General features: G+C 39.8%; 1 pseudogene; it reads left to right on the plus strand.

Annotated features, from left to right (window-relative positions):
* The first annotated feature begins 7,904 nt into the window (after positions 1 to 7,904).
* LOC117017050 (isochorismatase domain-containing protein 1-like) lies at positions 7,905 to 23,291 on the plus strand (annotated as a pseudogene).
* The last annotated feature ends 48,798 nt before the right edge of the window (positions 23,292 to 72,089 follow it).

Raw genomic sequence — 72,089 nt, forward strand, 5'->3', positions numbered from 1 at the left:
GCTGGAGTAGATAAAGTGGCAGAAATTAAGATCAGAGAAATAAGACATTGGATTGTACTTTTAAAATTATTATTTTTTTTAATTAAAGTTTATTGGGGTGACAATTGTTAGTAAAGTTACATAGATTTCAGGTGTACAATTCTGCATTACATCATCTATAAATCCCATGTGTGTTCACCACCCAGAGTCAGTTCTTCCATCACCATATATTTGGTCCCCTTTACCCTCATCTCCCACCCCCCACCCCCCTTACCCTCTGGTAACCACTAAACTATTGTCTGTGTCTATGAGTTTTTGTTTTTCATTTGTTTGTCTTGTTCTTTTGTTGTTTTTGGTTTATATACCACATATCAGTGAAATCATATGGTTCTCTGCTTTTTCTGTCTGATTTATTTTGCTTAGTATTATATTTTCCAGATCCATCCATGTTGTCACAAATGGTCCTATTTCATCTTTTCTTACCGCCGAATAGTATTCCATTGTGTATATATACCACAACTTCTTTATCCATTCATCTATTGAAGGACATTTTAGTTGTTTCTATGTCTTGGCCACCGTAAATAAAGCTGCAATGAACATTGGAGCACACGTGTCTTTATAGATAAATGTTTTCAGATTTTTTTGGTAGATACCCAGGAGAGGGATTGCTGGGTCATATGGTAATTCTATGTTTAATTTTTTGAGGAACCTCCACACTGCCTTCCATAGCGGCTACACCAGTCTGCATTCCCACCAACAGCGTATGAGGGTTCCTTTTTCTCCACAGCCTCTCCAACACTTGTTATTATTTGTCTTGTTGATGACAGCCATTCTAACTGGGGTGAGGTGATATTTCATTGTGGTTTTTATTTGCATTTCTCTGATGATTAGCGATGTTGAGCATTTTTTCATATGTCTATTTGCCATTTGTGTGTTCTCTTTGGAGAAATGTCTCTTCAGGTCCTCTGCCCATTTTTCAATTGGGTTGTTTGTTTTTTTGTTGTTGAGTTGCATGAGTTCCTTGTACATTTTGGATATTAGCCCCTTATCGGAGGCACTGTTTGCAAAAATCTCCCATTCAGTTGGTTGCCTCTTTATTTTGTCGATGGTTTCTTTTGCTGTGCAGAAGCTTTTAAGTTTGATATAGTCCCATTCATTTATTTTAACTTTTACTTCCCTTGCCTTTGGAGTCAAATTCATAAAATGCTCTTTAAACCCAAAGTCCATAAGTTTAGTACCTATGTTTTCTTCTATGCAGTTTATTGTTTCAGGTCTTATGCTTAAGTCTTTGATCCATTTTGAATTAATTTTGGTACACGGTGACAGATAGCAGTCCAGTTTCATTCTCTTACACGTGGCTTTCCAATTGTCCCAGCACCATTTATTGAAGAGGCTGTCTTTTGTCCATTGTATGTTTTTTGCTTCTTTGTCAAAAATTATCTGTCCATATTTATGTGGTTTTATTTCTGAGTTTTCAATTCTATTCCATTGGTCTACGTGTCTGTTTTTCTGCCAATACCATGCTGTTTTGATTATTGTTGCCCTGTAGTACAAGCTAAAGTCGGGGAGTGTGATACCTCCAGCACTGTTCTTTTTTCTTTAGATTGCTTTGGCTATTCAGGGTCTTTTGTGGTTCCAAACAAATCTGATGATTTTTTTGTTCTATTTCTTTAAAAAATGCCTTTGGGGGCCGGCCCGGTGGCTCAGGTGGTTAGAGCTTCATGCTCCTAACTCCGAAGGCTGCCAGTTCGATTCCCACATGGGCCAGTAGGCTCTCAACCACAAGGTTGCCAGTTCGATTCCTTGACTCCCTCAAGGGATGGTGGGCTCCACCCCCTGCAACTAAGATTGAACACGGCACCTTGAGCTGAGCTGCCGCTGAGCTCCTGGATGGCTCAGTTGGTTGGAATGCATCCTCTCAACCACAAGGTTGCTGGTTCGACTCCCGCAAGGGATGGTGGGCTGTGCTCCCTGCAACTAGCAACGGCAACTGGACCTGGAGCTGAGCCGCGCCCTCCACAACTAAGACTGAAAGGACAACAACTTGACTTGGAAAACAGGCCTGGAAGTACACACTGTTCCCCAATAAAGTCCTGTTCCCCTTCCCCAATAAAATAAAAATAAATAAATAAATAAAAAATATGCCTTTGGGATTTTGATGGGGATTGCATTAAATTTGTATATTGCTTTGGGTAATGTGGCCATTTTAACTATGTTGATTCTTCCAATTCATGAGGATGGAATGTTTTTCCATTTCTTTGTGTCTTCTTCAATTTCTTTTAAAAATGTCTTGTAGTTTTCAGCATATAGGTCTTTCACATCCTTGGTTAAGTTTATTCCTAGGTATTTTATTCTTTTTGCTGCAATTGCAAAAGGAATTGTTTCTTGTATTTTTTTTCCTGAGATTTCATTGTTAGTATATAGGAATGCAATGGACTTTTGTACGTTGATTTTGTAGCCAGCAACTTTACTGTATTCGTTGATTGTTTCTAATAGCTTTTTGGTGGAGTCTTTAGGGTTTTCTATATATAGCATCACGTCATCTGCAAAGAGTGATAATTTAACATCTTCATTCCCAATTTTGATGCCTTTTATTTCTTTCTCTTGCCTGATTGCTCTGGCGAGGACTTCCAACACTATGTTGAAAAGCAGAGGTGATAGGGGACAGCCCTGTCGTGTTCCTGAACGTAGAGCAAAGGGCTTCAGTTTTTTCCCATTAATTATGAGAATAGCTGAGGGTTTGTCACATATGGCCTCTATTATGTTAAGGTATTTTCCTTCTATACCTATTTTATTAAGTGTTTTAATCATAAATGGATGTTGTATCTTGTCAAATGCTTTTTCTGCATCAATTGATATAATCATATGATTTTTGTCCTTTACTTTGTTTATGTGATGTATCACATTGATGGATTTGCATATGTTGAACCATCCTTGTGCCCCGGGGATGAACCCCACTTGGTCTTGATGAATAATCTTTTTAATGCATTGTTGTATTCAATTTGCTAGAATTTTGTTTAGGATTTTTGCATCTGTATTCATCAGAGATATTGGTCTGTAGTTTTCTTTTTTTGTGTTGTTTTTACCAGGTTTTGGTATCAGGGTAATGTTGGCCTCATAAAATGAGTTAGGGAGTACTGTCTCTTCTTTAATTTTTTGGAAGAGTTTGAGCAGGATTGGTATTAGATCCTCTTTGAAGGTTTGGTAGAATTCACTAGTGAAGCCATCTGGTCCCGGACTTTTGCTTTTGGGAGGTTTTGGATGACTGATTCAATTTCGTTACTGGTGATCGGTCTGTTTAGATTTTCCAGTTCTTCATGTTTCAGCCGAGGAAGGCTATATGTTTCTAAGAACTTGTCCATTTCTTCTAGGTTATTGAATTTGGTGGCATATAGTCCTTCATAGTATTCTTGGATGATCCTTTGTATTTCTGTGGTGTCCGTGATAACTTCCCCTTTTTCATTTCTGATTTGGTTAATTAGTGTCTTCTCTCTTTTTATCTTAGTGAGTCTGGCCAAGGGTTTGTCAATTTATCTTTTCAAAGAACCAGCTCTTTGTCACATTAATTTTTTCTATTGTTTTTTTGTTCTCTATTTCATTTAGTTCTGCTCTGATTTTTGTTATTTCCTTTCTTCTGCTGATGTTAAAATTATTTTAAGGTAAAAATTTATATACAGTAAAATGTACAGATCCTACGTAGGCAAATAAATTAGAAAACATTTCTGTCACCCCTTCCAATTGTTCCAGTCCTCCCATAGACAACCATTATTCTGATTTCTATCACCAGAGATTAGTTTTAGCTGTTTTTGAACTTCATTTGGATGGCATCACACAATATGCAGTCTTTTGTGTCTAGATTCATGTTTTTTTTTTTTTTAGATTCATCCATGTTATATGTATCAGATACTCATTCTTTTTTATTTCTGTGTAATACTCTATGTATGAATATATCACCATCTGTTTATCAAATCTCATTGATATTTGGGTTAGTTCCTGGCTGCCACTAATATGTGTGTATAAGTCTTTTGATGGACACATGTTTTAATATCTCTTGCATCAATACTTAGGATTGACATTTTGAGGTTAAAGGACTGGTGCGTGCTTAGCTATGTAAAAAGCTGCCATATCAATTTCTACTAAATGGTTTGTCATTTTACACACCCACTGCAGTGTATAAAAATTCTAGTTCCATATTGTTATCATTCATTGTCTTTTTAATTTTAGCTATTTTAGTGGGTGTAAAGTAGTAGTGTTCTCGTTGATTTAATTTGTATTTTCCTGACAACGAGTGACGTTAAGCACTGTGTCTGTTCAAGTCTTTTCTCCCATTTTAACTGGGTTGTCTTTTTGTGATTGATTAGTACAATCATATATATTCTGGTTGTCTACCTGGCGGTACATTGTCTCTCCTAAAGGGGATCCTCTTGGGTGAGCGGGACGATGTAATATGAAAATTGTCACACTTGGTGCTCACTCCCATATGGACATTTTCATGTCTTTATCCTAAATCTCCTTTTTCCTGACCTTCCAATCTTTCTTCTTCCAGGTTCCTGACTAGCTTGCCAAGCCATTTGCCTTCACCTATGATTCTGTGTCTTTTCCAAGCTCAGCTCTGGCAACTTCTCTTTCCACGTAAAGTAGATGACCGGGTTACTGCCCAAATCTTTGCCCACTGGATTTCCCCTCATTACCGTCTTCCAAGGCTTGCACCACCAACACATCAAGCCAATCCATTTGTAAACCATGCTCAAACTTTTTATCTCCCATCAACTAATGATAAAAGATTCCCCGTGTGATGTGGAACAGTCGTGGATGACGTCGGTGTCTAGGCTAGCTGCTTATCTAGTTCATTTGTTCTGCCCAGTCTCGCTTGTTCTTGATCCTACATGTACCACTTCCAACTTTCTTTGGATTTCTTCCGGGCCCTCTTAACCTTAAGTTGTGGTTCATCTGACAGAAATCAGCTCAGGGTGGGCTGTTCCACGAGCATGGTCACTTGATGTCCTGTCAGAACAATACAAATTTCTGTTGCACGGCCTTGTTCCAAAACTGATGGTGTCTGCATTGTGATCCATGCATTAGGGTTCACCATAAATCTCATTACATATTTTTGTACCACGGGTATTTCCAAAACTATAGGATCTGTCAGTTCTATGGTCCAAGAGGCAGGGCTGTTTGCACTGTTACCTGGATCTACTGCAAAATCATTTCAATTACTTTGGCCCCACTCAAAGATGGCAGCATTTCCTGTCGCACAGAATGAGTCACAGTATTATTCTCAGTAGTGGAATATGTTGTCTCTATGATCCAAGGAGGTCTCCTTGGCACTATGCTTCCTTCTTCATGGTGGGGAATGCAAGCATAAGAAGCAATACTCTGTCTTGTACTTTGAAGGGGATGTCTTAGAATGCCCTGGGACACTGGACCCTAAAATTCTACTGATGTGGTGGGCCCTTGAAATTTCTTAGAGGTTCTGTCTCCCCTCTGGAGTACCTGTGTCTTGCCAAGGCCTTCCACAAACTGTAACTGTTCGCTCATCTTGTCCAATTAGTATGATGTTATCAGTATAGTGAACAAGTGTGACGTTGCAGGATGTCAAGCCAACGTATGTGTCTTTAGGGTATATTATGATAGAGGGAAAGACAGTGAATATCACTCCGGGGTGAGAATGTATGGCTCATGTAGGAGCTGCAATAGTAGCACTGTGTTTGGTCCATCTTCAAAAGCTTTACCAGGGTGTTAAATCCTGTATGTTGGTAGAGTGTTTCTTAATTGATAAAGTTATGTTCCACATCCTTGATCATGCACCCTCATAATCCAACGCCCCACAAAATCGCTCAGCTTCAGGTGGTACATGCTGGTTAGATTCTGCAATTCCTTTGGAAGATAGTCTCTTTCCTTCCTTTTCAGGCCCAGTACATCTATGGCCTGATGTTGCTGTTACTTAAGGCTATGTAGGGGCCCAGCTAGGTACCAAGAGGGAAGATGGTGGCGACGTTCTGGGGGAGTTCATGTTTTGCTGAAGAAAAGCCTCTGCATTGTCTTCAAAATATGAGGGAATGCTAGTCATTAAGGAATCTGAGGATTCATGATTTTTGGTGTCATCGACCCCATCCCATGTGTCACGGTCCCTTTTCCAACCAGAGCCTTGACCTTCGCATAGATGATATGCACTGTTTAAGAGCTGAACCTGCTTTGGAGCCCTGATGCTCTTTCCACCCTACTCCTAGTCCTCAGCATTCTCTGTCTGCTCACTGCAGGGCAGAGGCCTCTCTCAATGCTACCACAAAGGCCCTTTGGCTTTCCCACTGAGCTTTAAATTGCCAATTATCTTTTTACTATCTTCTTCTAGAGCATCAGGCAAGCTTTGCAACTGTCACCTAATTCCTTCATCTTTACGATTAGTATTTCCCCCATATTTTCCAAATGATTGATATACCAAAGGCACTCCTTTCCACTAGTATATGATCCTAGTTCACTGCTCGTGAAAGTCTTAATTGCCAAGGGCTATCTGTGCTCCACTTTCCCAAGTGGTGAGGTATTCATTACTAGTCTGACAGTGGATGATCCAGCTTCCAAATCCCAGCCACGCTGACTTTCTTGGATCATTCCTGGTAACAAATGTCACAGGTTGGTTTCCCTGGAAGCAGACTCTGAGATAAATGTGAGCTGAAAACTTAATGGGAACTGCTATTTTGGGCCATTATTTCTTCAAATATATATACTTTTTTTTTGCCCTACTCTGTCTCACCTCTCCTCTTTGGACTCCAATTACACATGTTAGATCACTTGAGATTGTCCTACAAGTCACTAAGGCTATCTTCATACTTTTTAAGTCTCATTCTGTTATGCATGCAAAAAACGAAATTAGACCACTTTCTTAGATTATATACAAAAATAAACTCAAAATGAATTAAATCCTTAAAATAAGACCATAAAACTCCCAGAAAAAAACATAGGTAATAAACTCTTTGACATCGGTCTTAGCAATATTTTTTTGGGTATGTCTCCTAGGGCAAAGACAACAAAAGCAAAAATAAACAAATGGGACTACATTACACTAAAATGGTTTTTTACCACAAAGGAAAGCATCAACGAAACAAAAAGGCAATCTATTGAATGGGAGAAGATACTTGCAAATGATAACCTCTGATAAAGGCTGAATATCCAAAATGCATAAAGAACTCATACAACTCAACATCAAAACAATAAACAATCCAATTAAAAATGGGCAAAGGACCTGAATAGACATTTCTCCAAAGAGAACATACAGATGGCCAACAGACCCCTGAAAAGATGCTCAATATCACTAATCATCAGGGAAATGCAAATCAAAACCACAATGAGATATCGCTTCACACCTGTCAGAATGGCTATTATGAATAAATCAACAAACAACAAGTGTTGGTGAATATGTGGAGAAAAGGGAACCCTTATGCATTGTTGGAGGGATTGTAAATTGGTGTAGCCACTATGGAAATCAGTATGGAGGTTCCTTAAAAAATTAAAAACAGAACTACCATATGACCCAGCAATTCCACTTCTGGTTATTTATCCAAAGAAATCCAAAACACTAATACAAAAAGATATATGCACCCCTATGTTCACTGAAGCATTATTTACAATAGCCAAGATATGGAAGGAACCTAAGTACCCATTGACAGATGAATGAAGGTGGTACATATATACAATGAAATATTACTCAGCCATAAAAGTGAATGAAATTTTGCCATTTGTGACAACATGGATGGCTCTAGAGGGTATTATGCCAAGGAAATAAGTCAGACAGAGAAAGACAAATGCCGTATCATCTCACTTACATGTGGAATCTAAAGAACAAAATAAATAAACAAACAAAATAGAAACAGACTCATAGATACAGAGAACAAACTGATGGGTCTCCAGAAGAGAATAGGCTTGAGGGGATGGGCAAAAAAGGTAAAAGTGATTAAGAAGTACAAGTTGCCAGTTATAAAAATAGTCACAGGGATGTAAAGTACAGCATAGGGAACACAGTCAATAATACTGTAATAACTATGTTTGGTGTCAGATGGGTACTAGATTTATTGGGGTGATCACTTCATAAGGTATATATATATGTCTACACAGTATGTTGTACACCTGAAATTAATATTGTATGTCAACTGTAATTGAAAAATAAGTTGAAAATTAAATTAAATTTAAAAAATAAAGTGGAGATAACACCCCAAATCTTTCTGTTCTTCACATTAGATAATTTCCATTAGCTTACAATTTCACTAATAATTTCTTCTGCAACCTATAATCTGATGTTTAGATTATCCAGTGAATTTTTCATTTCAGATCTTGTACTTTTCCATTTTAAACTTATATTTGTTTATTTTTTCGTCTTTTTAATTTCTCTGCTGATATTCTCCATCTGACCATCCCTTGCATTCTTAAATGTACTCGTAATAACTGTTACAAACTTCTTTTCTCTTAATTCCAATATCTGGGTTTTCTTGAGGTCTATGTGCTGGAGAATTTTGAGTAGAAAGTGATGTACTCTGAAATTATTTTGTAAAAGTACTTCACTGATTGTCATGTGGTAATACGGACTTTAGGGGCATGAAAATCAAAGAATGGGCACCATTTATGAGGATAGTATTACAGTCAGATGAGGGATGATAGTTGTTTGGTCTTGGGTGGTAGCACTGGTGTGGATGGAAAGGTTCTGTCAGGTCTTGCCCAGAGCCTGGAAGGAACGCTTTTAAAATTAGTCCACCTAGAATAGGTACCTTTTAAAATCAGTCATCCTAGAGGAAGTACCTTTGTCTTATTAGCACACATTTGCAAGTCTGCGTACTGAAGACCTTGCAACAGAGTGATATGTGCAAAAATATCATTTTGGGTCTGATGGGTTCGAACAAGATTTAATTGTAACCTCTTAATTTCAGAAGAAGCCAGAAAACAGACTATTTTCAGTAGCTTGGGTACAAGTGAGTAATAAAGGCCAAAGGGTGGTCTTAGCATCACTTTAAAGCAGTGGTCCTCAGCTGGGGGCAAATTTGCCCTCTGGGGGATATCTGGCAAGGTCTGAAAACACTTTGGAGTATGAAGACTGGGGAGGAGTGGAGTGCTACTGGCATCTAGTGGATAGAGGGCAGGGATGCTGCAAAACACTACAAATACACCGGATCGCGGCACATGAAAAAGTGGTATCCATTCCAAATGTCAGCGATGCCTTAAAAGTTACTACATTGGAAGAATTGGAAACCACTAACATCTAAAATCTAATTTTATGTTTCGACTCATGCCCTGCCTTCCCAGGAGTCGGTGTTAAGGAGACTTCGCCCAGTGTATGCTCATCTAATTCAAGTTACTTACAGTTTCTTACAGTGTTCGTAAGGCAGGGGATTATAAAGTCCTGATTTTTACTCTCAAACCTCTTCATAGTTTGCAATTCTCGTTCCAAGTTCTCCCGGAAATTGGGCTGAAATAAAGGGAGGTCAAGATCTCATATCCGTTACTAGAGATATTGTTTTCCATGAGACTGAAAAACCCACCAAATCCTGAGCCTTGCAATGGACCCAAGGAAGCACTGTAAACTCCGCTGCTCTTAGACTATCTATCAGCCTGTCCTATTGGTTTTAAGATTACTGCTGCCAGCTTCGGGGAGGCCTACAAGCCTCTGCGCAAGGCGGGCAGGTAACGCGTGCCAGCGGGTTCAGTCCGGCAGCCCTGTGTCCCCAAGCACAACTCTATAAACTCCCCGAGAACACTGCTCATTCGAAGATGGGGGGAGCGGGGTGGAAGGGGCATGCCAAACCTCGTCTGTGGACGACAACACCGAGGCAGCCGAGGCCGGTCAACGGTCTGCGAGGCGACCGGGCTCCCTGCGGACGGTTGGAGAGGCTGCGGGAGGGGCAGCGCGCCCGGAGCGGCAGTCGCGCGGCCGCCGGGAACGTGGAGGGGGCGGCCTGCCGGGGGCGCAGGCTCCCTCTGGCGCGCGCGTGCTCCCGGACCCCACCGCCCGCCCGCCCCGGAGCCGAGCCCTCCGGGACCCGCCCCTTCGTGTACCGGAGCGAGCGGGCGGCGCCGGGAGGCGCCTCGGAGCCCGCAGACGCTCGGGGAACTTGGCGGAGGCGGCGGTCCCGGCGCTGCCCAGCAGCGGCGGCGGGGGCGCGGGGACGCCGTCGGGCATCGTCCCGGTGCTCTTCTGCTCGTCGGTCTTTGCGCGGCCCTGGTCGGTGCCGCAGGACGCGGGCTACGAACTGCTCATCCAAAAGTTCCTGAGCCTGTACGGCGACCTGCTCGACGTGTGCCGCGAATTCGGGGTGCAGCTCTTTGCGGAGGAGTGGGGCCAGTACGTGGACCTGCCCGAGGGCTTCGCGGTGAGCGAGCGCTGCGAGGTGCGCCTGGTGCAGCTGCGGATCCAGGTGGATCCTGCGGGACGGCCGCGCGCCCCTCTGCGCTCCCTGTCCTCGGGCGTCCCTGTCCCCGCCCCGCTCCTCAGGTGCCCCGCACTGCCCGGGCTCCGGGCCCTGAGCGCCTCGCCTGGTCGGAAGGGCCACGCCTCTTTCGCCAGCCTCGAGGACGGCCCAGAAAATGTGCCTGTTCGAAGGTGACGGTCACCAGCTGTCCTGTCGAGGCGGGGGCGTAGGCTTCTCTGCTGGGCGCTGCGCGCGATCGCCCCCACGCGTGTGGTCCTCAGCCGCCCACATCCGCCTGCTGTGCCAGGAGCACGTCCCAGCTTCCTGCATGACCGAAGAGCTGTGCAGCGGTGACTGTGGGTTTATTTCGGGGCGATGCAGAACCGGGGATGCAGAGGCGGTGGGAGCATTAGCCTTAAGGTTTGTTCCCCGGAACTGTGTGCACCACGTGCGGAAACGCAAACTTCAGGAGTCAGCCCCCTTCCCCTTCTCTTCCCCATCTTAAGGTCTCTTGAACTTAAGCCTCTCCTAAACTTCAGTGAAATAACCATGTGCTTAGCCTCTTCCTGGTAACTGTCAGCTGAATCTGATTACAGAGGCGCCTCCTACACTGAAAAAGTCATTTGACTACAGGACTGGAATACCTTCTTAAATATCAACTTGAGCTAGCTCACGATTTCCTGGTCGTGCTGAGTAAGTTGTGATGTCTGTGGATTATTTTATAGTTTTTAAATTTTTTTTTTAAATTTTATTTTATTGGGGAAGGGGAACAGGACTTTATTGGGGAACAGTGTGTACTTCCAGGACTTTTTTCCAAGTCAAGTTGTTGTCCTTTCAGTCTTAGTTGTGGAGGGCGCAGCTCAGCTCCAGGTCCAGTTGCTGTTGTTAGTTGCAGGGGGCACAGCCCACCATCCCTTGCAGGACTGGAGGAATGGAACCTACAACCTTGTGGTTGAGAGCCCGCTGGCCCATGTGGGAATCTAACCAGCAGCCTTTGGAGTTAGGAGCATGGAGCTCTAACTGCTTGAGCCACCGGCCGGCGTAAATTTTTTTATTAAGCCATGTTTTTATACTCCGGCCGGTCGGTCTCCTGTCCTCTTTTTACGCTCAGAGAATTCACTGGAGGATTTATATTTTTTAAAAGAAAGAACATATAGTTTAGGTACTACACTGTCGTGCGGGGGACTCTGCTCGCTGGACCAGTTGTCATGCGGGGCGGCCTGTGGGATCTCTGGTCCCACTCCTCACACAAGAACACAGGATATGGCTAGGCCAAAAAGGAACACCCACGGAGCCATAGGTAGGGGAGTCACACCACTATGGTCTCACTGGAGGCTGGGTTTACACGACGGGCGACCTGCTGTCTGCTTTGCTGCCAACCGACCGACTCTCCTCCACTCTCCTTCAGTCTCCTCCTCTCTCCTCCGTAGCCGCAGCAGTTATATTAGTGGCCAATGGCTCAAGGGTTACAGCTGACGGCCAACCAGCCACAGCTGATGGCCATCTACTACCTGAGCCAGCACCTTTCCACATGAGGCCGAGAGCCTGGAAACTGCTTTCTGGGGCTCTGTCCCCACATACACCACCAACACTTTTCCCCTGGTTGAGAAACTGATAAGCCGTTTCTTCAGAAGACCAAACTGAAATGTGGGGTTTGGGGTTAGAGGGCATTGTAATATTCAAATGTTATTTTCTGAGGATTATTCTCTAGTGTTTTTTTTTTTTTGTTCCCAAGCTGTAGTTGACCGTGGAATTGGTCTTGTTTCCTGTCACCCCAGCACCCAGAAGCTTCCAAAACAGGTACTTTCACATAAGTAAAGTTCCTGTGTTCAGAGGACAAAGGCTTTGCCAATCCACTGTCCACCCCTGGAGAGCTAAGAGGGAGACAGATGGTTTCTGATACCCCAGAATTTGCCCTGCTGTCCGTATGGAGAATTTGGAGAATTGTGGTTCCAAGGTGTTGACTACTCTCTATTTTTATGTCTTCAAGAATTTTCGTGGCTGACACCTCTCTGCAGCCTTCCTTGTCTGTCTTTAGATTATTGTTGTCAGAATACCTATGAAGTTTAATGCATCTTTAACACCCATTAATAAAAGTGGGAATCCAAAATCTGAGGCTGCCTGGAGCTATCCTGAGCAGGCAGACTTCTCTGTGATGATGTCCTGTATGGTTGGGAGGGAGAAGGGTAGGCGGGCACCTCATAAGATGTGCCGCCAAATGAGCCCCCCTGACGTTTATAAGGTTCCGTCCTCCCCCCGCCCTCACATGCAAGATAGGATTTTTTATTTTGAAAAATTCAAGGCCTGGGTGTCTGACAACTCTTTTTTTTTTTTTTAATGGAACTTTTTTTTTTTTTTAGATTTTATTGGGGAAGGGGAACAGGACTTTATTGGGGAACAGTGTGTACTTCCAGGCCTGTTTTCCAAGTCAAGTTGTTGTCCTTTTAATCTTAGTTGTGGAGGGTGCCGTTCAGCTTCAAGTTGCTGTCAGTCTTAGTTGTGGAGGGCGCAGCTCAGCTCCAGGTCCAGTTGCTGTTGCTAGTTGCAGGGGGCACAGCCCACCATCCCTTGCAGGAGTTGAACCGGCAACCTTGTGGTTGAGAGGATGCACTCCAACCAACTGAGCCATCCGGGAGGCAGCTCAGCTCAAGGTGCCGCGTTCAATCTTAGTTGCAGGGGGTGGAGCCCACCATCCCTTGCGGGACTCGAGGAATCAAACTGGCAACCTTGTGGTTGAGAGCCTACTGGCCCATGTGGGAATCGAACCGGCAGCCTTAGGAGTTAGGAGCATGGAGCTCTAACCGCCTGAGCCACCGAGCCGGCCCTGACAACTCTTTTTAATTAACCACTCTGGAAATTAATAATATACTATATGTGTATACTTGAAATGTCTTGCACATTCTCAAAAGATATATTATTCGGGTCACTTGTGGCTTTTGAAATATTTTGCTTGGTATAGGAGATAATGTATAGTTAGTTTTTTGGTGGTGATGTTTAATATAGAATAATAGCAATATACTCTTCTGTTCTATCCTTTTAAGCATGTTATTTTTTCTCACTAAAGAGTCCAAGAATTCTGAAGTATCTGTTATATAATGCTTGATACATTGTAAAGTATTTAAAAATATTCTTCTTTTATATTATTTCATTTTGGTAATCATAATAGTTTGAATTCTTCAGCCAGGTGCCTCCCCCAGCTTAAAAATAGATAATGTCAGGGGATACACACATATACATACACATACTCCACATACATCTCCATATACCTATTCTGATAACTGTTTCTATTCATATGAAAAGATATATATTTATATGCACACGTACATACATGTATGTTATGTATATATACTCTCAGAAGAGAAGGGGAAGACATTTCTTTTCATGACCATTTTACGATATATTTTTGGAAACTAGCTATATAATCACAGAGACATGGACGTTGTATGGGTAGACAAGACGATAGAGATCATTCCACAAACATTTCAGTGGCGGCTATCAGTGCCTGGCATAGTGAGTGCCAACATGGATAAGACCCAATTCTTGTTCCTTACCAAATAATCGAACTCATTTTGCAGAAGAGCAGAACATAGAAGGAATTGCCCAGGGTTCCGCCGTAATGCTGGAGATAGCAAAGAACATGGAGATCCTCCCTGAGAGCTGACCATAGCATTCATGTTCTTTGTATGCGTAATGAAAATATCAAGCAGAATGGAAAAAAAGCCACGGACTTGAGCTTGTAATAGCATCTGTTTTGATGCTGCTCACTGGTTTTTGGAATAAATGCCTGTCACTTAAGAAAGACTCATGATAGCCCATTAGTGAGTCCACGCTGCTGGGGTGGTAGGCCCATCTCCCAGAGGCTGGCACAAAGAGCAGAAGTCTGGTCACATGTTGTCCCCTGCTTAAATAATGTGACTTGTTGTTTCTCCAGATGTAAGCCTTAGTGCCGCTGTCGTCCTGGCTCACATACTGTATATTCATAGGGGTCTGAGTTTGCTTTCCTGCTTGTTCTGACTGTCATTGCTGAGGACCTTGTAAAACAGAGTGGTTGCTCGGGCCTCACCGTGGGGGCATCTATGAGGACTGATCCTTAAGGCCCCCGTTGCCAGTATTAGGGGCTGGTCACTTTTTAGTGTCTTCGTTTTTGAAAGAATTCTGTCAAAATGACCGAGTGTCTACTGACAGCTCAGGTAGCTGAAGACAGAGCTTGTTTCAAGCATGGCTTATGCATCTTTGTAGCTCTGTCAGATGCCTAAAGGCTGAGGAATTTTAAGATGCAGGGGAAGAAATGTAAATGAGAGGATTATGCAGTGGGAATTTAGGTCATTTTTGTGACTGACAAGTTTTAAAATTTCAAGAAGTATTTCCCAGGTTTTAACTAATGGAAACATTCAACCTGGAAACTCACATAGATATGATGTTGTACCACCGCCAGTGTATTTTCCAGCTTGTCACCAGGGGAGGCCGAGCCCAAATAGAAGAGAGGAAGAAACAGCCATTGTGAGAAGGACCCCAGCGAGAGGATTTTGCTTCTGTACGGAGCAGGAAAGACTCTGGCAGCGGTGTGTGGGCAGAAGGCAAGGGCTTCCCTGGGAAGGTTATTTTGACCTTTTCCCAAGATGGTTAATTGGGAATAGATTCAGCTCCAGCTTTCATTTCTTGGAAGTTCATTACTACTACTATTTTTTTAAATGGGCACAGACATTTTATAGCTCAAAGAGACCCTGGAGTTCATGGTGGGAAGGGAGAGAAGGCAGGGTTTGGAAAGAAGAGGGAAAGGAATCTGCTCCCTTTGGGCTAGTTTGAAGGTAGTGATTTTTGGATTTGGAATCTTCACCATGGGAGCATGTGGTGAGGAGCAGGTTGAAATAAATATTCTTTTGCAGCCTAAATTAAAAAGCCCCAAACTTGTTTCATGTAATGAGAGTCTTTTGGTAACATTTAGAAATCCACTTTATGGATCGTTTCCTTCATTCTGCAGACTAGGTTAACATAACAAGTTAGGCAATATTAGTATTTCTGTATATATTATTTTTTAAGGGATCTTTGTAGTAAATGGTATTTTAACCTCATTAAAGAAAACTTTTTTTTTTTTTTTTACCATGTGCTGAACTTCAAAGTGTAGTGTATGTTTCCTAAATGACGGATATTCATTCGCCTAATACATTTATTGACAGATTGCATGAAGCTCTTTTAATCCTTGCAATAGTCCTATGAGGTCGATATCATTTTTCTTGCTTTGTTACAGATTAAGAAACTGCTCTTTAGGAGTTGTTAATGATTTGTCTAATTTCATGGAATTGAAATGGGTGAAATTGAGATTTGGGCCCCGATTCTCATGTCCACAGGCTGTACTGTGTTGGGAGCCTTGTAACCTGGGGGAGTCACGTGACCCAGACCCTTCCTTTAAGTGAGGCAGTATTGGAGCAAGGTCTTGTGGTTTCAGATTTCCTTGGAAACACTTCTAAGTGAAGTAATGATCCCCTATCTCTCCTCTGGACTCTCTCCCAAGCAGATCCTGTCTATTTTGTAACTATACTAGACTACCAGAATTTTGAAAACATCATATTGACAATTTCAAACTTTAATCATGCCTAAAGATACACTGTTTACTCACCGTGGTAGTTTGCTAGGGAGCTGCTGTGGCAAAGTACCATAAACTTTGTGACTTATATTAATACAACAGAAACTTATTTTCTCTCAGTTCTGGAAGCTAGAGATCATCAGGGTTGGTTCCTTCTGGGCTGCGAGGGAGAATCTGTTCCATGCCTCTCTCCTGGCTTTTGGTGATTTGCTGGCCATCTTTGGCATTGCTTGGCTTATGGCCACGTCACCCTGATCTCTGCCTTCATGTTCACAGGCCTCCGCGTCCAAATTTCCCATTTTTATAGGACACCAGTCTTGTTGGATTAGGCACCCACCCTACTCCAGTATGACCTCACCTTAACTAATTATATTTTCAGTGACTCTATTTCCAAATAAAGTCACTTTCTGAGGCACTGAGGGTGAGGAATTCAACATATGGCTTTTGGAGGACACAATTCAACATGTAGCACTCACATGCGTCACTTTTATGGAGAGAACAGGACTGGTGCAGGGCATCACTGAGCAAGGCCAGCCACCCTGTGTGTGCCTCTCCTGAGTACCTCGGGGGACTGAGCGGGGAGGAGCCCAGGCCTCGCAGATGTGGCAGCCATTGTTAGAAAGTGGTCACAGGATATGTGGTTGTGAAGGAGGGTAAAGACTGTCATGATAATGGTAATACTGGAACTTGTAGATGAAAAATCTTTTGAATATGAAATCTAAGGTCAAATCCCAGCTATGACAAAAAAATTTATACTTGAAATTGATCTCTTAAACTCTTGCTTGAGGAAGCCATGGGCTGTGACCAACTTTTTGTATTTAAATAGATTGAAATGTGTATTATTTATGTATATGTGTAGCAATCTATGTAGATATAAGAATGTGAGTATATACACACACACATATATATTTTTATATGTGATTTTTTTCATGCTCCTTAATATGTGATGTGTAATTGCTACATTTTTACTTGTGATGGCATTTGGTCAAGTCCACTTTTAATTTGCTATCTTGTAGTTCAAATATGTAAATGTTTGACTGTGAACAGCATTTTTAGTTATCTGCAAAGTTTTGCCTTAAGAGAAATTCATGGCTTAAAGTAAGAAGTCCTTGAAATATATAGTCAGTGTGTAATTTAACAAAAGCTTGTTGGATAGCAGTAAGTTTGGATTTGTTTCTACCTGCTTTTTAGTTTTATGTTCCATGGTCTCCACTACAGATTATTTTAAATTTTACTCTGTAAGCAATGCCATCATCAAATTTAAGTTTTTTACGGTTGTAACATTTTTTTCTGATTATAAAAGTAATACAGATTTTTAAATAGCATCTGGGAAATGTTTTTAAATAGCTCTTGGAAAATATAAGAAAGGCATAAAGAAAAAATATTACCACTACCCCTAACTGTGTATAACCACTAGTTATTATTTTCATATATTTGCTTCTACTTTTTACTCATATTTTTACATTATGGAAATACTATTGAACTGTACTGTGTTTCACATTAACATTAGATTATGATAATTTCTTCGTAGATGGTATAAATTCTTTGAAAACATATACATAAGTTATTTTAATTGGCTAAAAATATTTTGTCATGTGAATGTGTTAAAATTTGTGAAATAATTTCTGTATTGCTGTCCTTGGTTTATTGCTAATTTTCACTATTACAATCAATTCATTGAACATCTTCATGGATATTTTTTTTTCCTGTAATTCAGATTATTTCTTTAGGGTAATAGTTGTAGAAATTCACTTACAGGGTCAAACACAAGGACCATTTTTCTTCCTTGATTGACCTCACTGCAAAAAATGTCATTGTGTAATGAGTGCTAAATCATTCTTTTTTCTTTTTTCCTCAGCTCACTACCCTAGGAAATCTTACACTTGCAAGCATTGTGTTTTTTTGCTGTGATATGCAGGAAAGGTTCAGACCAGCTATCAAGTATTTTGGGGATATTATTAGAGTGGGACAAAGATCGGTATGCTTGTTTAATTTCTCCAATTTATTGAAGCATTATCTACATTCATATATACATACATCTGTGCATTGCTAATTATCTTTGTTGTTGTTGTTGTTTTTCCAGTTATAAGGGGCCCGGATTTTAAGAATTCCAGTTTTTATAACAGAACAGTACCCTAAAGGTCTTGGAAACATTGTTCAAGAAATTGATTTAATAGGTGTAAGGTTGGTACTTGCAAAGACCAAGTTTTCAGTGGTATTATCAGAAATAGTACTGGCATTAGCAGAGGTTCCTGGACTCAGGAGTGTTGTGTGATTTGGAGTAGGAGTAAGTACCTGTTACGTTTTGGACATAATATCTTTTGTAGAAAACCTGATATTTCCAGAATGCAATTTTGAATATAGAATACCGTGTAGGTGATAATCATGATGAAAAATAGCCACTGTTTATAAAGTGTTGCCTTTTTGCATGGCAGTGATCTAAATACTTTATATATATTAATTCATTAAACTCCCACAGAACCCTCTGAGCTAAATACTCTAGGTCTCCCCATAGTATAGACGAGAACATGTACAAACAGAATGTAAATATTTATTCATGGCTTTTAAACAACTATTGAACTAAAATTCAAAAATTATGAAAAAAACTATAAAAACAATGAAATCTAAGTAACAATAATTTAATATACTTATACTATTTTGATAGTCGGTTTTATAGTAGTAGGTTTTGATAATAGAAAAGTGTAGTCTCAGGTTTAGATGTACGTTAATATTTTGACTCTGTATTTTGACTTCAATAATGACAGTATAGAGGAAGCCTGTTTGTATAAATGTCACCCTAAATGCTGTTGCTGACTTTTGCACTTTTTTTTGCTCGTTCATCATTATTAGACCTCATGCGTAATGAAAATCATTTTTGAGCAGTCCTCCAGTGCTAATTTTAATGAGGTGTCAGTTGATATTCTCCAAAGCTCTCCTGTCATGTGAAGGTAAGTTTGACATCATGGCATTAGTGAAATCTGCTTTCATTGGTTGTATAATCCAGTTATTGTTGGAGCATGTTTTTACTCTACAGTCTCTGCTAATGAATTGTTACAAGTTAGTGCTTACAGAGATGGAATCTGTATAATACATTTGCTGGTGATATATGCTGTATTTTTTCTGCCTGTGTCACAAGTTATTTTTAACTTGGCCTACCTTTACTCCTGGGTGCCTTGGAACGACTCAGTTTTCCCACTACTTTCACAGTCTGCATTCTTTGTGTGAGGCACTTGGTGTAAATTCTGAAATAAGCCCAACGGCGAGGGGCATCAAAACCTACTGGTAGTAGTCAGCTGTACAAAGGCCACCCAGATGACACAGGTGACAATCCTTTAAAAAATTCTCACAGAGCCCTAAGAATATGTCCATGGTTCCTAGTATAAGGAACATTGATGTCATTCGATTCCTGACTTTACAAAGAGGAAAGCAAAGCCCGAGATGCTGTTTAAGCACAAGGCCACCTGGCGTCTTCGAGGCAAAGCTAGGTGTAGGGTACGGGGTTTAGGCTTAGTGCTCTCTCTGCTTTATCACGCTCCTGCACTTTGTAAAATGCTTTTCATTGATGGCGTTATAGGATTTTTTATTTTCCATTAGACTCATGTGCATCCAACAAACAGCTTTGGAGCTGGTTGGCCGTGGTATTGGGGTTCGTATTCTTGCTGATGCCACCTCATCGAGAAGCACGATGGACAAGATGTTTGCTCTTAAGGTAAATGTCCTGCTTGAAAACAAATCATCTATCAAGTTTTCCAAGTAAATTTAAAGAATATTGAATATGTAACAGCAATGGAAGACTTATCTCTTAAGTTTGAGTGTGGTCTGACAATATCAGACGCAGTAATTTCCAGGGTCTGGATGACGTGTTGCCTGACCTTTGAGACCTCACCACCATATTCTAGTTTATATCTTCTGTCTCCTTAGGTCTAGATTTCTAGTGATGCCAAAAGATCGTTTATATATTTTCTCATAACTTTGCTATAGTTCTATGCATGAACTAAGAGGTATGCCAGTAAGCTTAACAGCAACCATTTAGAGATTTGCAAGTTAAAAACAGCTCATGTAGGTTTAACTCAGGCAATATCTAGGCCTAAGCCTGGTTCAACCTCATATTAGGTTTCCTCAGACTTGAATTCCTGGGAAGAGGTGTGTCACTGCCTGGGGACACCTCTCACAGTGTTTCATGGCTCTCTGCAATAGAAGTCAGGATGGACCATGGAGTCAGAGAGTCAATGATTTTTAATCAGGGTTGCGTAACAGTAGTGTTACTTAAGCATTTCCTATTCTAAGATGTTGAAAAGCAAACTACCACATAATCCTTTGAAACATTCACTCCATATTGTAGATCTCTCTCTCTGTCTCTGTCTCTCTCTTCTCTCTCTCTCTCTCTGTCTCTGTCTCTCTCTCTCATGTTTAATTCTAATTCTGTAATAATTTTAGAGTCATGTGCATATGAATTGAGTTGCCAAGTTCTTCAACTGATGATTTTTATTGAGAATGGCAAATGAAGACCTTTTTAATGAGACCCTCCAGTGTCCACGCACAAGCTGGCCTATGCACCACTTTCTCTATAGGATTGCTAAAGGATCTTTCTCTAACGTGTTCCCTGTGGCGGTGAGTTAGGCCAAATCAGAAAGAGTCAGAGGAAACAAAGGAGGGGGTAAAGTCAGTGGGAGCAGGTGGGAGCTGGCAGCTGCAGTGGTGTTCAGGCCTGGTTGGCCTTTCTTCTCTGTTACTGCTGAAGCAGTGAGCCGTGTGTGGGGATTACAAGTAGAAATGGTTTTCTTTATTTTGTTTATCTACTTTTAAGTCCGTTTGGACCATTGGGTTCTCTGGTAGTTAGGTGCTAAGTGTTGCTGTTTCCATCTCAGTGAAGATCGTTAGCTTTCTTACAGTCATGAGTTAATCAACTTCTGCTTTTCAGATTTCTTCAGTAATCTGAGTTTAAACACTTCTAATGTCAAAATCCTCACCTCTCAGCAAGCAGCAGTTTTCCCCTGTGGATAATTTATCTTTATGGAAATGCTGAGGTCCAGAACTTGAAGTGTTTCCAAGGAAGTGAAAACTAAAAACATACAAAATCCCCAAATCTCCCTTGCTTGTAAAGACATTTCAAGGACTTTTGTTCTATAGCCATACACATTTTTTAGACATGTCTTTATTATGGTGTTTATTTCAGAAGCTTTTTGTTGTTGGCAATTCTGTCTTCTCACAGGACTCAGAATAAAAACATAGCTATTTACCATCTGAACCTCATCCTTTGAGAAGTAGTCTGTAATCTCAGTGACTAGGAGTCCAAACAGTGGAGGGATAATATGGATTTGGATGCAGCTTCTGGCATTTTGTAAATTTGTGTCCTTGGACAAGTTATCTAATACCTAATGCCTATGCCTCACGATTTTTCACTGGTGACATGAAAATAATAATATCCACTTCAGGGGAGGATTTAGGTGAGAGAACGTGCTGAAAGCACTTGGTACAGTGCCTGATACAGTAAACACCCAAATGTTAGCTGCTGCTTTTATTTTTATTGATTTATTTTTTGGTCTTCATGAGGTTAGTCTTACCAGAAATGTGTAATCATATGTTAGTGTCCAAGACCCAGAAAGGACTCGTCCTGAGTAGGTTTGAGAAGGGAAGAAAAGAATATGGTTTGGGTATTTGGAAGAGTCTGGAGCGAACAGCATTGCCTTGGGTTACACTGTTGGGTTGAGAGGGAAAAAAGAATTGGGTCAGATTGGGGGGAGACGTGCCACATTTCAGATGTTTCCTTTTAGTCTGAATTTGATATGGAGGTGTTGTAGTGTGTCCTGAAATTATTAGTGTTAAGTTTTCTCTTTTATTCTATGGCTGTGAAAGTTAAGTAGCAATCTGGCCAGCTCCCCTTCTTCTCTGTTCCTTTAGAACACAACTCCTGAAGATAATTCCTAAGCCCATCCATACTGCCAGCTAAGATGATTATACTAATAAGATTTATGGTTACCAATGCTGAAACTTCTGTGCCGGGGTCTGTGCTGTGGACTTCATTCAACAAAATTTTTTGAGCACCTGCCATCTGTCAAACATTGTTTCTTTCAACTAGTGATTGTAGAGTAAATGCAGAATCAAATAGAATAAAGCCCTCTCTTGAACTTGACATCCTTGTACTCCTGGGGAGTTGTTAGTGTTACTTGGAAAGGCAATGGGTTTGTCTCCCCGCCCCCCGCCCCCTCCCCCCCGCCCTCTCTGAGGCTATCATGGCTTTGTGCTTTTGCATTTTTCGGTTAGTGGGTCAAAGTAATCTTTCCTTTCCTTTGGCCTAGTTGGACTGGGTGTGCGAGTGTAAGGGAAGAACTTTGGAAACCTCTTAGCCATGTACCCAATTAAAACTGGAGTTTTAATTGCCCCCTTGTAAGCCAGGAAAGCAAGTGAGTTTGGGACTAGTATTGTAGGTGGTGGGCTGGAACCTGCCAGTATCTGGAAAAGCTGCTGCTCTCCTCCCTGCTCAGGTACCCTTTCAGGCTGGGCAGGCACTGTGGGAAGGTCTACAAGCCTCATCTAAAACCTTGGCATTCTGCTGAGCCATCCCCCTAACACAGGTTTTTGTCTGAGTATTTTGGAATTCAATCAGTATTGGTCATATCTCAGTCTGGAAGCTAAGTGTAGGTTTCAATTTACTACAACGTATTTCTGTGCCTGGAGCATCCCAGCCTACCCCTGTCACGGGGTGGGGGGGACCTGACTCTCAGTATTACCGAGGATGGTTGGCCTAGAGTGGACCAGGCTCTGGTCAGCAGAGCACTAGGGAAAGCTGGCTTCTTCCTGGGTCATCAGAGTTCTTCCTCAGACCTGGGAACAACTTTCTGTTCCTCCTGCCACACTAAAGACTAGACAGGTTAGTGACAACTGACCCTCGTTGGCACTTCGGAGTATGTAAAGCGCTTTCACAGACATTGCAAGTGTGAGATTCAGATTCAGACTGAATCACTGAAAGTCCATTGATTGAACAATGAGCGGTGAGGAAGGCAGGGCAGGGCAGCCAGCTGGAGGGGGTGAGAGCTGAGCTGGCATGACTGCACAGTCACGTGGCTGAGCTGCAGTGAGTCCGAGATTTGTTCCCTGCCCTTCTGTCGGAAACAAGCACACAGTCCTTTGAGATTTCTAAGGGTTATATGCTTACTTCTTGATTTGTCTTTATCCTTTTTTGTTTTTTAAAACATCTTGCTTGAACTGGGATCATACGTATTAACCATGAGTGAGGCTGTTCTGCTGCAGCTGGTGATAAAGGCCATCCAAAATTCAAGGAAATTAAGAATCTAATTAAGGCAAGTGCACCCGAGTCAGGTCTGCTTTCCAAATGACATTTGAAGGACTGGTGGACAGGTGTACTACTCACCATCAGGTGATAGGACTGAAACCAGACAAGCTCTTGTTCTTACTAGAATTAAAATGTCAAGTTAAAATTGGCTCTTTTTTCCCCCTTTTTTTTGCGCCTCTCAATAAAATGTAACCAGCTAGACCATTTGGGCACCGGCATTTAGTTGCAAATGTCAAAGGCTTCCGGTGCTGCTTACCTTTTTTTTGTTCATGTGCTTATATTTATTAAAAAATATTACAGTGGAGATACCTGTTTTGTCTATACTGTATCCATTGATCATAACTTTCAAAAGTGCACACTTGTGACGTTTTCTTAAATTGTGTGCTATAAAGAAAAAGATGTATGGAAAAATGGTTTGACTTTTGTATTATTGTAAGATATATGTTATAATGTTAACACAGATTCAGTGCTTTTATTTACAGGGTGATTGAAATAGGAAATTTCAAAACAGAACGCTGCTCCATGTCACCCTTCACTTCCCAAGACAGCCACCTTACTTATCGAGTGAGCTGCGCTGATTTAATCAGAGAAAATTAGGTTCAATGATTATATATCTTTCTTAATTATGCTGATTTTCTTATTCTGGTCAACATCACTAATTCTCTGTTAAAGTTCTCTTTTCAGCTGAATCTTTTTCCTGGAAAGACTCACTAGGTCGTTGCTCGTTTTAATTTTGTAAACTGACAGGATGATTTATAATACCATGTCATTACTGGAGGGCTGTTTTAAAATCTTTGAAGTATTACTTTAGTTGAATATCTTTACAGCCATCTTGAATACATCGTCTAATATGCACAATATTTAGCAAAAAGATAAAGGCTGGATAAAATGTACTTTTAGAACATCCATAATTTTGTTTGGTATTTTCTCCACCTTCCTACCCTCCAATTATTGTTAATCAAAAGGCATCAGTAATAGTTTGGTAGTATTAATTTTGTAGTCATGGCTACCCTGAAATAAATTTATTTTCATTAAATACTTATTAGAGGATTTTAAAACAATTTTGTAAAAATATGTGAACTATGGAATATTGCTGTATTTTATATTAAAGTAGTTAAAATGTATTATGTGAAGGAAATTATTTTGTCCCCCACAACATGACGCTGTATTTTTCCAGGGATTCTAATATTTGTTTAAGGGTATAAAATTTTTGACATTTATAATCTTTTAACTCATGGGAATTTTCAAAGAAGGAACGTCCTTTGCAGGAAGGGGCAAATGGATTTTACTGAAGGGCCTTCATCCTGATTTCAGAGCAGTAGAAATGCTTGTTCTTCTGTCAGTGAGAAGCAGCAGCAGCTAGCATTCTTCTCGTGGGTGTGTTTACCAATTGTTTTTTACAGCAAACTTTTGTGTCAGTAAAGAAATATCAAAGATTTCTCCACATTTTGAAGTAGGTTTTAACATATTTAACCTAGTGCTTCTCAAACTTTAATATGAATGCTAATCCCCTGGGGACCTTGTTAAAATGCTGACTTTGGATCAGTAGGTCTGGGGTGGGCCTGACATTTCCGCATTTCAAAAAAAAAAAAAAAAAAAAAGGCCAGTTTCCACCAGTGCTGCTCCGAAGGGACCACACTCTGAGGAACAAGGATTTAACTAATAACACCTGTTTCCCTTCACTGCCCCAAGCCCTTCCTTTCTTGTGCAATGCCACCACAGTGAAGCCTTTTTAGAGCTGAAACCAAGGCTGTGACTCTGATTGGTTTCCTACGGCTACCAAAACAAATTAGTACAAAGCTAGTGGCTTAACACGAATTTATTATCTTACAGTTCTGTAGGTTAGAAGTGTGAAATGGGCCTCACTGGTCTAACAGCCACCTTTCCCACTAGATTGTAAGCTCCTTGAAAATGGGACCTGTGCATTTTCTGTACTCATTCTGGAAACATATTTTGAGAACCTACTAAGTTCTAAAAATTGTGCTATGTGTTGAGGATAAAAAGATGCCCCTACGAAACTTATGGTCTGGTACAAAAATCAGATCCATCACAACCTCTCAGTAAATGTGGACTGAATTAAGTTACATCAAAGGTTCAGGAATGGAAATACAACAGTAAAATTCAGAGTAACATAACTGTGAATTCTGCCTTTTTTGTAGATCATGCAAAGCAAGGTGACAAGGTATTATTATTATTATAGGAAAACTAAATTTATGTTAATACATTAGGCTTTGAATTTGGAAGTGTCTGTAATTTTGTAGGATAACAAAATCTTTGAACTGATATAAATAAAGAACTTGAAAACATAAGCAGAGTTGTCTAGTGTATTGAATCACAAAGGGGGTTAGGAGCAGGATCAAGACGCTTCATTTGATGAAATGCTTAAACATCTGCAGAAAGTTAAAAGTAATAAAAATGATAACTTATTTCAGCCAGGTAACCAAATACCCTGCTATATCCATTCAATTATTACATTGCTCTAATTGGGGGGGATAGTTTCCCTTTTTAAAAGTGGATATTTGGGTAAATAGGACTTGAGAGCTGGCTGGAATTTAAAGGTATGATCTCAAAGGTCCATTTTAGCTGTAAAATTCTAAAATGGTTTTATTTCACAAATGCGACTAGTGAGGCCCAGAGGTAAATGCTGTTTCTAAAATTGCACAGGTGGTTAAAGGCACAATGGGGTGAGAACCAGGTTACTTAACACCCTGACCTGTACGTTAATTGGTAATGCCCAGGATTATCAGAAGGAAAGAACAATAAAAAGGATACGTTTTACAGTCTATAAAACAGTACACTATTTCACATGAGCAAAGCTAATTGGATCCTCCTGGTGCTGATAGCTTTCTCTGTGTCACCATCTTCCATCTAGACTTACTTCTTTCGGATGGTTCTCTGACTCGGGAGATTGGCTGATAATATGAAAAGTATCATCATTTTCATTGCCAAATCACTACAAATTAATAGTCCCACATTATTAATGCTTCCTTAATCCTTCATGGAGCATTGTTATCACTGCTTAACCCTTGATTAAAGAGAATTTAAAAATCACTAGACTAAAAAAGAAATAAAGCAAAGCAGAAACAGACCCAGAGATACAACAAGCTGATGGTTGCCAAAGGGTGGGGGGGGTGGGGGGGGAATAGGAATAAAAAACACCCAACAATATAGTACTTTTGAGCATAACTGAAATAATTTTTTAAAATAAAATTTCTTTGAAGCTAAAAAAACAAAAAAAAATCACTAGGTTACCATCTTGAGATACATCAACTACTTAGATATAATTGACATGGATTTTTAAAATAACTGCTATTGGCTTTTAGAATTCTTATTTCCATGTGACTTTCCTTTATCTTTTAAGCGTGAACAATAGACATTTTATTAAGAAAGTTTATTTTTATGTAGCATAAGGAATATAGTCAATAATATTGTAATGGTGCCAGATAGGTACTAGATCTATCAGGGCGATAGAAGGGAATGGGTTGGGGGCAGGGTGAAAAAGGTGAAGGTATTAAGAAATACAAACTGATAGTTAATACAGTGTGGGGAATATGATCAACAATGTTATAAAGATCACGTAAGGTGCCAGATGGGCACTGGACTTACCACGGGGATCACGTCATAGACTGTGTCCAATGCACTATATATAGACTTGAAGCTGACGTAGAATAATATTGAATGTCAACTATAACTAAATATACAGGTATATACTGTCACGGAATGTGGAGTACAACTTAGGGAAGATAGTCAATGGTATTGTAACGGCTATATAAGATGTCAGAGGGGTAGTAGCTTGGGGGCGGGGGGTTATCACTTTATGAGGGGTTTACATGTCTAACTAGTATGTTGTTTTGTACACCTGAAACTAATAAAAAAAATTTTTAAGTTTATTTTGAGAAGAGATTCCAATCTAAAATGGTGGTCAGGTGAAATACGTAACCTGTAATTCCTATCGGAGAGATTTAAATCCTGCTTTTCCTGCTGTAGGAAACAATTCTGAAATGGCCCCAAGGCGCCCACACACCGTCTCCCACTCAGGCAATCCAACACTAATCTTGGTGCAGCTGTGGAGGGTTTTGCTGGGGTAACTGAGGTCTCAAATCAGTTCACCTTGAGACAGGGAGATAGCCTTTGTGGTTCAATCTAATCAGGCTAGCTCTTAAAAGGGCCTGGGCTCTTCCTGGTGAAAGGGGACGAAGGTTCTCAGTGCTGACTTGGGAGTCCGTGTGGGGTGCCCTACAAGGCTAAGAATGCAGGCCGGCCGGTGTGTTGGAATGGGGACCTAAGCTGTACACTCACCAGGAACTGAATTCGGCAAACAACCTGAGTGAGTTGGGAAGCAGAGCCTCCCCCCAGAGCCCCCAGGTAAGAGCACAGGCTGGTTGACGCCTTCATTTTGCCTTGTGAGACCCTGAGCAGAGAATGCAGCCAGCGGTACCTGGACTTCTGGCCTCCAGATTGTGAGGTCATAAGTTCCTCCTGTTTTAAGCCACTAAGTTTGTGAGCATTTGTGACGCAGCTATAGAAAAACCAATACACTTGCTTTGTTTGGTTTGTTGTGTTTTTTAAATTTGCACTCATGTGAAGAAGAGGAAGGAAACAAATGGGATGCCATCAAGAGAATAAGCCTGTATTTTAAATTCCAATTATCTCCTGTTAATTTGTTTCTAGAAAAGTGGGGCAGGCAAGAAAATATACCGGGGTTGCCAAAAAAATGTATACATGTGTATTCATCCTTTGTTACTGGTATATATTGAGTATTATAATTTTAATAGTTTTTTCCTTTCATAAAACGTGTATACATTTTTTTGCACCCTCTGTATATCCTACAGTCTATTGTGTTAATACCGTGTTTCCCCGAAAATAAGACCTAGCTGGAAAGTCAGCTTTAATGCATCTTTTGGAGCAAAAATTAATATAAGACCCCGTCTATAAGACCGGGTCTTATATAATATATAATATAATATAATATAATATAATATATAACTTTACTATAAGACTGGGTATTATATTATAGACTCGGTCTTATAGTAAAATAAGACTGGATCTTATATTAATTTTTGCTCCAAAAGACTCATTAGAGCTGATTGTCTGGCTAGGTCTTATTTTCGGGGAAACATGGTAGAGTTTGTTTTTTTTTATTGTGAGGTTAACTTTTTGTGTTTTTCATGGCGGAAAATGGTCAACTTTAGAGTACATCTGTCATACGTGCGGCTTCATTTCCTGATATAATTGTTAGTTCCACTGTGTATATTCACTACTCATCTCAAAGTCACATGGCTTTGGATTTGTTCATTGTTCTTGCAGCTGCTTCCTTGTGGAAATGTTCCTCCCACTTCAGACAGTAAGTACAAGAAATGAAAGGTGATGTGTCTTAGAACCTCTAGTTAATACACAAGTACTTATTGCTAACGTGTCTCAGATACATGCCACTTTGAATGGGACTTCTGGAAAATGCATGTTGTGCTTTCAAAATAGCCTGTTTGGCAGCCCCAACTATAAATGTGGAATGCCTTATCAGTTATTGGAAATGTGGAGATTGTTCCAAGACCTGAAGACCCTAGAAAGAATGCATGAAACATAGGAATGAAGAACGGAAGTGTAAATTGTTAGCCGCTACCCAAATGTTAGTGTCTTTTTGTATTGTTTGCGTGCTTTATTTTTTTGGAGAATTTGACAAAACTTAAATACTCTGCATCCCGTGATGTCAATACTGGATTTTAGGAATTTATTCCTGCAGTCAGCATGGTTTAGATATAACATTGTGTGTGTGTCTATAATACACACACATACACGTACCTTCCTTTTCAAATAAAAAAAATGGTTGGGGTTAGTGGTGAAGGGAATTGGTAGGAAAGAAGAATGGGGGATTTTCCTTTTCATACTGGACAGAGTCACTGGTTATGTGATGCATTGTATAATTGAAATGACTTGGCTCCATTCTTAATAGCTTTGATTCTTGGGCAAATTTCATCTGTTAAGGTTACCAGCTGCATAAACAACACTGAGAAATGGGCTGGGTGCAGTGTTTGGGGCTTTGAAGACATGACACACCCAGTAGGACATGTAGGAGTGCAAGATGTCCAAGGGGGACTGTATCTCCCAACAGACAGACAGGGCAATGTGGTGGGAAGGGCGGAGTCTGGCAAGGCTCTGGTTCTTACCCTAGTTCTCTCTGTCTGGAGCAGCCTTCAACGAGCCTTTCTGGGAGATCTCCAGGTTCTCTATACAGGAAATGGAGTTGGATGAAAAGGCAAAAAACATACCTACCCCTTCATCTAGATATTAGGTGTTATACTTTTCTGAAAACCTTCATTTAAAATCATATGGCGAAAACTTGAGCCTCAGAATTTTCATATAACCAAGCAACACAAACACAGTATGGCTGGTTGCATTCAAGTGTTAAATGGAGTCTTAGAAGAGGAAAGAAATCATTGTAATTGTTCAATCAGGGGTGTCCTATTTAACTTAGAGAACTAAGTATCTTGGAAAATGCAAACAATTATAAATGCAGGACTTTAATAACTGTAAAAAATATACAATAATTGGATAAGGCATAAGCATGTTGGGAGCATTTTAAAAATTATTTTTATGGAATGTCTGGACTTAGAGATAGTGTAGATTGACTACATTGTTTGAGAGAAGATTTTTTTAAAGAACAAATGAATGAGAGCTCAGTGCTTAGTCTTTTGAAACACATTTTTATAGACTTTTTAGATCTTGGAATAAATTCTGTGAATACACAATTTGCTAAATAGTACTATGTTTAGATCAGCTTGTTTGGTCGAAACTTCTCAAAATGGGTTTAGCATCTCTTTACCCCTTGAAAAGCTTCTACTCTATTGAAAGACCTAATAAATATATAAATGAAAGACAGCTTGGGAAAGGAAAGTGTTAAATGATTTCCATTCATGCTAACTTGCAAAATAGCAAAGCACAGTTCTGGAAAAATCAACAATCACTCTATCATTATTAATTGTTAACATTTGCATGGTACACAAACTCTACTTTGTGTAAAGATGTAAGTCCAGGTGCATAGGGATTCATTTATATTAACATCATCCAACAAAAGCTGTTTTGTCAATGATAACTGGCAGCCTAGGTTTTGAAGTATTTTAACACATAAGAAATATAATACAAGCAAACCGTATTTACCAAGAGTTCTTGGGGATGAGTATACAGTGGTACCCTGGTTTTCGAAGGAAATCCGTTCTGGAAGACCGTTCGAGTTCTGAAATGTTAGAAAACAGCCAACAGCTAGTCCTCAGGATCTTGCAACCCAACGGAAGCTGCGTGACATGTTCGACTTCCGAGGCATGTTCAAAAACCGAAGCATTTACTTCTGGGTGATGGCATTCGTAAACCGAAATGTTCGTCAATGGAGATGTTTGAAAACCGAGGCACTACTGCATGAGGGTTTATTTGTTTGTTCTTTCAGTACTGCTTTATTGATTACCTACTTTGTGGAAGCCTCCCCCGGGCGGGTAGAAAGAGAGCTATTGTTTCTGAAGGAACCCAGTCCAGTGAGAGACCAAGCAAAGGTGACACAAGGTGGTTGGTACAAAGATGGGGTAGGTAGTGGACACAACTAGGAAACACCAGATGACAAATTCTCCCCAGATGGATTAGGGCTTTTCAAGTCCAGAGCCTTTCATTTTAATTCCTTCTGGTAGGGTTTGTTTGGTGGTTGGTTGGTTTGGGTTAATATACAAAGTATTTTCCAGCCTCTTCTTAACAGGATAGGAAATGTGCCAATATAGGCACTTGAAGGAGCTTACGGTCTAGCTGTCTAAAAATTGCTGCCCGAGGTGCACTGGGCATGCCCAGCTCCTGTGCACAGGTGAAGGACATAGGCACCAAATGGGTTATACGAGCAGCTTGACATGGATTGAGCCCTTATTGGGAGCCAGGCACTTTGCTATGCATAATTCTCATAACCTTGTCAGCTTGTTTCAATTATCCTCACACACAGAGGTTCAGTGCCTGGAGCTGAGAGTTGGAATGTGAGCACTTTGTTTTACGGGTCCCTCACTAACTGTGTGGCCTTTGAATATTCGTAAGTATCAGCTGCGGGGAAGGATAGCTCTTTAATCCATATACCTGGGCAATGTCTACGAATTCTGAGTGGGCTAATTATTCATTTTATGTCCGGTCACTGTTGATTGAAGACAGCTCTGCTGGGGACCTGTGAATCATGCCAAGTGGCCTGGAGTCAATGACACTACGCATTGGTTAACAAAGAGTCTCAAATTTGATTGCCCACGGAGGGAGGCAGGTAATACAAATAAATGAGATGGGACAGGTAGGCCTGGCACATGGGAACGTGCACGTACCTTCTAAAGGGCAGGCCCTACTTAGATCTACCAGTTTGCCACCACGGTAATGCAGTGATGGCAGAGCTTCCAAATCTTCTAGAGAAAATGAAAAGCCTGATGTTTTAGATGCTGGTTCATAGCCCAGCAGGTCGCTCTTTGATACGGCATCCCCTGCACATGATGCTCTTCTGATTCCTGCTCATTCAGGTTTACTAGGGGTCTCTATTTCACTCTTTATAAGGACTCTAAGGCAGTGGTGTCAAATTTTGTACCAAGTAGAATCACCTGGGGAGGTTTTACAGCTCTGATACCCGGCATGTCCCACACCAATGAAATCAATCCCCGGGGTGGGACCCAAGTATTGGTGGGTTTTTAACTCCCCAGGTGATTCCAGGGTGCAGCCACCTCAGAATCCTTGCTCGGAAACCTTGCTACTCCATGTGCAGCTCACAGCATCACCATCATGCGTGTGGCAAATGCAGCACCTCAGGCCCCACCCATAAGACCAAGACAACCTGTAGCTTAAGAGAATTTGAGGTGATTCCTATGCTGGTTCAAGTTTGAGAAGCATTGCCTAATTATCAAGTGACAGATTGAACCTCACTTTTAAGCCTTAGGACAGTGGTTCTTAATCACAGCTACAAGTTAAAATCACCAGGGAGTTTAAAAAAAATGTACCCGTATCCAGGCCTATTTCAGGAGGTGTGGGTTTAATTGATCTGTGGTGAGTCCTGGGCATCAGTATTTTAAAAAACTGTCCCACTGTGAGTTTAATATGCCACCGAGGTTGAAACCAATTAACTGCCTTAGTTCAATTTCCTTCATTCTATGTAGTTCTCCATTCGTATATTGCATTTCCCCCAAAATAAGACCAGTCTTATATTCAGGTTTGCTCCAAAAGATGCATTAGGGCTTATGTTCAGGGGATGTCATCCTGAAAAATCATGCTAGGGCTTATTTTCCGGTTAGGTCTTATTTTTGGGGAAACATGGTAGGTCTATGAACTTGTCTTCACCTAATAGTTCTACTATAGAGTCACACGATTCATATTCATATTAAGCAAGGCACTGGGAGAATTTCACCTGCTACCTAGACTGTTAGTGGTTATATCTCGGTGTGAATGTTTTCTGATTATTTATACTAATTCACTCTTCAGCTGCCACTTTTGAAGATAGATTTAAGAGTTAGTCAACTCCTAGTTTGTAAACAGGCAGTCCTTCGCTCTGCGTTTCAGTCTGTCTACACAGCAAAATCATCGGGGACCTTTTCAAAAAGTAACAGGCATGTGTGCAACCACCTTGACTGTGCTTGCACAGAACTCAAAGGGATCATTCTGATGGGGTGGTGGGCAGCATCAGTGCTCCCGTCACCCAAATGCAGGCCCGTAATAAGCTACAGGAATGGCTCAATCAACCAGGTGTCTTACCTGAGGGACTTAGAGAGCACCTGGAATAAATTAAAGTATATCTTCATTTACTCCTGTGAACTACAGTTTATTCAACTGTAAAAAATGGCATCTCTTGTGCTATTTATGAGAGAACTTCATATGGTGTTTCTAAAGTACTTAGCATAGTGTCAACTCCCAATACTTGTCAAAGCCCAATCCCACCGGCAGCTCTTCTCCTGATAGAAGACATTCATCTGAAGTGGTGTTTATCAAGGACTTTGGCTCCCCTTTCTTTAACTTCTACCCAAATTCAAGCAGGTTTCTTTTTTTTTTTTTAAATGAAGTAGTTACATTCCTTCCAGTTATATACATAGAAAAATAACTGTCTTTCCCTATGCAGATGACATGGCTTATCATAAAGAACCAGAAGTAGCCCCAATAAGCCAAATGATCCTCATTAATGTGAAAAGTAAGTTCTTTTCTCCCCCCAGACAAACTAAGTAACTCAGTTGAGCAATTCAGTTTACTCGGCTTTGTGGGCCATGCTGGAAAGCTAATTCATGTGGATGAGCCTGCAATCAAAGATACTTTAAGATTCTCACTAAGGCTCTTTGGTCACAGTGGCCAACAGATCACACATGTTGTTCAAGTTTAATAGGCTAATTTCTGTGTCATGTGCTACAGTGGCTTTCAATCTTTCCATCATAGCGGGACTGAAAAAGAAAAACTATTAATAACATCTCTAGGGTACTTTGGGGCAAACGGATAAAGCTTGTCTAGGACAACATGACACAATGCTCTGGCTGCTCAGAGGCCTGCAAGATCCCTATAAGCACACCTGGGTGCCGCGTACTTTGTTACAGAACATGCACGGGAAGCTCGATGGCGCCCCTTGGGCACACTGTGGGAATAAGGCTCTCAACATGGCTTTATCCAGAGCAGCTCGCTCTGCTCTTGTTTTCTTATTTATCTTTCACATAATTCTCATTTATAGAAAAGGGAAAAAATTTCCTGCCTTGCAGAGCTTACATTCTGGTGGTATCTCAGCTTTCATTTTATAAAAATGGATCCGATAACCTAGAAACCATTTGAAGAAAATGAAAATACAAGATCTATTCTCACTGAGTTATTGCCAACAACCAATCCTTTTGGAGTCTGTTTTAATAGCAGGTTCTTAGGTATTTTCCCCCTGGTTTTCTGTTTTTGTTTGTGGAAAGGTATATATCTTTGGTGTCAATTGTAATAAACTTAGATGTGCGATATATTGAGAGAGTATGAAGGCTAACTTAGAAATCTGACAAATGTCCAGTAAATGTAACCTTAGAAGTTATCCAATTTCCTTTATGAAGGAAATACTGTAATGCAAACTTACCTTCGCAGTCAGCCATCTGTGTCATCCTAATCAGAATCCATCGTGGCCTTCAGGCTCCCCCAGAGCTGTTTATTTGGTAACCAAAACTTTAAGACCTGGTAACCTCAAATACAGAAAAGTTGAACCAAGCTATGAAAAATGAGGACTCATTGCTTACTGTTTATATAAATGTAAATTTATAATAGGTACTAGATTTATTGCAGTGATCCCTTCGTAAGGTATATAAAAATCTAATACTATGTTGTACACCCAAAACTAATATAATATTGTATGTGAACTGTAATTGAAAAATAAATTAACAAAATAAACATCATTGATGGAAAATATTACTTTGATCCAAAACATCGTGTAGTTTGTCTCAGTATAGAATGACAGGTAATTCGGCTGAAACTCGCAAGTCTGGCTCTTGTTTTGATTTTGGTGTTTACTGGTTGAGTGTTAAGAGAACTGTGTACCTGAGACCTAGCATCAGGTGTTGCTATAAAGTGTTGAAGCTCTATAGAGCAGAACTCTCCATTCTTAGCTGGTGTTTCATGTTTTTGTGTTAGAGCAAGTGTCAAATTAGCAAAAAAGAGACCCCCCCACCCCATGAAAATTTATAAATTAGAAAATTAGTTTTGAATTAGCATGCTTACTATTTTTAGCTAACAAGAAGCATATACTATTTGATATAAATTCCTGAGGTGATCTTAAACTACTTATTTGTGTTCTGCATGAATGCATACATTTGACATTTGTATTTAGTGCCTCCTCTGCACTGTGCATGCAGCGAAGGTTGAATAAGGAAGTTACTGTGCAGGGGACAGGAAATGAGCAACTACAATAAAATTCCATTGCTCTGCTGGGAGTTTTGCTAATGAGACCTAACTGTTGGTATTTGTTGGTACTTTGCAATCTGATTGTCTTCTTCCCTTTATTATAAATAGTCAGAAATTGGACTAAAACCAAACTAGAGAGGGCTAATTTTTCTTTCTCCTGGCTGTGTTCTGTCTCTAGCCATTCTCTCTGCAGTTTCATTCTGTCAACATCAATTTTTGTGTATGTGTGTGTGTTCTACATGTTAGACAGATTCTGAGAATACAAAGACATAATAAGGAATGATCCGACCTTAAGGCACTTACCTACTCGAGAGAAATTCTGATTCATCTAAGAATTCAAGAGTGAAACATCCGTAATTACTAACAATACTGTCATATATAATAAAAATTTAATTTTTCACCCAAATATTTATTGAAACTAAATTCTTTATTTTAGGTATTCAGAAATGTGTTATGATTTTTTAAAATGGAGTTAGATTGTATCAGTATAGGAAATACTATGAAACATCATAATTTAAATCCAATATAGACTTTGACAAAGCCATAATACAACAATGCATTTTTTTCTCTAGTGAATTCTAGTGTAGTTCTATGGTCTCAGGTTATTAAAGACAAAGAAACACCTTCTTTATACAAAATTTAGGAGTAATATTCGGAGAGAATTCTTCAAATTTTATAACAAAATAGTGTGTATGCATGATTTCACTTAAACATTAAAACTGAAGTGAATTTTCACCGTACTGAGTTAGACTTACTTTCTAGGTTATTTTAAAAGCAAGATGAGCCTGGTTCCTGTATTCCTTTAAAAATAAATGTTAACTGAATTTAGTTGCATTCTCATGATAATTGATTTTACTGTCAATTCTAAAATAAGGACAGGGGTGAGCTGATAAATTCAGGGGAATATAAGCTTACATCTATAGCTTCTAAATACAGTGTTTGTTTTCTCTCAGAGAACCACACTCAAAAATTGACAAAGTAGATTGGGTTTAGATTAAAGTTCGTTTACATGGCAGAATGAACTACCACTATTCTCAACAAGGTAGAGAATATTGATCAATAAGGTAGTTTTGAAAAGATGACTAAGACCAGAAAATGAATGGTCATTTTCTAAGCCTACCTTATTCAATCTTAAGGAAAAGTAAATAATAATAAATATTATATAAGGGCCACATTGTAAGAAAAAAAAGTGTTCTAAATATTCATACTTATAACTTGTATTTCTTTTATCAAAGATGTTAACTCAATAATAGATCAACTTTTTTTTTTTTTTTTTTTTTTTACAAATTTCTCATAATTTTGAAGTTATGGCAGAACTTTATTCATTTATTTACAATTTATTTAATACTGTAAATCAGGTCACATTTCCCAAGAGAGACACTTTCACCAAATTGAACTCTAAACTAATGATCCCCCATTTGTAATGAGCAGATATGCCCCTTTTATCTTCAGGTTGAAAAAAGTCATAAGAAAATACTAGTAAATGTGACCAAAAAAATAACAAAAATGTTATATTGGACAAAACCCTGTAATGTTAAAAGGCAAACATCAACTGGGGAAAATTCTGCAGCATTCAATTAAAAAGAAGTTAGATTCTTTTTAAAGTAAAGACTTGTTACCAGTTTTAAAACATGGCAGCTTTTTTCCATTAGAAATATGGGAAAATAGGAAATTATCAGGCATTTATCAAAAAAAAGGTGCAAATGACCATAGCATGAAAAAAAATTCAAAGTTATTAATCATCCAAAAATGCAAGTAAAAACAGAAACTACTATTGTTCATAATACTTGCAAAAGTAAACAAACAAAAACACAATTTTATACAGCTTTGTGTATAAGCTGGTACAAACTTTCCAGAGGAAAGATAGTAAATTAACAAAAAATGTATATAAATGTGTATATATATATATATGTGTGTGTGTGTGTGTGTGTGTGTGTTCTTTAAATTCTAGTATAACAATTTCTCTTAAGAAATGAAACATCTTACATAAATGAATGTTTATGACGGAGGAGACATGGATGGATAAAATGGTTGACAGGAAATGTAACAAAATGTCCATAATAGTTATCTATTTCAATCACATTAAACAAGTATTTATTTATTTATTTTATTTTTTATTTTTTTCTTTTGTTTTTAAGTTTATTGAGGTGACAATGGTTAGTAAAGTTACATAGGTTTCAGGTGTACAATTCTGTAATACATCATCTATATATCACATTGTGAAACAAGTATTTATTGAATAGCCAATTTGCCTACTTCAAGGAACCAGTCAAATAAGTGTATATACAGTGATGCCTGAAGAAAAATCCCTGCTTATAGAGTTTATGTTCTAGTTAAGGCTGATATTCAGTGTCTTTTGTTCTATACCTTTTTGTATTTTCTAAATTCCTCCAGTGAATGTTCTTACCTTATCAGAAATACAGGTTACTTAATTTATTCTAGTCAAAAGACGAACATTTGTTCTTTTTAAATATCATATCAGGTTGAACTATTTTAACCAAAGAAACGATTCTCTGCTTATTCCTGAGTGTTTTGACATGTTACCTATTGAATTGGGCCAGGAAAGCCCTAGCTGTAAACAAAAATGTATAATATACTAACTTTGTTATTTACAGCCATCATCATGTCAAAATAATAGTAGACTTCCTAGACATCATTTTTCCAAACTTCTTGTGACAGTAAAGTATTTTGAGAATTTTAAGAATGAAAAATAAATATGAAGAGGCTGTGGAGACATTTCTCTTACTACTGATGCCCCTGGATGATAACAAAATGGCATTGTACCTGACATGTTTACCATTTTCAATACATACTGTATCTTATAGGTGGTGGGGAGGAAGACATGGGGATATTTAGGGATAGGTGCTGTGTTGTTGCATAATTACCTGTTAACACTGAGTGGTAGTTCTTAATCTCTGTGTGTATCAAAATGACCTGGGGAGCATAATATAAAGCAGATTTTTAGGCCTCTGCCCAAAAAATTTGAATCAGTGGGGCTGGGACTGGGCCATGCTTCTGTAGTTTTATCAGGTTGTCTCAAATGGTTTTGATGGCAGTGGTCGCTTAAGAAAATACCAAGAATAAGCTCCCTAGGGTTTGAAGCATATATCCCAGTAAGCGGTAGGATGTTAAAATTATTGTCTCCAAGGAAACATGTCTCTTAGCCTAGTCCTCAGATAGACATCCCATTTCTTTAGTGGCTTTAAGTCTTCTGCACAATTATATGCTGAGCCTTTCTTGAAGTCTACTTACAGAATTCTCCTTTTCTGCATGGAGTAGATTCAGACTGAATGGAAATAGCTAGGTCACCTCCTACATAAACAGTTGTTTCTTTGTAGGTTTTCCTACTTAGCCTTTGTGTCTCAAACTTGAGTCACCCATGCTCAAGGGGAAAAGTCTTTCAGAATTAATAGACGTCTAAGTCCCTTTGGTTGACAAGTACTAACCTGAGGAAGGGATACATTTTTCTCTGAAGATGTCTTCCAAGTGGAAGTATCACTGAAAAAGATAATTGTCGGCTTTTCAACTAGCAAAACAAATTTGCCTTGCTTCCAGCATCAAAATGAATACTCGCCAATCAAAAACTCTCAGTTTAGGGATTCTTAAATACACTTGCAAATCCTACAGAGCCTTAGTGCCAGTTTAAGGTACATTTTAAAGTCTACTTTAATGGTGGTACTTCAAACGTCATCATGACCTAACATTGGATAAAATTTTGAAGTAGACCCAGGTGGTCTCTCATCTCTACTTTCTGATTCAGCTCTATCTGGGAAAATGTCCATTTCTACCTTCCTGTGGCATTAGGTCCTGTGGGAGCTCTTTCTGTTATGTGCTCTCAAACCAGCCTTTCTTAGCTGCTAACAGTAACTTACAAATAGAGGTAGATGTTTTACTCCTTCCTGGGATTTTTGCATTTTGTGGATGGAAGGTTTTGTGCTATTCTGGAGGGATGTTGAATCTTAGCAAGAGTTTAGAAAACATTTGTTGTGGGGGGAGTGGGTAAGGGGTTTCCTCTGAAATCAAAATCCCTGAGACTATTCTCTCTCCCTGTGAAACCACCTTGACCTTTGAGATTCAATTCTTAGTGTTTTGATAATATAGTAGTCATAAAAGTACCATTCTAATCATAGGCACTAAAATGTCCCTGAATACATGTTTGTTACTTTTGTTTTCCCTTTACAATTTCTTAAAGCAAATTAAACCCATGAATATGTGTTTACAGAAATTCATAGGAATAGTTATGTGTATAAATGAACACATCCTTATATTTCCTGTAAATTGCTACAAAAGTGTAGATTACTTTCAAGTAATGGTTTTTGCATGGACTATTTAAATTATTGTGTAAGCATTGTGTTTGTCTTGTATCATGGAGACGTAGGACAATGGAGACATTCATGTTGAAAGAATGTGCTAGGCTAAAACAAGAAAACAGCTTCACTAGCTAATGAAACACCCAAGATTTATTTTGGAAACTCAACAGATATTGATGCACTTAAATGTACATTGTAATTTTTATTTCTCAAAGAGATTTGTTTTTGTTTTATTTTTGAAAGTTTCTATTGAGGAGACAGCAATGGAAGAGAGAAGCCATTTTTAACAAGTTCAAATATATGGTTTTTATTTAGAGCTTAGCATGTCGCTTGGCATGTAGGAGGCCCTAAATAGGTATTTGTTGATTGATTTAGGAACATTTAGGAAGTGTTTGGGATCTGCAGACTCTCTAAAATGGCAGAGTGGAAAATGCACTGGATTAAGTCCTGCCCCTGGTGGGCTACGTGAGACCAAGACAGTCATTTCACCCAGACTCACACACTAAATCATAAGTGTACCCTGCTTGTAATTATTCAGTCATTAAACTTCCTGGTTGATAGGGAAACCATATTGTCTAATATCACCCCCTCAATTTACAGATGAGAAATTTGAGCCCCAGACGGGTGGGATCATTTGCTTCAAGTAATTAGGAGCAAAATGATGTCACTAATTCTCAGCCCAGCTCTTAATTGTATGCTTTCACTATAGCCCTTACATTTGCCTAGAGTGAAACATGATTCTCATAGTTCTGAGCTCATGTTTTATCCCTTCAACTCTATGTGCATGGAATTTAATAATGTTCCCATTAGACAGATGTGAAAACTGAGGGTTAGAGAAGTTAAGTGACAGATTCAAGGACATATGTTTTGTAGTAGTAGAAGCACTTTCCCTTTTGTTCTCAGAGTGGCGCGTCTTGTTGATTATGCAGTGTTCCTAGGTCTCTAACCTGAACTATTTATTGTTAAGGTTGCCTTTATGGGAAATGTTTAGAGTTCCCTTTTAATCTTTTGAAAATAAACTGAACTTCCCTCTAGTACTAAAACTTGAGGAGAGTTATTTAATTAAACCCAATCAACCAGATAAAAAAAATAAGATAAAAACAAACACGTGTTCTTAGTAGTTAAAATTAATGGGCTTTACCATGTTGGAAATTTTTTAACCTGACATTTTAAAGTTTTTGAGCATACTCAAACTATCAGTGTTTCTTGGTAGACAAAAAGCTGACCAAGATTTTTAAAACTTAAAAAAGGTTGCTTGGAAGAATGAAATGGAAAGAAGTTTCCAAATTATAGGCCAAAGTGTTCAAGTGTTCTTATTTGAGGCTAATTCTCACCTTCATGTAATATTTTCTTTCCCTCCAAAAGATACACTATTGGGCCACAAGTCTTAGTTGGGGGAAAAAAGTCCAAGAGTAGCTAGATGACTTGGGAAGCCAGAAAGACTGTGCAATTTCCCGCCTGAAATATGAAGACATCCAGCCACCATGAGGCAGAACAGACTTTCTTTCATAGCAGTGCTTAAGAATTTGTTTTACGTGAATGGTAGGGTGTAAGCTAATTGTATTGTGATATCCAAGCATATGTCCCAAAGATCATGTTCAACCTTCATGATGAAAATAATTCCATGACATTTGGACTAACATAGGGAGAGTACTGAATTAATACTTGTGTTTTACTGTTGAGGAAACAAAGGTTTAGGGAGATGAGGTGATTTGTCTAAGTTTTCACACACAGGTGCCAAGCCAGAGCCCAAATCCCACTTTCCTGGCTCCTTCCAGGGCCACTGTGTTAAAATAAACTATGTTCATTGATAAGGTAATCAGTAGTCAGTGGACAAATGTCTGGACTAAGTTTACATGGGACATGGATGCAAGGGACAAAGCTGCATTTTTGTGAAAGATCATGAGTATACAATCAATCAGGTTACGTGGCCATTTAAAATTGTCAAAATGACCGGCGCTCTGATAGAAACCTGGAAAATAAAGGTGGAGTTTTCAATCTAGACTGCCTAACAAACAGGCTTTAGGAACAGCAAGTATTTGTTGGAGGAGGTCGTGAAGAGGATGTGACCCTGGGTTGACCTCAAGCTGAAACCAGAAATCAGAGGCTCCTCACCCCATCCCCCGTTTGTGGAATCCAGCTTCCCACAGCTGGAGCACTTTCAAGAATGGAATTTTGAGAGAATAAGGTGTTGAGACCATCTGGAATAAATACGTGACTGAACCCAGGTGTAGGGACAGAGTCCCAGAGAGCAGTTTCCAGGCTCTTGGCCTCATGTGGAAAGGTGCTGGCTCGGTTATTAGATGGCCATCAGCTGTAACCAGTTGGCCATTAGCCACTATTGTTTTGTATGTAATTGCTATGGCTAAGCTAGCAAGTGCGTATGGCGGTTAGGAAACACGGATTATGGATGGTGAGGATCATGTGGATCCTACTTCTTGTGTCTCGCCCGGCTGCCAGCGAGACTGGTGCAGGAAGACTCCTTATCGAGGTACTGGTGGATGTTTGCTTCTTGTGTCTTGACCAGCCGCCATGGAGAATATAGTGGTATGACTCCCCTCTCTATGGCTCCGTTGGTGTTCCTTTTTGGCCTCCAATATCCTGCTGGGAGCTCAGATCCTGCATTACACTTGGCGCGCGAGTAGGGTATGGTGCCGGCCAAAGCTCTCCGAAGGGCGGTGGAGCAGTTTCTGCACATGAACACTCAGTCTCGGGAAGCCCGGGAGGAGCTGCGCCAGGAGTGGGAAATGCTATCTGCCGGGAAGAAACGTGACCCCTCGGTGAATTGGTGGTCCTCTCGAGCCTCCGGGTGGCATGCCACCCTGTTGGCCAAAGCTGGCACTGCCTGCCTTTTGGTAGTCTGCTGCTGCCGTAGGCTCCCGGACTCATGGACACCTTATAGGGGGGCCACCAACCACTCGGACACCAGGTAAAGCCTCTATATAGACTTTTAAGATGCTGGCGGGTGGGTGTGGAGAGTTACTGGTCTCATGGCCACCAAGACAAGCCCAGGCTTATGGGAATTGCCACCTGCCAATCTGGAGTGGTCTGCCTTTTTCTTTGGTGTCTTTGTGCCCTCCGTGTATGGGTCCACTTTCAAACCAACAGTATGATTTAGTGTTTTAGGGTGAATTTAGCAAAATGCCTGCAAAAGGGTTTTTGCCAAAAGGCAGACATTTGAGGAACAGGCGTGTGCACAGACACACACACAGGCACGCACACACCTGTGCATGCTCGCACATCTCTGTGGTCCATTTACCCACAAAAGCTGAGTTGCTTTTAAACAACTGAAGGCAAAAAGGAATTTCTATTTTAAGGATATTTGGAGACAAGTTACGTTTGATAACTTGCTCCAATGTTTGACCACATGCATACAAGGAACTTTGAAACCCAAAATATCACACGATGTGGTTAAGCCTATTTAATCCATAAAATCGGGGTACATTAGATTCTTTCTTTCTGTTAATCTTATTCTTTAGTGCCATTCCTAAGTCTCCTTTCATAACTTTTTTTCTATTTTCTGGAAAAAAATATTTTTTAAGACTTTATTTTTATACAGCAGTTTCTGGCTTACCAAACAGTTGAGAGGGCAGTGCAGAGATTTCTCAACCCCTCCCCGCTTTCATCCTTCCCCATCATTAATGAAACTTTTTTTTTAACCAAGGATGAAGTTACATTGACACATCATAATTGCCCAAAGCCCATAGTTTACCTTGGTGTTGTATATGGTGTTGTACATTTACTCTTGGTGTTTACATTCTGTGGATTTGGGCAAATGTTAAATTACATACAGTCGTTATAATATCATACAGAATATTTTCCTAACCCTAAAAATCCTCTGTGCTCTGCCTCTTCATCTACTTCCTGCCCCCGACACACACACTTCCTGATTCCTGGCAACCACTGATCTCTTCATTGTCTCCATAGCTTTGCCTTTTCCAGAATGTCATATAGTTGGAATCTTACAGTATGTAGCTTTCAGGTTGGCTTCTTTCATACATTTAAGTTTCCTTCATGTATTTTCCAGGGCTTGACAGTTCACTTTTTAGTGCTGAATACCATTCATTGTCTGGATGAGGCACAGTTTATTAATCCATTCACCTACTGAAGGGCATCTTGCTTCCAAGTTTTGGCAATTATGAATAAAGCTGTTACGACCATTCATGTACAGTTTTTTTGTGTGGATGTAAGTTTTCAACTCCTTTGGATAAAGACAGAAGAGTATGGTAAGAGTGTGTTTAGTTTTAGATGAAACCTCCAAGCTGTCTCCCACAGTGGCTGCCCCATTTTGCATGCCCCCCCAGCGATGGATGGGAGTTCCCATTGCTCCACATCCTTGTGAGCATTTGGTGTGGTCAGCGTTCTGGGTTTTGGCCCTTCTAATAGGTGGGTGATGGTTCCCTTCACATCTGTAAATCACATACAGTTAAATGTTTATTTTCCAAGTGAGTTATATGTACATAGAATTTTTGGCTCTCTGTTGAAACAGTTTCATGTTCTCCCAGCCCTTTATTTGCAGAGTTCCCAGCAACTCCCAGGTTGCCACTTATTCTTTCATGCATTCACTCAACTCATCCATACACCTACTATCTGGTAGGCAACATATTTATGCTGGAGATAGAAAAGTAAACCAGATAATCTCTGGCCTCGGTTTAAAATTCAAATTTTTAAAACACGTTTTAAAAATAAAATAGTATAAAATGTCTATAATAAAAACCAACATGCCCATCCCTTCTTTCCCGCTCCCATTCCTAAACACCCATCTCTTTAAAAAAGCCTTTTTAAATAATATACGCCCAGAAAAGTGTGCAAACCATCCCTGAACGTGTCAGTGAGTGCACCCAGTGACCAAACTCAGGTAACCAGCAGATCAAGAATTGGAACATTATCAGTTTTTCAGAAGCCCCTCTTGTGCCTTTTGTCTCATTTCTCTCTCCCTTTAAAGGTAAATTCTGTTCTGACTTCTAATTGATTACTTTGGCCTGTTTCTGAACTTGATCAAAATTAATGGATATTTGTGGTTGCAGCTTTGGGCTTGTAGCTGACTCTTCAGTGAACATGTGCACACATTTGTATGCGTATTAGTAGGTGTATTAGTAGGAGTGGACTGAGTAGATCATAGGTTGTACATTTACAGAGCTCTAGTCGAAACTGGCAGACAGATTTCCAAAGCAGTCGCACCACTTTACATTGCTATCAGCAATATACCGGGGGTGCCAAGAAAATGTACATAAGTGGACACTTGGGTCGACGTTGCTCAGGCAGTACTTCGCCGTAATCAGAAGTGTCTGGACGCTGATGGGAACCACTTTGAGCACCTCTTGTAATCGCAGAAGTCAAATATGACTTGTATTCATCTTTTGCTATCGGTATATATTGAGTACAGTGGTACCTTGGTTTTCTAACATAATTCGTTCTGGAAGACTGTTCGAGTTCTGAAACATTCGAAAACAGCCGACAGCTAGGCCTCAGGATCTTGCACTCAGTGGAAGCTGTGGGACATGTTCGACTTCAGAGGCGTGTTCGAAAACTGAAGCACCGGGTTTTCGGTGTTCGTAAACCGAAATGTTCGTCCATGGAGATGTTTGAAAACCGAGGTACTACTGTATTACAATTACAATTTTCATAGTTTTCCTTTCTTAAAATGTGTATATATTTTTTGGTACCCTCCATATAAGAAGAACTAGTCACTCAGCAATTTCTATTTTTACTTCTGGTGGTTAATTCCTCTAAATTAAATTTATGTGTGTGTGTGTGTGTGTGTGCGTGCGTGTGTGTGTGTATATATATATATATATGGTATGTACATGTATGTGTACACTTGTGTAAGTGTATGTATGTATATGTACATATGTGTATTTTTAAAAAGTTGACATCCTTGTATGTGCACTTATACTGTACCCACCTTGTCTGTCCTCACCTTCCTCCCAAAACTGATTAAATTACCCCTTCTGTTGGTTATGTTTGTCACTTAACATGATTTCTTTTGTCTTCTTGCTGTCAGCTTTAAGCAGTTTCCCTTGCCTCTCTCCTATGTTAGGCATAAATACTAGTGACTCTCTAGTTCTTAATTTCTGTCATCTGTAACATCTATTTTTTTTAAATTAAAGTTTATTGGGGTGACAATTGTTAGTAAAGTTACATAGGTTTCAGGTATATAATTCACCTCATCTATAAATCCCACTGTGTGTTCACCACCCAGAGTCAGTTCTCCTTCCATCACCATATACTTGAACATCAATTTTTTAAATAAAAAAAATCATACAGTTTCTCCTATTACCTTCTTACCTATCCAAGGTACTTTTGTCAAAAGTAAGAAAACAACACTGGTACGTTACTATTAACTAAATGCTAGATTTTATTTGTATTTCACTAGTTTTTCTGCTCCTGAACCATTTCTGTTCCAGTTCCCAGTCCAGCACACAATTCATTTACTCATCATGTTTACTTATCCTCTTCTGGTCCGATGGTTTCTGTTTTGTTTTCAATGACCTTGAAAGTTTGAGTACTGGTTGGGTATTTTGGAGAATGTACCATAATATTTTTCATGACTATACCAGGATTGTGAGATTTGGGGAAGAATACAAAGAAGTAAAGTATCTACAATACATCACACGGTGGGTACATGACATCCACATGACATCCCAGGTGACGTTAACCTTCATCATTGGTTAAGGTAATGTTTGCCAGGCTTCTCTACTGTCAAGTTACTGTTTTTCATACTCTAGTCTTCGGAAGCCAGTCACTAAATCGAGGCCACACTCACTTTTAAATAGTGTGGTCTGCAGAGTTCTAAAATGATCCCTAAAGTTCCTACCCCCTGGTATATACTGTGTTTCCCCGAAAACAAGACCTAGCTGGACAATCAGCTCTAATGCGTCTTTTGGAGCAAAAATTAATATAAGACTGGGTATAATGTAATATAATGTATAATACCGGGACTTGTATTAATTTTTGCTCCAAAAGATGCATTAGAGCTGATTGTCCCTCTAGGTCTTATTTTTGGGAAAACAGGGTATATATACTGTATATAATTGCCTTCCCCTTGAGTGAGGCCTAGGCATGGGAATCTGATGGGACAGTGACAAAGGTGATGAGCTACTCACTGCTGTGTATAAGACCGGAGGGAGCTTCTCCTGGTGGAATTGAAAAAGTAATCCCCAAGTTGCAAGAGGGCCACATGGCTATGACCTGAGAGTGGCCTCTTGGAACTGAGAGATTTTAGTTAATTTGTTATATAGCAATAGAAAATTAATCCCCAAATTATAGGAAATTAATACAGACTCTTAAGACAGGCAAACTTACCTTTTTTTTTTTTTTGCTATTAACATTGTCTTTTATGCCTTATCTATAGATTAATTATAAATGTTGGAAAGCAATAAATAACTTACATTATTATGGGCATATATATACTCTACTGCAAAATTTAATTATGTGCTGGGAATCCATACAAGTCAAATGAGTTTTCCTTTTTCCTACTTTAGTGGTCAAAAATCATGGCACACTTTTATTTGCTTTAGATTTAGTTTTTGGTAAATACTATTTTATTTTTTAAAACCCTTCATTTTTTTCTTATAAAAAGAAATATCTAAATCCCTTCAAACATTTACTTCTTATTGAATCAAGTCATTGCATTCTTTTTTGTTTTCCCCCCTCTTCTTCGCCCTCCCCGCCCCACTCCAGTTCAAGCTGTTGTTTCTCAGTCTAGTTGTGTGGGATACAGCTCCCTGGCCCAAGCTGGTATTTATTATGAGCCTTGCGCTTGCCCGGCTGAGGCAGTTGGGTGGCCAGTCGTCGGTTGGCCGCTACATGGCAGTGCACGGCAGCCCAGCTCCAGGGAGAGCTGTTGTTCACAATCTTAGCTGTAGAGGGCGCAGCTCACTGGCCCATGTGGGAATCGAACTGGCGACCTCAGCATTAGGAGCACAGCGCTCCAACTACCTGAGCCACTAGGCTGGCCCAGAGTCATTGCATTCTTTCTTTGAAGGCAGACTTCTCAGAGTCCACTGATTCCTATACTAATTTTGACTGGTCGGATTCTAGGCCTGTTGAACAGACCTCAACATTGGGTGCAATATAATCTAAGGTCTTCTGGGATGCTTGGTAACATTTTTAAAAGTCCCTTTTTGTCCCTGAATTATTTGTTTATCAAGATCAGTTCTCTCTATTGTTGTATTTTCTTTGCTGCCGGCTATCTTCATATAGCCAGTAATTAGTGGTTGTTCGTTCATATTTAAGAATGAAAAACTGTGCTTTTTATACCAAGCACCTGGTATGGGTTTCTGATGTTGTATATGTACATGCGCTTTACTCCTAGGACTCTCTGCTGAATGAGAAGGCTGAGTGGAATCTCTGCCTTTCTTTCCCTGTGGGTGAGTCTTGTTGATGGACAAGTTTTGCAGTTAGAGGCAGAGAACTGCCTTCTAAATTAGGAGTTTCCCCAAATCCTAGAATGAGGACTTTTTCTGGGGTATCCACACCCCCATGTGTACTGTAGTTTTCTCTACACGGCTCTTGACAATTTTTTTTAAGAGGTTAAATGTGTTTTATGATGGGAAGAAAGACGTAAGTAAGCATGATGTGTGTGTGCAAAGGGTATGTGTACATGTGTAGGTGCATTTGCTAGTGTGTTTGCTCTATAGAAAGACATGAAATGAAAACTCCTGTTTTATTTTGCTCCTTTTACCTTGTGATCCATGCCTCCGTTTCACTTAGTCCATTCTGGGGTTCAATGGGGGAGTTTGGCTTTCCCCTGCATTTTGGTTTCCTCCTGGTCTTTCTTTTTCCTTATCAGATTTCCACATACCGTAAGTCCTCAGTTAATGTCTTTGCTAGGTTCCACGACCTTAAGTGAACCGACATATAATGAGACCTACTTCACCGTAGGCTAACTGAAGCACTCGTAAAAGAATTAAGTTCCTACAGCATCTTGACATTATAAAGAAATGACAGTGAAAGAAAAGAACTGTATTGGAAGACCTGCTGGACTTTTTCAGACTTCCAGAAAATTTAGTCTCTAATTCCCAAATGACTGCCTACAAATTTCTTCACTCTTAGAAATTTATTCATTTCTGTGTTGCTTTATTGTTGCAGGAAGGAGGAGGAGAAGCAGGGATGTGTGTAATTTTTGAACGAGCACCAAGGAGCTCCCTTTTCATCCTAACCTTCCTCTGCCAATCTCAGGTGACCTTGTTAGCCTCACACCTCCACAGGTCTTTTTCTGCTATACTCACCTATAGCCAGTGTTCAAATGGGCAAGGGTGCCTCCATGATAGTAGAGACAGGGTCAGATTCTCAGGTTTCAGTCTTCACTCTGGAACTCTCTGATGCATTGAGTTAGGAGAGTTGCTTAAAATTTGTGCCTCAGCCAGGACCCAATCAAGATGGTTACTGTTATCTACTTGATAGAGGCATCTGAGATTGACTTCATGCATTTTTCACAGCCACAGCATTTCCAAAACTGTCTTCTGACTTTAAAATAACCTTCTCTGACATAAAAACCATAAGCGGACACAGAAGAATGCCAGCAGGCAGAGGTAAGTTGAGTACATCCCAATATCCCATCAACACGTCTTGAAAGTTCCTCATCATTCTCACTGGTGAGTGATTTCTGACCAACATGCGAAATGCTAGGCTTAGGGCCCAGCAAGGAAGGAAACCGGCAATGTAACTTTCGAAATCCTGCCCCTTGGTGGGACTTATCCTCAGTGCCGATTTCATTATGATTTCTTTTTTTATAATCCTCTGACTAAATGAGAACTCGATGAATCATTGCATAATTAAATAACCATGAAACAGCAGGGATGCACAGTCTGCACTCTCTCAAACTGGCGAGACTTGTTTGCACTTTATTTGGTTGATAAAGGTGACTTTAAGGGGAATTTTTTTCTTATTACATTTTTAAATATATAAGACATATATAGGGAAAAGTAAAGGACTTCCATTACAAACATCAACATATATATTTTTTAAACTTTTACAGACAGTTAACCAAAGAAGAGGTTATTCCTTAATGTGTTTGCAGGACGTGGATTAACTAAATGAATGATTTCCATCTAAGTCTGTGCTCTGTCTGGCAGAAACACCAAAGGATTATTGTGGGAGGGCTTGGTTATTGTCCTTGCGATTAGTCTCAGAAAATTAGTTGAAGAACCAAAAATACTCAGATTCCCTTAATATCTCATTGAGGACACCAACATATATGCATATGTACGTATCTAAAACTTTTGTATTTTTTTAGTTTTTTTCAACAATTCTTACTTTAGGGAAAAAGTTTCTAATCCTATGACTGCTTATGAAATTGTTCTTTTTTTTAAAAAGCATTATATAAGGCACAGGCCAGGTGCTCTGTGACAGTTCTTGTCCCTTTTCCTTCCACGTTTGTCTCCTTCATCACTTTCATGACCACTGTTCTGTGTTGGGTTCAGGTGTCCGGAAGCATAGAAATGAGCCCCCTGGGTTATGATTGATGACGGGCTCTACAGAGGCCCTTCCCTCTAACTATATTACTATTCACCCTAACTTGACCTTACCTGGAATATGTCTGTCTGTCCCTATAACCTTTAGAGCCTACCCCTCATCAGTTTGGTATTTCAATGTCCAGAGATGTTTACTACGGCTGTTTGCAAACTTAAATATTAAGTAAGACCATATCTGACACTGATCCTGAAGAGACCCTGTTCTTTATGCTACTTCTCCTGAAGATGTACCTGCCTGTTATTTATTTATTTATTTTTCACTTTTTGAGAAACTTCTATCTTTGTGCCAGGTATTCATAAAAATGTCTTCCCATTCTCCACTTTGTAAGTTTGTAAGAGTCGTTACAGGTAGAAACTTGTTACTGACTTCTGCAAACAGATGACCCCCACTGCTTCCTCACATGGCCGCCTCTCCCCAAAGATTCTATTTAATTTATGAAATCACTTGGTTTCTTGGTAAATTCCATCTACCAAAATCATTTAAACTCTTTTTCATTGGTTAATGCAAAGACAGGGCTGGAAATGGGCAAGATGATGGAAATAGAAAATCTCCTAGCAAAATTATTTTAAGAGGAAAGGCTTTTCCTTTGAAAACAGTTTCTCATTACCCCTTTATAAGCTAAGAACCTTGCATTGTCATTCAAACCTTTTGTCATTGTGTAAAGTAGGAAGACCCGTTCCAATTTAACAAGAGAATATATGCCGAAACATTTCATTCCAGTGACTGGGATTTTAGAGTCAAAGCATGTATAATTTAATTTCTAATAGATGTATTTTAAATTTGCCTTCAGTTAAGTAACTCTGATTAAACACAAAACTTGTCTATGCGCCTTTCGTAGTCTACAAGTAAGTCTTTTAAAATAAGAATGAATTATGAGCACACATTTGAGAAGAGTACTTTTAGAATACTACTAGTGATCAATATGCTTTTAGAATGACCTATGCAGACCATGTTCCTAGGCCAAGAGAGTCTTGTATATTTCACGGAGTTTTATAACATTTAAATACTGTATGTTTGGTGTCTGATGAAACCTAAGCAAGGTGCTGAACTTATTTATTTATTTTTTACAACAAAACAGCTACTGTTTTGTCTAATCTGCAGAAGATTAGCATCAGCCTTTGAAAAGCAATAAGGGAATATTTGATGATTGGGGTATTACTTGGGTCATATAACCAAGCATTTTTATTATTTACTGCCTTCTGTGAGCAAAGCACTGTGTTGGCTGCAAGAATTGCAGAGATATTTTAATATTATCCTTGAGTTTAAGCTGATTATGGTTTAGTAGAAGAAAGAACTAGCTATGAGGTAGAAGAGGACTGTGCAGAGGTCCACGTTTCCATGGAAACAATGAGAGAGCTCCTATTCCATTAGTTGTGATACCCAAAGCTACAAGGAGCCTGAATTTGTACTAAATTGGCCCCTCTCTCAGTAGCCACCTCTAGCTTGGGGAGGTGGAGAAAGGAGAGTGAATTTCTCTTGTCTTCTCCCACCCAACCAATTCTAGTCGTGTTTCCATCCTAAGGTTCCTGCTATGTGCAATTGGTTCTAAAGAACTAATTTTGTACATCTGAAATTCCTTGCTAAACTGGACATAGGATATAGAGGATAAGATAGGTCTTCAACTTTTTGTACTTTGGGGACAGGACAATGAATGCCTTTGCCCATCAGCCAAGAGTATGTCACATTTTTTTTTTTAAAAGGAATTTTTGAAATGAGCATGAATATCATTAACATCATGATTTTGACAAAAGCATTTAGATTTCTAACTTGAGCTGACAAGTGAACCTCACATCCATTCACTGTGAAGTTAAAAGCGACAGAAGAGGGATGAACATGGGTGTGTTCTCGTGACCAAGATCCCAAGAATGATGTCATTCCGTAATCCCTCTAAAAGACACACCCTGAGTTTGCTAGCTGCACAAAACTTTCTGCCCTGTTACACTTCAGTGTCTTCCACTTCCCTGATGGCCTAGTCACCTTCACTCCTGTCAGGTTTCATTATCATTATTTAGAGGAGGAGAGGAAGGCAAAATTAAAACTAAATAAACAAGCAAAGACATGGAGGGGTTGGGGGTGGGGGGTAGGAGTGCAGCAAAGTGGGAGGAGGCCACGTTTTCAGCTGGTCATTTGTGGAGATGCCAGGCTTCTAGCTTTTTTAATGTTCTGTGAGTCTTACCTAGTATGATTCTTTTGTTCTCCCAAATATTTCCATTATTAAATTTCAGGAATTTTAATAATTTTGTAAGACTATAGTCATTTCATATGTTGTAAAAATTCTTTTGTTTTAAAAAAATTAGTTTTAATTACTGGTGCTAAAGTTACCTCAAAGCCATGCGACTACTTTGGGCTGTGGAGAGCAGGACATGCTGATGACTGACTGGTTTTTGTTCTGCAGATGTGTCTGTGGGTGTCTGTGGCTCAGATGCCCTCTGGCCCAAAGTTTACAGTATGAACATTCCACTAAGCTGTCACTTTTCATCACAACAGGTGCTTCTCAGAGGCAATGGGCCTCTTCTCTGGTAACAGAAGCTGACTTTGGACAGGCCAATTATTATTCCCAGGGAGCATTCATACGCACCTCTGTTCTCGGCTGTTTTGGGTCAGTGAACCAGTATTAACTACGCAACATGCATAACTATGTCTGAGCCACTTCAAAGTCTACTCGGTTTTGCAATCGAAAATTACTGAGTGCTGTTAAAATTAAGATATTAAACTTCTGTACCTATTGACCATTCTAAATCTGCCAGAATTAACTAATGTGTCATAAGAGAAATCATAATGATAAATCAGAATATTTATACTCATAAATCATACGATGATAAATCATAATCATATTAACTAGTCCAAGGTTAATCTTCTACTTTTAACCTTGTACTGGATAATTTCTTACAGTTTTCTGGTTTCTTGAGCAGAGAAATAAATCACAGTAAAATTTTAGCTTAACTGTTTCACCTGAAAAAAGGTTCACAGAAAAAATAAGTTATAGATGTCGTATAATTTTGAATTGGACTGTTCTTGTGACTTTTTTACATGAGATGTCATGAAGAAATCAATGGAATGTAATTCAACTGGAATTCCAAAGGAACTGGCAATCCAAAGGAATGTTTATTATGTAATAAACCTTGGGTCAGAGGGCACCTATGCATATGGCATTTGTAACATAGGATATTTTTGTACTATTATATGTTTCATTAAAATATTGGTGTGATGAAGAAATACATACTCATATGCTTGATTGATTGGGTATGAGGATTTTATACATACAAGTCTGGCAGCCTCGATCTCTTTTACTCTGGTTTACTTTGCTTACTTTTCCAAGGCTCTTGTTACCTTCTAATATGGTAGATACTTTACTAATTTCCCATGTTTATTCTTCCCCTCTTTCTGTCAATGCTGGAATATAAGCTCCATGCAAGTAGAGATCTTTATCTGTCTTTTTCATTGATGAATTCCAAGTACCTACAACAGTGCCTAGAACTTTGTAAGTGTTCAACAAATAGCTTGTGTTGAATGAATAAGTATGGACAATGGGACCCCCCCAGCCCCAAAATAAAAGGCATCATTATTCGTCCCTGTGCTATAATTTTTATTTAAAAATTTCTTAGGAATAGATATTTAAAATACACGGTGGGCATGTGAATTATTAAAATATTTAAATTTACACTTTACTATTTTAGTATAAATATTTAAATATTCTGTGATTTTTTTAAAATGAGATAACTTTGGCTGTTTTATATTTCATTGCTAACATTTTAAGAAAAATGGATTTATGACACAGAATTTAATTTAGAGACTTGGCTTTTAACTTAACAGTTGCTATTTTTATTGATATCAATCAAGTTCTTTGTTTCCTACTTTAAAGCCCCCGGAGTGTCTGTCTCAAAGGTACCAATTATATTTCCTCTGGAAGTAAAAGGTTATACTTGACAGGATACAAGAAATTGCGTTGACTATAAGGTATGCTGCTCCAGAGAAAACTGAGAAATCTATTAATATTCACAAAGAAATCACAAAACCCGTCTAGCGCGTGCACACACACACACACACACACACACACACCACACACCCACATAACACACCTTTTTGGGGGGTGGGCGGGGGGAAGGAGGCTATGTTCAGCCTGTGTGTCCTTGGACACCTTTCTGCTTCTCCAATAGAGGGCTGGGAGGCAGCCCCATCCTGGAGTAAGGGGTGGAGGCAGAAAGAAGCCAAGGGTGTGAGGAAGTGTGGGGCCACAGGGACAGACACATGGGTGGGGCTGCTCTACGGGGACCAGATGGAGCAGTTTGGATGGTATCTTGGCTGCCAGCGTCCTAGGGCAGTGGTATTCCAAGTGAGAGATCCAATCTGGGGTCTCACGCATTGCAAGTGGGAAAGAACTCGATGTCTCGATGCTCATCTTCCCGTGGTCCTCTTTCCTACAGCTGGTTCTCCAGGTGCTGCGCCCAGAAGCTTCATTCTGATACTTCCCTGCTTTCCTGACCGTTAGAACGCAAGATGCGCCCACATCCTCTGAGAGATGTGAAGACTCCCGGGCTATGAACAAAGGTGAGGCCTCTTTAAGGATGAATCAAGCCACTCAAAACCTTCAGGCCACAAAGCCTTTCCAGGTCCTACATGGACCTGTCTGTTAAAGGGCAAAGCCTGGCTTTAGAAATGGGGAATTTGGGCTCAGGCTGGAATACTCTCAGGTGCAGACAGATAGAAGAGCGTGGTGGTAGGAGTATCAACAATTTTTGTTTAATAACTTGAACTCTTCCCCCAAATATAACTGTTTCCAGAGACCGGCACTGTTTCTCAAGATAAATTAAAAACAACAACAACAACAAAAAACCAGATAAAAAACATTTTCTCATTACCCTCCCCTCGGGCAACCATCAGATTATTGTCTATATCTATGGGTCTGTTTCTGTTTTGTTTATTCATTTTTGTTTATTTAGATTTCACATATAAGTGAAATTGTACAATATTTGTCTTTGTCTGATTTATTTCCCTTAGTGTAATACCCATATTGTTGCAAATGGTGAAATTTCGTTCCTTTTTATTGCTGAATAATATTCCATTGTGTATATATACAAAAGGTGCCAAAAAACTAGGAAAGGAAAAAACTATTAAAATTATAATACTCAATATATACTGACAACATAAGATGAATACAAGTCACGTTTGACTTCTGCAATTACAAGAGGTGCTCAAAGTGGTTACCATCAGCGTCCAGACACTTCTGATTATGGCGAAGTACTGCTTGAAAAACGTTGAGCAAAGTGTCCACATGTACATATTTTTTTGGCACCCCTGGTAAACACACGCACACACACATACACTTTTTATTTGTGGGGGAGGCTATACATATGTGTGTGTGTGTGTGTATGTGTGTGTATATTATATATATATATTATATATATATAATATATATATATATATATCATATCTTCTTCATCCATTTGTCTATTGATGGACACCTAGGTTGCTTCCTTATCTCGGCTATTGTAAATAATGTTGCAATGAACATAGGGGTATGTAGACCTTTTCGAATTAGTGCTTTGCATTTCTTCGGATAAATACCCAGAACTGGAATTGCTGGGTCATATTGTAATTCTATTTTTAATTTTTTGAGGAATTTCCATTGTTTTCCACGGTGGCTATATCAATTTGCAATCCTACCAACAGTGATGAGGGTTCCCTTTTCTCCACATCCTCACCAATATTTGTTGTTTGTTGATTTATTGATGATAACCATTCTGAGAGCTGTGAGGTGACATCTCATTATGGCATTTCCCTGATGATCAGTGATGTTGAGGATCTTTCCATGTGTCTGTTGGCCATCTGTATGTCCCCTTTGGAGAAATGTCTATTCATGTCCTCTGCCCAATTTTTAATTGAATTGTTTGGTTTTTCTTTCTTTTTTAAAATTTTATTGGGGAATATTGGGGAACAGTGTGTTTCTCCAGGGTCCATCAGCTCCAAGTCATTGTCCTTCAATCTAGTTGTGGAGGGTGCAGCTCAGCTCCAAGTCCAGTTGCCGTTTTCAACCTTTAGTTGCAGGGGCGCAGCCCACCATCTCATGTGGGAATTGAACCAGCAACCTTGTTGTTGAGAGCTCACACTGTAACCAACTGAGCCATCTGGCTGCCCCTGTTTGTTTTTTCTTGGTGTTAAGTTGTATGGATTCCTTATATATATATATATATATATATATATTTTGGATATTAACCTCCTGTTGGATGTACCATTGATGATGGATATCTTCTCCTATTCAGTTGGATGTCTTTTTTGTTGGTTTCCTTCACCATGTAAAAACTTTTTAGTTTGATATTGTCTCATTTGTTTATTTTTCCTTTTGTTGCCCTTGCCTGAGGAAACACATTGAAAAAGATATTGCTACTGTGTTTCCCCAAAAATAAGATCTAGCTCTAATGCGTCTTTTGGAGCAAACATTAATATAAGACCCGGTCTTATTTTACTATAAAAATAAGTAAAATAAGACTGGGTCATATATAATATAATATAATATAATATAATATAATATAATATAATATAATATAATAGCGGGACTTATATTAATTTTTGCTCCAAAAGACACATTAGAGCTGATGGTCTGGCTAGGTCTTATTTTCAGGGAAACACAGTAAAAGCAATGTCAGACTTTACTACCTATGTTTTCTTCTACCATGATTCCCTGAAAATAAGACTGGGTCTTATATTAATTTTTGCTCCAAAAGATGCATTAGGGCTTATGTTCAGGGGATGTCATCCTGAAAAATCATGCTAGGGCTTATTTTCCGGTTAGGTCTTATTTTTGGGGAAACACGGTAAGAGTTGTATGGTTTCAGGTCTTACATTTAAGTCTAATCCATTTTGAATTTATTTTTGTATATGTTGTAAGAAAGTGGTCCATTTGATTTTTTTGCATGTATCTGTCCAGTTTCCCAATACCACTTATTGAAGGGACTGTCTTTACTCCATTGTATATTCTTGCCTCCTTTGTCCTAGATTAATTGACCGTATAAGTGAGGATTTATTTCTGGGCTCTCTGTTCTATTCCATTGAGCTGTATATCTGTTTTTCTGCCAGTACCACACTGTTTTGATTATTGTAGCTTTGTAGTATAGTTTGATATCAGGGAGTATGATACCGCCTAATTTGTTCTTTCTCAAGATTTCTTTGGCTATTTGGGGTCTTTTGTGGTTTTATATAAACTTTAGGATTAGGTGTTTACTCCTGTTGTCACTCTGGATGGAGCAGTTCAGTGAAGTCCTTCCCTCAACAGGAAAAATGATTGGATTGCCGCTGAGTGAGACTGTCAGTTGTGGTTCAGCTCTTCTGTCACAGCTCACAGTCTCTCATAGATAAAATCCGGCTAAACTGTAAGGCAGCTTTGAAGTCGAACCACAACATCTGGAGATGTGCAACATGTAAATGAGGATAAGAAAGAGGATTTTTTAATGACCAGATGAAGGCATGCCTATGAATCCAGAAATCTTGAACATGAGGTGGCAAAGCCGGTTCCTAACTGACTACCTCAGTCCCCTTCCTGGACCATGTGCTTGTTTACCACATGGAAGGGTTAGCTCTCCCTGTGATGCTAAGTGCTGGTGAGTCTGAGGACAAAGGAGTGGAGAGTGGGAGTCATAGATCTTCTGTATTCTTGTGCTTTATTTTAATGAGTCCCAGATGGTTTCACTCACTGGAAGGATCTCGTATGTTGCCAGTATTGGTTTTACAGGATAGAGAGTATGTCCGTAAGGCGCCCAATGACTTCATCTGCCTTTCCCCAGGTCAGTCTGTCCTAAACCAGCTCCCAGTCTTTTAACATTATTCGTTTACATATTCAACACCCTCCAAGTGAGGCTAATTTTTGAAGAATTTTCTCCTAATTGTGGGACTTTGAATTTCAGCATCTGGAGGCTATTAGCTAATGCAATTACAGCCAGGAATCTCTTAACAGTCTCTCCTGGTTGTTATCTTTCTGCTCTGGCATTGTTCAGTTAGACTCTGAATGGGTAAAGGATTATGATAAAACATCTAGTTCAAAAGCACATTAGTTCTTACTTTCCTGAGCCCACTGATATTGATAGTCTTTTTTTCTTTTTCCTTTATTTTGTAAGGTTAACATTTTTTTTTTTTTTTGCAACTCATTCATGCTACAGTGGGATAACTAATTGAAAGTGTAACATTCCTGACTAAATACTTAAGCTTTTTCCAGTAATCTCAGTTGTGAAAATTCAGTTATCACATATGGCTTTGCCTTCCATAGATCAATTTTATGGCTATCCAAAAGTTTTTCTTTTGGAAAGAGGATGTGCAAGATGGCAGTTTCTTAGAGAATATCTAGTTATTGGATTCTGGTATAATTCCCATACTTATGAAGGACTGAGTTTTAGAAAGTTTCTTTGACTTGATCAGACTCACTGAGCCAACTATGGGTAGAACCAGGATAAATTGCTTGCTTAAGTCAGAGCTTTGCAACTTTCCTCATCACGAGAATCACTTGGGATGCTTATTAAAAATAAAATGTGGGGACAGAGCCCCAAAAAGCAGTTTCCAGGCTCTCGGCCTCACATAGAAAGGTGCTGGCTCAGGTAGTAAATGGCCGTCGACTGTAACCAGTGAGCTATTGGGCACTAATATAACTGCCGTGGCTAGGCTAGCAGCAAATGGGGGCTAGCAAGAAGGTGGTGGCTGAGCCTGCAAGTGGCGCAGTGAGGGTTGAGAATTGTGTGGCTCCTGTTTCCTGTGTCTCTAACCCAGCCGCCAGGGAGAATATAGTGGTGTGACTCCCCTACCTATGGCTCCGTGGGTGTTCCTTTTTGGCCTCACCATGTCCTGCGTTTTTATGTGGGGAGCGGGAGCAGAGACCCTGCCGGACGCCCTGCATAACACATGGCGAAGTCGGCAGGATCCCCTGCACGACATAAAACTACTTTTTTTCTGACTCCATCTCAGAAAGGAGCAAATTAGAATCTTTGGGAGAGAAATCAAATGTACTAGAGTTCTCCAGAAAAACAAACTCAGTAGGATATATGTGTGGGTGTGGATGAGGGTGATATGTACATGTGGAAATTTATTATGAGAAATTGGCCAATGTGATTATGGAGGCTGAAAAGTCCTACAATTGGGCATCTCCAAGCTGGAGAACCAGGAAAGCTAGTGGTGTTATTCAGTCCAAGTCTGAAAGCCTGAGAATCAGAGCAGATGATGACGTAAATCCTGGTCTGAGGCCAAAGAAAATGAAATGGGATGTCCCAGCTCAAATAATGAGGCAGGAAAAGGGACAAATTCCTCCTTCCTCTGCCTTTTGTTCTGTTTAGGCCTCAACAGATTAGATGGTGCACCCACACTGGGGAGGGCAAGCTACTTTATTGAGTCCACTGATTCAAATGCTAATTTCATCTTGAAATGTCCTCACAGAGACTCCCAGAAATAATGTTTAATCTAGGCTCACTCAAGTTGATATCCAAAATTAACCATTACAAGTCTACCTCGTGTTAACGTGGCACCCATACATGTATCTCCTTAAACCATAATTAATCTCCAAATCAAGACAATAACAAGGTCATAATTCTGCCTATTATGAGACAACAGTGCTGTGTGTAACGGAAGTTGCACTAACTCCTTCCCTCAAAGAGGTAAAGTCCTTCAGTGACGTTTATTCTTCTCCATGATATCGCATACCACACACTGTGATTGTGGGGACAGAGCCAGGAGTGCAGTTTCCAGGCTCTCGGCCTCACGTGGAAAGGTGCTGGCTCAGGTAGTAAATGGCCATCAACTGTGATTGGATGGCCATCAGCTGTGGCTAGTTGGCCGTCAGCTGTAACCAGTGAGCCATTGGCCACTAATATAACTGCTGTGGCAATGCTAACAGTGAATGGGGGCTAGCAAGAAGATAGTGGCTGAGCTAGCAAGAGCGGAGTGTGGATTGCGGATTGCAGGGAGGCGGATTGCAGTTGTTAGCAAGTGAGGTTGGTTGGCAGAGACAAGTGGATGGCGGGTTTCGGAACGTATGGCTCCTGCTTCCTGTGTCTCTAACCCAGCCACCAGTGAGAATATAGTGGTATGACTCCCCTATCTGTGGCTTTGTGGGTGTTCCTTTTTGGCCTCAGCATGTCCTGCGTTCTTATGTGGGGAGTGGGACCAGAGACAACACATGACACGCTGCGTGACAGTGATGTTAAATTAATACTAAATTACTATAATATAAAATCAATATTATGTCACATGATAAAGGAGTAAGAGAGGAAAGAAAACAAATGTGTGTGAGTATATATATGTATATATATCAGTGTACATATATGTATGTATATGTATACATACGTGTGTATGCATATATACATGGCAAATATAAAAATAGTCCTACTTTCTGTAACTAACTGGTCTCATGATGTAGCTGGTATGTGTAACTACCTTCTACCACTACCCATTCTGTATTCCCTTTGCCATCCACTAGTATCTCAGTGGTTCATGGTCCTTTAGCTGGTGGGGTCACCCAAATCTTCATTCCTGAAGGGTCTGGGCCATCACTACTCCTTCCTGGATGGGTTAGTATAGTTTTCCATTGACCCTAGGATATGGTAATCCTAAATGATGCCTAAGGAATTGCCTGTATTCCAGACATACTGCTCCTTGCCTGCATTGTAGAGGAGTAGCCCCATTTCCCCTTGGTATAAATCAATCTCAGCTGACACTGAAACTCCCTTCTTTGTTGATTCAGAGGCGTGAGGAGCCAGCCGGGTGGTCGTCTTAATTTCCAGTTCATTGTTTTGTCTCGTGGTAGAAACATATCTCCCTCTGGAACTAAGATCTCTAGGCCAGCAGAGCATAAAGTCTCAGGAACACAAAGCAACATTTTGCTAGTAGGTACCAGGGTAATACTGAGTGATCCCACGTCTTTTTCCATCCCGTGATTCCTGGACCTGTGAATCCTGGCTGTGGGAGAAACAGCATCATACACTGGGTGCTGATTCAGAGCAGATACGTACAACTTTCTGGAGAACCTTGCCCCAGCCCTGCAGGGGCTGCCACCTGCCTGGTGCTGTAATTGAGTCTTCAAAAGGCGATTCTACCATTCTACTAAGCCAGCTGCTTCAGGATGGTGAGGCCAGTGAATTCCATGCGGCCTATTGCCGCACTTCTTTTGCTGTGAAGTGATTTCCTTGATCAGAAACAATGCTGTGTGGGGGACTGTGAGGGTGGATAAGGCATTCTGTGAGTCCTTGGGTGGTGGTTTTGGCAGAAGTGTTGAGTGCACGGGAGGCAAATCCATATCTGGAGTAAGTGTCTATTCTAGTAAAGACAAAACACTGCCCCTTCCATGATGAATGTAATCAACCTGCCACCAGGTAGTTGGCTGATCACCTCAGGGAATGGTGCCATATCGCGGGCTCAGAATTGGTCTCTATTGTTGGCAGATTGGGTGCTCTGTGGTGACAAGAGCCAGGTTGGCCTTGGTAAGTGGAAGTCCATGTTGCTGAGCCCATGCATCACTTCCATCGCTGCCATCATGGCCACTTTGTTCAGGAGTCCATAGGACAGTGACTGGAGTGTCTGGGGAAAGGGGCTGACTGGTCTCTACAGGAAAGGTTATCCTACCCACTTGATTATTAAAATCCTCCTCTGCTGAGGTCACCCTTTGGTGAGCTTTCACACAAGACACAAATATCTCCATATGCTTTTTGCCCAGAGAGGTCTATCCCAATCCTTCTTCCCCAAATGTCCTGGTCATCAATTTCCCAGTCACATTCTTTCCAAATCGCTGACCATCCAGCCCACAGCCCATGAATGGGTATATATTTGCATGTCTGGCCATTTCTTCTTCCAAGCAAAGTACAGGACCAGGTGTGCCGCTCATTGGGAGGATTTCCCTTCACTGTGGTCCCTCAGGGATGAGCCAGAGAGGGGCTATAGTGCCGCATCTGTCCACTTTCAGGTGGTGCCTTCATATTGTGCAGAACCATTTGTAAACCAGGCTCCCATCTTCTGCCAGCTGATTGTAAGGAAATCCCCGTGAGGCTCTAGATACAAACTGGGAGAGAGAGGGCGGGTGGGGAGGGAGGCATGGGCATTTGTGCCACTTTCTCATGTAACTTGTACTTTCAGGGACTGCTTGGGGCTGATCATGTATATACCACTGCAACTTGATTGTGAAATATTGCTATACAAGCCCACCTTTATGGATCGGTGGGTCGGTAACACCAAGTCTAGGCTACTTGCTATTTCTTGCTCACTAGGTCCAATCATCCTAATTGTCATCAATGTAATAGACCAGTGTGATATCTTGTGGAAGGGAAAGGTGATTAACAGCTCTGTGAACTAAATTATGACATAGGGCTGGCGAGTTGTGATATATACCCATAAGGTAGGACAGGGAAGGTGTATTGCTGGCCCTGTTAGCTGAACAAAAAGAAAAAAACTACCTTGCTTTTGGTGGACCTTAAGGACCGGGATGGAGAAAAAGGCATTTATCAGATCAATAGCTGCATACTAGTACAGTACCAGGGGATGTGTTAATTTGCTCAAGCAATGAAATCTCGTCTAATACAGTCGCAGCAGTTGGAGTCACCGCTTAGGTAAGCTTAAAATGATGACCTGTCATTCTTTAAGATCCATCTGTCTTTTGCACAGGCCAAGTAGGAGAGTGGAGTGGAATGTGGCGAGAATTCCTGCCCCTGCATCTTTCAGTTCTCGATGGTGGCATTAATCTCTGCAGTCCCTCCAGGAATGTAGTATTACCTCCGGCTTCCTATTTTCCCAGGTAGAAACAATTCTAATGGCTTCTGCTTGGCCTTTCCTACCACAATAGCCCTCACTCCGCAGGTCAGGGAACCAATGTGAGGGTTCTGCCAGATGAAATATATGTCTATTTCAATTATGCATTCTGGAAAAGGGGAAATAAGCACAGTACGCATTCAGGGACCCGCTGGACCCACTGTGAGATGGACCTGAGCTCATCAGGTAGGCCATAGCTCCGATTGGTAGGCCATAGCTCCGATTGGTAGGCCATAGCTCTGATTGGTAAGCCATAGTGATGTTTCGGGTCTCCTGGAATAAATGTTAGTTTAGAGCCAGTGTTCAGTAGTCCCTGAAAGGTCTGATTAGTTTCTTTCCCCCAACGTACAGTTACCCTGGCATAAGGCCATAGGTCCATTTTGGGAAGGCTGGGAGAAAGGTTAACAGTATACATTTTTGGTAGTATAATGGGGTCCTCCATCTAGGGGACCAGGCCTCCCCCTCATTCAAGGGGTTTTGGGTCTGTAAAGTGGTTCAAGTCTGGGAATTGACTGAGGAGCTATGATTTTCTATTCTGATGGTTCAGTTTTGACTTTTGTTCCCTTCACCTAGAACTTTTCTGCTTATACAGATTAAGTAGGAATAAAGTAGCTTTCCTATTTATTTCACTTGTAGGAACACCGTGATTAACTAACCAGCGTTATCAGTTTGCATGAGTCACACTGTTCTGATGGCTGCTCTGACTGCTGTCTATTGCAGTGGCCACATCCACCTCATCTTTGGTGACTGAGTGTTGTCACTTGGCCGCTGCCACCTCATGATCCAATTACTCCCACTGCATTCAAATTTTCCAGTTCAGTGACTACAGTTCTGCTGTGAGGGGGCTTTCAGAGAAGAGCAGTCACAAAGCTCTTTAAGGGTATGGAGGCTCCCCTCACAAATTCATGTCTCACAATCTTGGTCAAACGTATTTCTGGACACTCCTGGGGTGGGTGAGTAGGTCTTAAGAGGCGAAGCGATTCTCATATTCCATCTCCCTAGGTCTGTGAATCCCTTCCTCTACACTAAAGTAAGACATGTGCTGCATTTCAAATTCGCTCGCTGTGGGCCACCTTTTGGTCCGCGTTTCAGCCAACCAACCAAACTGTTAGAGCCGCTCCTAACCCCCGAGCTGCAACTGACATGCAGGACCTCTGCTTAGTGAGCACGTGGCAATAAATTCAGCCTGACCCAACTTTATGTTCCTTCTGCCATTATTTCACATTCTTAGTACCCATTTTCACACACGTTGCCTAGATTTCTGTCTGTATAAATTTAACACTCTAGCAAATTTTTTTGGAGTGTAGCATGCCTGTCTCCTCATGGATCACACGCTGTACCTCACCTCAAAACTCAGTTTTGACTTTTGTTCCCTTAACCTAGAACTTTTCTGCTTATACAGATTAAGTAAGAATTGAGTAGTTTCCTATTTATTTCACTTCTAGGAACAGCATGATTAACTAACCAACGTCATAAGCGTGGTGAGCATTCATGTGGGATACAGGCCTGCTGGGACTCGCATCTAGTTATAGGTCTACAAGCAAAGAGGTGTGGTCAGATGGGTGCTGAGGACGATCAGGAGGCCATTACAGCTTTCTCAGGCAATGCAGGTTTAATCTCCTCAAATGGAGGTGGAGAGGCTCCTATCACTGGCAAAGAAGTCTCCTCAGAATTTAGGGGCTCAGTGTCCCCAGCTTCATCAGGGTCTTCCTGCATGTCCCCATGCAAACATACAGAATCCCATTCTTTCTCAACCAGTACTCTCACAGGACACACCTTGCAAGGCTGGAGTTTAACTTCCATTGTGATTCAGCCAGCCACAGGGCGAGAGCTCGCTTTTCCTTCTCAGCAGTTTCAGCCTGGAGGCTACAGGAGATGAGTCCCCTTCAGGGGGCACATTTGACTCTTGGGTTATTGATGCTGTGCCTGAGCTAGGAATTCAGATCCCGGAGCTCACCCTTTCCTTGAACCACTTTCTCCAGGGATACGAGGAGCAACCAGCCGACATCTTTCGATTCATGTTTTCTAAAAATGTTAGAAAGTATCATACGGAGTTACCCAGCTCCTTACTTATAAGTCACTGATTAAGAATATCCAGTGCAAATGTTTTCTGTATCTTTATTGCCAGATCATGCCATGGACTCTGAGTGCTCTTTTTATTACTAGAAATAGGGTCATTAGCACCTTTAGATCTAATCAAATCAGAATGCCAATCCCAGAAACCCCAGAACCAATTCAGAAAACTCATCTTTAACAATCTGTTCTTCTAAAACCGCTCTTGGTACAAAAATCTGTATTAACTAGGGTGCTTTAGAGAAACAGAACCAATAGGACATACATAGATCTATACAGATGTGATTTTTCTGTGTAAATCATCTCTCATCTGTATCATACGTCATATAACATATATAATAGGATCCGATAGGAATTGGCTCACATGATTATGGAGGCTGAGAAGTCTCAGGACCAGTAAACTGGAGGCCCAGGAAAGCCAGTGATGTACTTCAGTAAGAGGTAGAACACCAGACAACTAGGGGAGCCTCTGGTGTGAATCCAAGTCCTACATCAGGAAGAGATGAGATGAGATGAAATGTCCCAGCTTCATCGGTGAGGCAAGAAAAAAGGGAGGGAATTCCTGTTCCTCCGGCCTTTTGTTCTATTCAGGGCCCTAGTGGGTTAGATGCCCAACCACTTTGGGGAGGTCAAGCTACCGAGTTCTTGGATTCAAATACCAATCTCACCTGGAAACAACCTCACACATACACCTAGAAACAGGTTTCATCAGGCACTCTGTGGCCCACTCCATTTGACACATAAAATTGACTCTCTCAGCTAGAGATCTGTGTTTTTAGCTCATCATATGAGTTTCATGTGCACACAGAATTGAAGATTACTGGTTGATATTCTCGGTAGGCACCAAATTTGATATCAAATTGTACAAAAGTTTGGTAAACTGTTCTCCCAAATATGCACATTTTAGAAAGTTGAGAAAACTTACGTAATTATAAATTCTTGAGATAAGAAATGTTTAGACATTTAATCTTGCAAGATTCATTGGGCTACTTTATAAAGAAGTGCCTAAGTAAACATGGCGGGACAACAGGAAGTACAGTTAGAGAATGTGGTAGATAAAAGTAGTTATCATAATAAAGTGGGTATCTTTGTACATTTTTCTTTTTTTGGCCGTTTCAGGATTTGCTATAATGTGAATTTTTGGACAACTTACCAGCAGGTGGTAGCACTGTTTAACAAATACACCCCTGGATCTCAAAACAAGCAATTGTGAATGAATTATTGGCTGCGAATACAGCAACATTGAAATATGTCAGAATATTGGCTTGTGATTCAGAAAACCTGACTGTTGGTCCCAGTTTTCTGGCTTGTTGGCCTCATCACTTTGCAGAAATAATTTAATCTCATAGTGTTTATAACATTGTAAGTAAAATTGGGATAATAATAAAAACTGTCTTGGCTTGTGTTGTTTTAAGGGTGGATACAGAATGATTGTGAAATTATTATGGGAACAGTAGAATGCTATGTAAATGCAAATATCACTTCTCTTCTGTTTCCATGTATCTCTTGTTATCCAGGTATTTATTTTAAGGTGTCTCTCACTAGCAACAATGGCGGTCATCATGTTGGACCTTGAAAGGACGATACTCAAATGTTAAAATATTTCCCATTGTTCGTAGGTTCTAGTGTTTTATGGCCATTTTCAATTCTATTTCATTTCCATGTGGTGTGAGATGCCCAAACCTCACGTTTGTTGGTTCTGAGGGAAAGTAACTCCAGCCTCTGACTGCTTTCTTGTGCACAGCCATTGCTTGCCTAATCTGTGCACATTCATGGACTAAAGAGAAAAAAATCTAAGAGAACCCAGATAATTTCAAGGATTTTAAAAAAAGAAATAGCATTTACATGCACTGGCATAGTTAAAGTACAAGGAGCATAGCGAGATAGCAGTTTATCAAGCGTTTATTATGTGCAGAGAAGTGTACTAACCACCGAAAAGATTCAGAGACACGGCACTTCCATTCTTTGTTTCTGTTTTTTCGTTTTTCATTTGATAGATATGTATTGATCATGTTCAATTGAGAAGGCACTTTACTAAGTGCTGGCAATACAGGCTGTACAAGACACATGTAATTCTCAAAGTTGCAATTTCTGCAGCTTTGAATGCAGACCACCTATATAAGCAGGAGCAAACAGATACAGTACTTCAGACTGGAGACAAGAGCCACAGAAGGGAATGCACAGCTGGGTGACTCAACATGGAGAAGACTGAAGGAGAGGAGAGATTCTAGGAGAAAACAACACCTGCAAAAGCAGGTACTAGGTGTGAAGGCAGTAGAGTATGATGGTTAAGAGTATATAGCTTTGGAGTAAGAATGATCTAGAATAAAGTAATAACTCTACCACTTACAAACTGAGTGACCTATGACAAATTACTTTGATTAAAAAAAATTTTTAAGTTATTTTTTAAATTACTTTGATTTTTTGATTCTTGGTTTCCTCATCTGTAAAATGGTGATGATAGTAGTATCTATTTTATAAGATTATTATGAGAACCATGTGTGCAAATTAACATACAGTAAACTCTTAGTGGGAAAAGCAAACAGATTTTTTTTTTTTTGAGGTGTAGAAATATACAGAAGAGCAGTTGATAACAAGGTACTGAATGCTGGACACTGAAGTTTGGATTTATTATAGCAGACTTTTATTTATAGACTCTTGTACAGAAAGAGGTGTCAGCGAAAAGATATTTAAAAGTGTTGTAGGAGAGTGCACAGCTTGTTTCGGAACAGAGAATGAATGGAGGCAAGAGAAGGAAGGTCATCTCAAGAGTACGGATATTAGGTAATGTGAGCTTTGATTTGGGTAAGGCATTTGGAAAGACTTGGTGATGGATTGGATGTGAGATCAGGGGGAGAAAGGATTAAACAGTTACTCCAATAATGTGAGTCTGGGGACCTAGGGGGATGGTTGTATCTTTGGCAAAAATAAGAGGCGTTTTTAAAACTATGTGTGAAGAAAGCAAATATATTTATTCTTAGGGGAAACAACCAGTAAGAAGACATTAAAGCACCGCCAGAAGGGTACAAGATCAAGGCTGGACATTTCAGTTCGGAGTAATCTGCTGACTTTCAAAGTGTTCATTGAAACCAGCTGCTATAGGGTGGTTGACGGTAGTAGGAAAAAAGGGATAAAGAAAAGTGACATAAGTGTATTCCAAGAAAGAATATCCTTGGAGGCGATAGAACATTTGAGAAAGTGATAAACTTACCAGCTACACAGCAAGCCAAGCTCTGTTTACATGAACTTGGAAGAGCAATTGTCTTTTCCTGTACAGGGTTCCCCCCAAGTCCTTGAAGTCCCATTCTCCTTAAACAATGTCATGAGTTGAATTGAATTAAAATTCCTGATACTAACACTTTATAACTAATTTAGTATCTGGCCTAGGGCAGGTATAGCGATGACAAATAGCAGGTACCTTATTTTCTATTAAATTATTGTGTTCTTTAGGAAATCTTAGTTTCTCCGGATTTTCCATGTAAAGAGAATGAAATGTCTCCCTGGAACAAGTTGACCACCCATAAAACATGTAAAAAGATGGAACAGTAAAATCCCTTTCAGAGACTGGGAACACTTCCCTGAGATCCTACTCCCACAACTGTGTCCTGCAACTATCCTCACTATTGGAATAATATGAGGTGTATACCCTTTTTTTGACTGGTTTCCTTCACTTAGCATTATGTTTTTAAGATTCATCTATGTTGTTGCATGTATCAGTAATTTGTTCCTTTTTTTTCTATATTGACTAAACTCCGTATTTTATTTGAAATGTATTCGTTTTACCCTAATGTCTTTTTCCAGGATCCAATCCAAAATATCACATTACATTTAGCTGTTACAGCCCAAAGGAGTTTAAAGAGACATAACTGTTTCTAAACATTTCTTGTTTTTGATAACCTTGACATTTTAAAGTACCGGTCAGGTATTTTAGACGATGTCTCTCATTTTGGTTTGTCTCATGGTTTTCTCATGGTTAGAGCAGGGTTGAGGGTGCTTTATCATGCTGTAAAAGTTCTGTTTCTAATTTGCTGAGATTTCACCATTTGGAATAGATGTTGGATGTTGTCAAATACTTTTTGTGCATCAATTGAGATGATATAGTTTTTCTCTTTTTAGTTTGCAAACATAATGAATTACATTCGTTGACTTCTGAATGTTAAGTCAGCCTGACATTTCTGGGAAAACTGCTTGGTTATGTTTGTTATCCTCTTTTTATACTGCTTCATTTGTTTAAAATTTTAGAATTCTTACATTTGTGTTCATGAGGGATTTTGGTCTGTCATTTTCTTACAATGTCTTTGTCTGGTGTTAGGATCAGGGCTTCAGAGAATAAGTTGGAAAGTACCATGTTTCCCCAAAAGTGAAACCATCCAGACCATCAGCTCTAATGCGTCTTTTGGAGCAATAATTAATATAAGACACGGTATTATATTATATTATATTATATTATATTATATTATATTATATTATATTACATACCCGTTCTTATATTAAAATAACACCAGGTCTTATATTAATTTTTGCTCCAAAAGATGCATTAGAGCTGATGGTCTGGCTAGGTCTTATTTTCGGGGAAACACGGTATTCCCCCCTCTTCAATTTTTTGAAAGTTTTTTTTTGTATAGAATTGTTCCTTACATATTTATTAGAATTCACCATTAAAGGAAACTAGGTGTGGAATTTTCAATGTAGGAAGATATTTTTCATTACAAATTAAATTTCTTAAATTTATATAAGGCTATTCAGGTTATCTGTTTCATTTTAAGTGAGCTTTGTTTGTGTATACATTTCAAGGAGTTTGTCCATTTCCTCTAAGTTTTGAATTTATTTTCATAAAGTTTTTAAAATAATGTTTCCTTACCTTTTAATATCTGTAGAATATGTCTCGATGCCATATCTCTCATTTCTGATCTTGGTAAACGTCTTTCATATTTTACCTGTTGAGCCTGGCCAATTGTTTATCAATATTATTGAACTTTTTAAAGAACTAGCTTTTGGTTTTGTTGTTTTTTCTCTATTCTTTGTTTTCTATTTTATTGATCTCTCCCCCTTGCCCCAACATTTATTCTTTTCTTCAGTCTTCCTAATTTGGGTTTAACTGGCTCTTCTTTTTCTAGTCTTTAGCTTCTTCTTTTCTAATGTAGGCATTTACTACTATAACGTTTTCTTTAAGAACAGCTTTAGCAACATGTCACAAATTTTGGTATGTTGTCATTTTATGTTCATTCAGAGAAAAATAGTTTCTAATTCTTTTTTGATTTCTTTAACCTATGGCTTAATTAGAAACATTACATATCATATACGAGGACTGACAATTAAGTTCATGAACTTTCCACCATGCACTTACATTGGCAGCACTGTACAAACAGCTCGGTAAGGTTTCATAACCTTGGTGCATCAGTGTCTCACAGCTGTGTTCGCGTCGACATGTGGCTGTGTCTTGCTGAGTGGCATTCATTATTGTTGTTGTGTGTTTTTATGTGCCATCGCGAGAATATCTGAGCTTGAATTAGAGCAACGGACAAACATTAAATTTCTTGTTAAACTTGGCAAGAGTGGAAGTGAAATCAGGGACATGTTAGTCCAAGTTTATGGGGATAATGCCATGAAGAAAATGGCAGTGTACAAATGGATTAAACATTTTTCTGAGGGGCGAGAACATGTCACTGATGAAAAGAGGTCAGGGCAGCCAGTAACAAGCAGAACTGACGAAAACATTGCAAAAATTCGTCGACTTGTAAGTCAAAATTGTTGGTTGATTGTGAGAAGCATAGCAGACCAAGTAAACATCGATAGAGAAACAAATCTTAACTGAAAATGTTGGCATGAGAAAGGTGTGTGTAAAGATGGTCCCAAAGAAACTCACCAATGAACAAAAGCAAAAGAGAGTCGAAGTTTGCCAAGATCTTTTGGAGAGGCAAGACGATGTTTTTGGCCGTCTTATCACTGGTGATGAAACATGGGTGTACCAATACGACCCTGAAGCAAAGAATCAAAGTGCACAATGGAAGTCAGCCAATTCTCCATGACCAAAAAAGTTCTGTCAGTCCAAATCAAGAGTCAAAACGATGTTGCTAACCTTTTTTGATATCAGAGGGATTATTTATTATGAATTTGTACCAACTGGACAAACAGTTAACCAAGTTTACTATTTGGAAGTGCTGAAAAGTCTGTGTGAAAAAGTTAGACGACCTGAACTTTTTGCCAGTTCATGGCTCTTGCATCATGACAATGCACCAGGTCACACGACACTGTCTGTGAGGGAAGTTTTAGCCAGTAAACAACTGTATTGGAACACCCTCCCTACTCACCTGATCTGGCCACCAATGACTGCTTTCTTTACCCAAAGATAAAGGAAATATTGAAAGGAAGACATTTTGATGACATTCTGGACATCAAGGGTAATACAATGACAGCTCTGATGACCATTCCAGAAAAAGAGTTCCAAAATTGCTTTGAAGGGTGGACTAGGTGCTGGCATTGCTGCATAGCTTCCCAAAGGGAGTATTTTGAAGGTGATTGTAGTGATATGCAGCAACGAAGTATGTAGCACTTTTTCTAGGGTGAATTCACGAACTTAATTGTCAGACCGCGTGTGCCTTACGTACCATAAAATTCTCCCATTTTAAAGGTACGACTCAGTGATTGTTTTGTAAGTTTACATAGGTGTGCAGCCATCACCACAATCTAGTTTGACAACATTTCCATCCCCTATAAAGATTCCTGATGTTTCTTTGCAGTAAATCGTGGTTCTAAGTCCTGGCTCTAGGCAAGCACAAGTCTACATTCTATCTCTACAGAGCTGCCTTTTCTGGGTATTTTATATTAATGAAAACATAATGGGTTATTTAGAAGTATGTTGTTTACTTTCTAATATTCATGAATTCCCAAATTTCCTTCTGTTGTTGATTTGTGATCACGTGCTTTATAGGTTTTAATCCTTTTAAATGTCTGGAGGTATGCTTTATGACCTGGGATGTAGTTTACTCTGGAGAATGTTCCATCTGTACTTGAAAAGAATGTGTGTGCTGCTGTGTGGTGGATGGAGTGTTTCAGAGAGATCAGTTAGATCAGTTTGGTTGCTAGTGTTGTCCAATCTTCTCTATCCCTGCTAATTTTTGGTCTAGGGGCTGTTCATTATTGAGAGTGTAGTGTTGAAATTTCTAATTATTGTTGAAATCTCTCTTTCTCCCCTCAGTTTTGTTATTATTATTTTTTAAAATTTATGTATTTTGGGGTTATATTTTTAGGTACATATATGTTTATGTGTTTCATATTTTCCTGCTGGATTGATCATTTATCATTTCTTAGTCTGAAAG

Source organism: Rhinolophus ferrumequinum, chromosome 24, assembly GCF_004115265.2.
Source record: "Rhinolophus ferrumequinum isolate MPI-CBG mRhiFer1 chromosome 24, mRhiFer1_v1.p, whole genome shotgun sequence".
Classification (NCBI taxonomy): domain Eukaryota; kingdom Metazoa; phylum Chordata; class Mammalia; order Chiroptera; family Rhinolophidae; genus Rhinolophus; species Rhinolophus ferrumequinum.